At 35.9% G+C, this 53612-nt stretch overlaps 3 protein-coding genes across 8 annotated transcripts; 2 read left to right on the forward strand and 1 right to left on the reverse strand.

Moving 5' to 3' along the window:
- Positions 1–9155: 9155 nt before the first annotated feature.
- LOC105046965 (receptor-like serine/threonine-protein kinase SD1-8) lies at positions 9156–17669 on the forward strand. Of its 5 annotated transcripts, XM_073259374.1 has the most exons (9): positions 9159–9738; positions 10270–13822; positions 13985–14425; positions 15408–15542; positions 15641–15849; positions 16067–16277; positions 16542–16782; positions 16896–17046; positions 17136–17669. In XM_073259374.1, exons 2-9 carry the CDS (start codon positions 13177–13179, stop codon positions 17424–17426), a joined length of 2325 nt encoding a protein of 774 aa, XP_073115475.1. In that variant the 5' UTR covers positions 9159–9738; positions 10270–13176; the 3' UTR covers positions 17427–17669. The 5 variants fall into 5 exon arrangements, with proteins under 5 accessions (XP_073115474.1, XP_073115475.1, XP_073115476.1 ...); XM_073259373.1 differs by having other exon boundaries at positions 9156–9738; positions 10270–14425; positions 15698–15849; XM_073259375.1 differs by having other exon boundaries at positions 9161–9738; positions 13295–14425.
- A 9301-nt stretch (positions 17670–26970) lies between these two features.
- Positions 26971–38178, forward strand: LOC105046964 (uncharacterized). Of its 2 annotated transcripts, none has more exons than XM_073259377.1 (6): positions 26971–27447; positions 28036–28314; positions 28393–28651; positions 37221–37400; positions 37518–37673; positions 37751–38178. In XM_073259377.1, exons 2-6 carry the CDS (start codon positions 28043–28045, stop codon positions 37922–37924), a joined length of 1041 nt encoding a protein of 346 aa, XP_073115478.1. In that variant the 5' UTR covers positions 26971–27447; positions 28036–28042; the 3' UTR covers positions 37925–38178. The 2 variants fall into 2 exon arrangements, with proteins under 2 accessions (XP_073115478.1, XP_073115479.1); XM_073259378.1 differs by having other exon boundaries at positions 28076–28314.
- A 137-nt stretch (positions 38179–38315) lies between these two features.
- LOC140850925 (receptor-like serine/threonine-protein kinase SD1-8) lies at positions 38316–44317 on the reverse strand. The gene is made up of 7 exons (XM_073259376.1): positions 43007–44317; positions 40696–40824; positions 40441–40610; positions 39847–40057; positions 39128–39365; positions 38841–38991; positions 38316–38749 (listed from the first exon to the last, which is right to left on the reverse strand). Exons 1-7 carry the CDS (start codon positions 44277–44279, stop codon positions 38441–38443), a joined length of 2481 nt encoding a protein of 826 aa, XP_073115477.1. The 5' UTR covers positions 44280–44317; the 3' UTR covers positions 38316–38440.
- Between the last annotated feature and the right edge of the window lie 9295 nt (positions 44318–53612).

The following is a 53612-nucleotide window of genomic DNA, read 5'->3' on the forward strand; positions in this document are numbered from 1 at the left end:
CGGTAATGAATCTCAATTCATCATATTGGAAGCTAAAATGGAGGAATAGTCACCTTTGGAGATAATGATAAAGAGAAGATCATCGACACTGGTAATATTGGTATTACTCCATCCGCTTGTATTGAAAATATGTTACTTGTAGATAGTCTCAAGCATAATCTTTTAAGTATTAGTCAATTATGTGATAAAGCTTATAAAGTAGTTTTTGAATCATCTATGTGCATTGTAACTTATCTTTTTGATAATAGCACTAATTCATTGGGCATAGACATGGCAATGTGTACATGGTTGTTTTGGATAATATTTTCATGCAAAATATGTAATGTCTTGTGCCATGAATGCTAAAATCAATGAGATAAGTTGGCTTTGGTACCGTAGGTTGCACATATTGGTATGCACATACTTTCTAAAATCATTAAAAAGATTTAATTTTTGGTTTGTCAAAAATTAGTTTTGATAAAGACAAAATTTGTGATGCATGTCAATTAGGTAAAAATAAGAGTTTTCTTTAAATCTAAGAATATTGTTTCAACTTCTAAATCTTTAGAACTCTTATATTTGATTTATTTGGTCCTACAAGGACAACTAGTCTAGAAGGTAAAAGATATGGTTTTGTAATTATTGATGATTTTTTACATTTTACTTAGATTTTATTTTTAGCTTCTAAAGATGAAGTATTTTTAGTATTTTCTAAATTTTATCGAAAGATTTCAAATAAAAAAGGTTTACAATTATTTCAATTCGTAGTGACCATGGTACTGAATTTGAAAATAAGAATTTTAAAAAATTTTATGATGAAAAAGGTATAGATCATAATTTTTCAGCACCTAGAATACACAATAAAATAGAGTAGTAGAGAGAAAAAATAGAATCTAGAAGAAATAGCCCATACCATGCTATGTGAAAGCAAGCTCCCAAGTATTTTTGGGCAGAAGCAATTAACACAGCATGTTACATCTTAAACCGTGCTTTAATAAGATCAATTTTAAAGAAAACACCTTATAAATTATAGAAAAGATAAAAAATCTAACATAAGATATTTTCATATTTTTGATTGCCGTTGTTTTGTTTTAAATAATAGCAAAAATAGCTTAGACAAATTTGATACTAAATCTGATGAAGCTATCTTTCTTGGCTATTCCACTTCTAAGAAAGCTTTTAGAGTATTTAATAAAAAATACTAGTAGTGGAAGAGTCGATTCATGTAGTTTTTGATGAAGCTAATGATCTTCCATCAAGAAAGAGAGAGGATGCTGATGATGCAGATATCATAAAAGATGGAATGAAAGAGCTCACCATCAATGACTCAAATGAGCAAAAAAGGATCAATTGGAAGAAAAATATGAGGATGAAACATTAAAGATCAAAACACTTAAGAACAACCTCAAGATATAGATAATCTTCTAAGAGAATGGAGATATATCCACAATCACCTCAAAAATTAATTATTAGTGATCTGACACAAGGAGTAAGAACTAGATCCTCGTTTAGAGATGTTTGTAATTATGTAACTTTTGTTTCACATCTAGAACCTAAAATAATAGATGAAGCTGAAAAAGACCATAACTGGATAATTGCTATGCAAGAAGAGCTAAATCAATTTGAAAGAAATAATGTATGGACTTTTATTGCTAGACCTAAAAATCATCTAATAATAAGAACAAAATGGGTATACAGGAATAAATTAGATGAAGATAAAATATAATCAGAAATAAAACAAGATTAGTTGCTAAAAGATATAATCAATAAGAAAAATTAATTTTGATAAAATATTTGCACCTGTTGCTAGACTAGAAGCCATTAAAATGCTGCTTACTTTTGCTTATTTCATGAACTTTAAATTATTTCAAATGGATATTAAAAGTACTTTTCTAAATGGTTATATTGCTGAATAAGTATATATAGAGCAATCTCCAATTTTAAAAATCATAAATTTTCAGATCATGTATTTAAATTAAACAAAGTATTATATGGTTTAAAACAAGCTCTTAGGGCTTGGTATGAAAGGTTAAGTTCTTACTAGAAAATAATTTTTCAAGAGAAAAAATTGATACAACTCTTTTTAAAAAAAAAATAAAAAAATTTTAGTTATACAAATATATATTGATGATATTATATTTGGATCTACTAATAAAATTTTATGTCAAGAATTTATCAAGCTCATGTAGAGAGAGTTCGAGATGAACATGATGGGAGAACTCATTTCTTCCTCGACTCTAGATTAAGCAAATGAAGAAAAAATCTCTATTACCCAAAGTAAATACATAAAGAATTATTAAAAAATTTAGAATGGAGAGCTCAAAAATTATAAGTACACCTATGACCCCTTCTTGTAAATTAGATAAAGATGAACATGGCAAAAATATTGATTCAAAGCTTTATAGAGGGATGATAGGCTCTCTATTATATCTTACTGCTAGTAACCTGATATAATATTCAGTGTATGTATGTGTGCTAGATATCAGTCAAATCCTAAGAAATCTCACTTAAATGCTGTTAAGAGATTTTTAAATACTTAAAAGGAACACAAAACCTAAGACTTTGGTTCTCAAAGCAATCTTTTATGACTTAATAGATTACTCAGATGCAGACTTTGCTGGATGTAAACTAGATAAAAGAAATACTAGTAGAACTTGCCAATTTTTAAGAATGAACTTAATATTTTGATTTAGCAAGAAGCAAAATTTGATAGCATTATCGACGATCGAGGTCGAGTATATTGCAGTCAGAAGTTGCTATGCTCAAATCCTGTGGATTAAACAATAACTCATATATTTTGGTATTGAACTTAAAAACATCTTCATAAGATGTGATAACACTAATGTCATTAATTTGATCAAAAATTCAATCCAACACTCTAGATCAAAATACATTGAAATTAGACATCATTTCATAAGAGAATATGTTTAAAATAATGATATAACACTTGAATGCATAAACTAAAAAATAATTAGCTGATATTTTCATCAAAGCTTTAAATGAAAATAAATTTTATGAAATTAGAAGAAATTGGGCGTCTTAGATCCTTCTGCTTGAACTTCAATCATAATTTCATTCCCAAAATCAATCCAAAATCTCTTGACCTCATTATCTTAATTTTAGGAGGCATCTATCTTTTTTTGAGATTTTTTAAGATAATTAAAAAATTATCAGTGCTACTCAGATACAATCTTGATTTTTTTTATTAAAATTTTTCATCAAAAATCATACCAAAATTTATCTAGACTTCTCATGATCATCTCAAGTCAATGTGAACCTTTTCAAATTTTTTCTCTTAAATTTTTTCTCCTTTTAAAATTATTTTTCCATCATCTGATGTTTCCCTGGATGGGGCGTCCCACATGGGACGTCCTAATTGAACGGGCATGAGGATTTCATTTGAGCCGACCCATTTAATCCCTCCTTTAAAATTATGTGGGGTGACTCAAACACTATACCTCTTCTTCTTCTTCTCATCCCAAACCTAAGGCTTCTCTCTCTAGCTCCCCATCGACCTCAAATCCATTCAAAATCTTGGATTTCCACCTCAAATTCTAGGACATACACTCTCTCTCGGCATACCCCCTTGCTCTCCATCAAAATCTTAAGCCCTAGTTTGCAAACTCCATGACAATCACCCCGAAATCCTCTTCTTTTCTTCTTTTCCATCCATCCTTCATCTTTCTCTATCTCCTTGACCGATTCTCTACTCTCTTTAGGACAATGGTCCCCAAAATGAGATTGCTGTAGAGAAGAAAGTCGGTGAGATCCTTGGAGGCTGAGGAACGAAGGAAGAAGACTACTCAAGCACCAGTTCAAGCCTCTCCATCGATCACCCCAAGTAAGATCCCTATGTCTGCAAGAAAGATAGCCCTGGGAAGGAATGTTGATTTTTATTTTTTGAGAAATGATGAATTTTCTTTTGGTGAGAAACTGATTAGGTAAGGATGGAGATTTTTCTATAATTTATCTGAGCCCATTTACATTGATCTTGTCAAAAAATTTTACTCTAATCTAGTCTTCACTGATGGAGTTTTGAGGTCAATTGTGAAGGGTGTCCAAATCATTCTAAATGCACCTAGGCTAGGTAGACTCTTTCAGATATCCTGTGAGGGTAGCTGTCTAGATAAGCTTCTCAGAAAAGAAATCGGGCTTAGGACTATCCTTGGAAGAAAGGATGTGGAGGGATCTATGAAAATTGAGGTCAAGGAGTTGAGCGTGGAGATAAGATTGCTCCACCACATAGTATCTAGGATTTTTATCCCCAGAGGGGGAAGATATGATTTGATGATCAGTCGAGATATCTACTTGATGCACTATGTAGTCTTCGAGACTCCCCTAAATCTATCTTTTTTGATGATCGATGCTATGAGGGAGGCCTTGAACAGATCCAAGACTCCCTTGCTTTATGGTATGGCTCTTACAGTGTTATTTAGAAAGTCAGGAGTGAGCTTTGAGGGGGAGGTTGTTTGTAGATCATCAAACACTGACACCTACAATGACCACTCCCTTTCGACGTATGGGGTTTATCAGAGTGAATGGTCGTTGGGCTAAAGGCCGTGCAACTGCAGTCGAGGAGGAGGATGATGAGGAGGAGCATGCTGAGGGGGAGGGTCCATCTTCATCATCTATGCCCAAGTAGAGTCTAGTTGATCACCTTGTATCAGAGCCTGAGATAGGACTCTCAGTCAGTGTACCCCCATCGTCGAGCCATACCATGTCATTTTTTAGTTTGGAGGAGGATGAGATGGGACTATTGGCTAAGAGAGTGGCAGGCATTCTATCTATTCAGCAGCAGCAGTTCCAGGATGAAATTCTTCAGTAGCTCCATTAGTTTCAGCAGTATCAGGAGCAATTCTCCAGCAGATGCAACAGCAGCAGTAGTATCGCCAGCCTCCATCGAGTTCTTTTTCTGACTCTTTCTTAGACTTTTCAGTCGTGCCACACATATCCTCATTGATGGAGCTTTTATCTGATCTGAGTACTAGACTGGAGAGTGTAGAGGGTTCCCTTCTCAGGTTCAATGGCATGATTTTTGATATTGAGAGGAAGATCAGACTGATTCTGGATTCTCTATCGATAGGAGCCAGCACTTCGAGCTCCTCTTCACCTCAGTTGGTTGATTTGACTCGAGAGGTAGAGAGACTCCACAGCCAGCTTCGTTCTTCACTTGAGCTGATCCGAGCAGATATCAAAGACTCCAGAGACTTCGTATCTTCTAATCTAGATGGGCTCTAAGTTTCAGTGAAGGGAGTCTTATCCCAGCTTAATGTCATTAAGATTCAGCTTCAGTCCAGGCCCTCCGCATCCAGTGAGCTAGCTTTTGTCTAGCCTATTGCATTTTGTCCCCCGATATCTTCCACTCGGACCAGACCCTTCGATCAAGGATGAGGCTGATTATATTTCCACTTATCTTGATTTTGAACTTGATGCCCATTCTCACTGATCTGATCTTTTTGTACTAGACTTTTAAGTTGCTTAGTTATTGTATTTTGTTCTAGTAGTTGAATGTATGAGAGCTTGATGCTCATAGATATATATTATGACTCTTGTAACCTCTTTTTTTATTATAATTAATGAATGAGGTTATCTTTTATTATCACTTTGTATGGCCCACTGTTTTTGAATGAATGAATGAATGAATGACTATTACATTTGGATGACTGCACTATTATTCTGATATCTGATGTACAACCATGAAAAATCTTACTCTCTCGAGTCTATTTTTGATGATGTCAAAAAGGAGGAGAAAGTAGTATAGTCCTGTCTATCTGAATTTTTTAAATTTTTTATAAATTTTCTTTTTGATACGATATAGTATTTTGCTCTAATACGTCTCTGATACATCTATTTTTTTCACTCTGATACGTCTATCTTTACTTTCATTTTGATATTTTTTAAAAAATACTCTGATACATCCATTTTTCTTGAGTGCTCTGATATCTTCATTTTTACATTAATACCAAAAATATCCTGATATATCTATTTTTAATTTTGCAAAATGCTCTAATACCTTCTCTTTTAATTTTTACTCTGATATTTTCATCTTTGCCTTGATATCAAAAATAAGAAAAAGAGAAAGAAAGATTCATTTTACACATATTACTCTAATACTAAAAATAAGGAAGAGAAGAAAAAATTTCTTTTATGAATCATCTTTGCTCTAATAAGAAAAATTTTATAACTTAACCACTTTTTACATAAGAAAGGGAGAGATCTTTTTTAAAATAGTCAAAATGATAACTTTTATCTATTTTATACAAGAAAGGGAAGGATTTTGTGGATTAAAAATAATCTTCAGAAAAACTCTGATATCTTTACAAATAAGTCTTAGCAAAATGAATCAAAATATTACAACTTACTAAAAAATATATATCTCATAATTTTTTATGCTTAATCTTTGGCATATTCCCATAAGTGCTTCCCAAACTCAATTTCTTGAGCTTTATGGACTTATTTTATGAGCACTCAAATATTTTGTCATCATCAGAAAGGGAGAGATTGTTGCTCCAAAAATTAAATTTGATGATCACAAATTATTAGAGGAGACTACTAATGAGTTTCTTATCTTTAGAGAATATTGTTGTGATGTTTCAGGTAGTCAAAATATTGAATTTGAAAAGCTTCATCAAGTGTGTCAAAGTTGAAATTTCTGCAAGTTGGAGAAGTTTTTGAAGCCCTTTGAAAGTATCAAATTGATTTAAATTCATTTGAGAGTATTTAAAAGTGTTCTGGTAAGTTTGAAACCTTAATTGTATGAAAAATTAGGTTGAAATAAAATGGGACGATCCATCTGGGTCATCTCCTTTCATTGGGTAGCCGACATACACTGTTTTGACTTATGGCACGCAGTGGGACGACCCATGTGAGATGACCCCTGAGACCCTGAGATCAAAACAGATAATCAATTTTTTGTCTGCCGAATGACGCATCCCATGGGACGTCCCATTGCTAGTAAGGCATCCCACATAGGACGACCTATTATGGGCGAGCTTCATAACTACTAGTTTTCAGTCTATTTTTGATATATTTAATATGCATTAAATATTCTCCAACGGCTCTTAACCGATACTAAGATATTCTCAAGTGCAAATGGTGATTATAAATGCTCTCTTGAAGAGAAAAATCATAAGTTTTCAAGCAATTCAAAGCTCACATCCGTGAAAGTTCAAAAAATTCCTAAAAGAGAGGAAAGAAGCATTCAATCAGCTCACCAACCACTCTCCAGCTACAATCAAGTATGCAAATCCATTGAGAATGTTCAACAAAAACTTTTCCCCTTAAGTATTGTATTTCTATTACATTTATTGTGCTTATTTAAGGGGTTATTGGGCTAAAATTTCTGTACACTATTTTTCCTCCTATTGTATTTTGGATTTTGAGTTTTAAGGGGTTCCAAAACTTGGATAGATTGATCCGAACCTGAAATCGAAGTGTTGAGGGTTGGCTTATATCCAAAAAATAAGTGTTCTTGCTTGTGTTACAAGAATCGAGATTGTCCACGTGTTGTATTCTTGAAATCCTTTTAGGGGATTAAATTCTCAAGTAGAAACTTGGGGAGTGAATGTAGGTGCAAGGTTAGCACCGAACGACTATAAATCTCTTGTGTTTGTTGTGCTTGCATCTTTTTACTTATTCTTTGTGCTTTATACTTGCTTTACCTATCTCTTGTGATTGATTTCATTTTTATAGCTAATCAATTCATCCACTTAACAAGTATAACACATTACTTGAGTACACTAATCACAAAAATTTTGAAAATACCTAATTTACCCCCTTTTTTGGACTCCATATCTGGGCAACAATGGATGTTTTGATCGACCCCAAGCCCCTCCAAACTTGTCCCCCACCCAAATATAGGGCTAGTGTTCTCGTCAATCCCATATCTATCTCCTCCACCCCTTCTCTTCATTCTTTCCTCAATTTCAAATTCTATCCCAAAACCACTAGCCCCACTCAAAAAAAAAAACCTCGAGTTTTAAGCTATCTCTACCATATTTTGATGTCACACCACCACCCCGCATCTCAAAATCTAGAAAAACTACTTTATCGATAGCAAACCTTCCAACAACTTCGACACCTTCAAGAGCAATGATGAACTCCACTGTCTCATTTGGAGCAAAGAATTGGAGGAAGCCCTAGCCTTTTTATCTCGAAAGAATGGTGGGCTGAGGCATCATCCCCAATGTCATCTCCTGTACTAGTATCATTCGTAGATTCTACCATGTCAACAAGACCAAAAAGGCTGATTGGGTGCTCGCCATCATTGAGAATTCTGGTGCCTCCTTGACATCACCAATAATGTATCAATTGGTATAGCAAGCATGGTAATATTGGAGGAGAAATGTGGATAGTTTTGTTGGTTGGATTGGCATGTTTGAGCCTAGGCCCAAAATTATGGCCAGGATGAATGGTGAGATCTTTCTTCTACTCTATCTAGTTTTGATACACCATCTTGTTATTGAATTTCAAGGAAAAGATGTTAAAAGGCTTAGATTGGTGGATTAGAGGCTTAGATTAGATGGGGCGGTGGCAAAGGTTGGTGGGGGGACAATGTGGCCATCTTGGGGAAGAGGATCGGGGGTTAGTGTTGGAGGAAGGAATAGAATTAGGATTGGGGTTTAGGAGTGGGTTTTGTTCATAAAAATAATGGTGATCACAAATCCATAACATATTAATACCTCAACACCAACAAATAACGAGGCACTCCTGGTGAACTACGTCCACATCAGTTAACAAATAACAAGTAGGCACTTTAGACAAGCTTTAAATCAGTTGAGAGGAGGGTAGGCTATATTGTAATAATGTATAAAAAAATATAGAGTAAGTATCAGTGTAATTAGACATGCAAAGGGTATTTATAATTTCATATAAAATGTAGAAAGTTTGTTTTTAGTGAAATTTTTCTTTATGCGTACATCAAACTAACTTGCTCCAAATCTACAAGGACCACATAAAAGACCAAAAATAAATTATAAATCTATGGTTTGCTGTGGCATGACTCGATGTCGTATCGAAGAAACTAATATGAGAGATCATGTTTAGAATATGAGGTAAATCTATCTCTTGCACTTAAAATTCCGTAGGAGAATATAATATTGTGCAAACCTTGCTAGTGGTGTTGGCGTAGAAACGTTGTACAAAGCTGGCAGGATGGCCATGGCCGTCCGATATCCTCTATTCCCCCTTTGAAGGGGAAAAACTGCTTCAGGGTAGTGTTTCACGATCTGAACAATCATTCCTAAAAATAGTTTGCCTAACACGTCTCAGTTAATTAAACTTAATAATAAAACTTTATCCTTCATCGAACTCTTAATCTTTCTTCCTTTCTCGCTCGCCCTTCGTCCTCGGCGTTCTCACCATCCCAACGAGCATCGGTGCAACACTCTCCAAGCGCCGCGTTCGAAGCCACCGAAGAAGAAGGAAGAGGGGGGAAGAAAAGGGAGCTTTTTTTATATCTCGAAAGAAGGAATAAAAAGGGCAGAGAGAGATGAACGAAGAAAAGAAGAAAAAAAACCCTTGTAGAGGAGGAGGGTGGAAGGAGGGGAGGGCTTCGATGAGCGTAGAACCCCATGCAAGTTTGGGCTTTGATTTTCTAAGAGGAAGAGGAGGGGGGGAAGATGGAAGCTAAAGGAAGGTGATGAGAAGTAAAAGAATAGGGGAAGGAAGGAGGATAAAAAGAACATAGGAAGGGGAAGTTTTTCTTCGATGCCCTTTTCCCTTTTTTGAATGATGGAAGATTGCTGTTATTTGAATAAGGTAATTCTTCTTTTTTTCTTTTTTTTCCTTTTTGGATTTCTTGGTTATACAAGATTAACCTGGTTTTTAGCCTGTGTTTTACAAAATCTCGTTTTGATCAGAACGGTGGCATCTTTTGGGGATTTTTTTGTTTGATTCCGTGAAAAGATGTTTTGTTGGTGAGGTTTTTATCTATCTGGTGCTTAATACAGTTGTTTACGTTTATTGGGCTAAAGCTTTGTGTTTTGATCAGGGTGTTAACAATTGAGATTTTTCTTCTTTTCCTTTTAGTTTTATTCGTTTCCTTTAATCTGAGAGAGATTTGGGTAAGCCGATTTTTTATTCTAAGACTTAATTCTTTTTATAGCTCTGTTCTTCCATGGTTTTGTTTCCATAAAATATCACCTTGTCTAAATTAATGCATTACCTTGAATCATCCTTTGTCTCTATTAGCCTATCAGCTCATGATTTCTTTCTAATTTCTGGTGCACAACTATCCTTTTAGGAAATTCATTTAGTTACTTCCCTTGAATTTTTTTGCATTCACCCAAGGACTAGGGCACTGAGAGAGAGGGGGAAAAAAAAAAAACACAAAGGTGGTATCACATCTTTCTAAACTAGTTGCATAGCTTATGTTGGGGGTGACCCATCGCCCGTGCCGAAGACACGCGCTAGGGGAATCACCACGACGAAGAATGCATAGCTGTCACCACAGCACCGGTCGGACGTAGATGAGTACTATCCCAGTGATAGATATGTTATCCTAGAACTGCGAAGAAGCTACGCTGAAGGGAGTCATTCAGTACATAATGAAGTAGCGGAAGATCTTACTTCGGACCCATCGATCCTCACTCTCACGCCGATCCTTTCAGATGAAGCTCCCATAATGGTTGGTGGAAAGAGCCGATCCTATCTTCAGCCACCAGCCCTTGTTTGACCGCCGACCCTAGCTTCAACCGATGAACTTGGCTTTGGTTGTCCGTTGTAACTCCGCCGATGGATCCCTGGCCACTGACACCAGGGTGATAGTCGGACATCAGACACCGATCTAAGGAAGGTGCCGAGCCTAATATCATCTTCAATCGAAGGAACCCCCACCAAACCCTGTTTCTAACCACAAGCGGCATTCCCTTCAGCACTTGCTGGCTACCACAATTGGAAGAGTCAACATCTCATGCCATCACATCAAGTCATATCACCTCACGTGGGGCAATACCACACCAACGGCTGGCTGCGCATCAAATAAGGCCTTGTCAAATCAAGCCACCCCAGAGAGTTGCCGACTGCACATTAGATAAGATGACGTCCGCCACCAAAGTCTAAACCGAGAGAAATTATTATCTGCACCACGTCTGGATAAATCACTCAAATTCCATGGTGAATAACACGCCACAGCAACCCTTGTATTTCACGAATCCAAACGAGTGGTTGGATGGAGAAGCCGGAATAGTCTCCTATCATTTTTCCTCTTATGACTCCCACCACCTTATAAATAGAGGTAAAAAAGGGATCCTCCAGATAAGCATATCCGCACCCGGGAATCCTGTCGTTCTCCTTCTCGTCTGTTGCATTTTTCTGACTTGGCTATCGGAGGGTCCTCATCGGAGCCAGCTCCAACCGGGACTTGTTTTGCAGGTTTCGCCGCTCTGACCATTTCTGGCCGTCTTCAGCCACTCTGATCGGGGTTAGGAATCTCCCACAGCATCTTACATGGCTGGTTTTCTGCCAACCATTCTTATGTAGGATAGCCTCATCATGAAGCCTTCCAAGAAATATCCTCTAGTATTGTGCATGGCTGTGTTGGTCTTGGTAATGATCAGCGGCGTTTATATATGCACACTGTTTAAAACAAAAGGGGATCCCCACAACATCCCATGTAATTAAGGCCAGATTTAAAGAACCACAACCCTGTCCTCATCCTGGCATTCCACAATCCAAGGTTCCTTATGTGCACTATCCAGAACCCACTACTTATAGTAGGTAATGATGGTTTCTCTTAGCCATTTTTTTACTTTAGTGGTTGGTAGACAGATCTAAAGGATTTTGCATTCCAGAATGATGAAGGCGTGTGATTTGCTCAAAATAGGGTTGGGGTGAATATTGAGAAAATCAGATACATTTATATCATGGTTGCATTCATATTACAATACTTTGTGCATTTTACAAGTGAATCCCCTGTTTTGCCATTTCCCTTGGAGAGGTATTGAACTAGAGATGCATCAGCATCTTGGTGCAACAGAAATTTTCCAGCAAACTTGCAACCTGCTGTTTTGATGGTGTTAGCAGCCATCCATTGGAGCTGTTGGACTGTGTGAAAGGCCAGAATCTTCCTCAAAAAATCTTGTTCCTTGGGTTCGGTGGCTTGGAAAGGGATTAATCTTTTTCGTGACCGGTCAATTCTCTGCCGTGAAAAGGTTCTCCCGGCCTTTGCCAAACTAGCTGGAAAGATTCTCAGCATTCCTTTCTATGATCTGGTGGATCCTTGAATTATTTATCCTGATGCTTTTCTTCTCTTGGCTATGACAAAGTCACTTCTTTCACTGCTAATTTCGATAGATCATCTAGGCTGCTGTTCATTTGAAGAGAGAGAGAGACTGTGATTCTGTTTTGCTCCATTAGCACAGACAACTGCTTTTTCAATTGCTGCCCTTCTATTAGGCTGTGATGATCAGGGGGCTTCTTAGTTCTCATCACTTTTGGATTTTTATTTTGTTTCCCTCGATCATCTCTCGGCTTGAGACTATGATGGAGGTTTTTGCAGCATTGTGATCATCTATGGGATCCCTTTCTTTCTGCATTCTGATGCACTAAGATGCTTTTCTTCTGAGTCTCCTTCTGCCTACAACCATGAAGGACTGCTTTTTCCTTGGAATCTCTTAGAAGCAGCCGTTTCCATTTCCTTTAAGCTTGTATATTCCTCTATTATCTTCTTTTCTTATATGGTGTAACTTATGCTGACTGTACATTCTTCTCCTACTGTATTTCTGAATAAAATTGATGACTAATAAGGACTACACCGATTAGTCTCCATCACTCCACACCACCACCCCCCCCCCCCCCCACAAAAAATAAAAATAAAAATAAAGAAGTGTCTTTCTTGAGGTCAAGAAACATAAATTGCTTGCTGCAATTCTTCTGCATCACCAATCACCATCCAGACAAAGTATTTACTCCACCTAAAAAATTCAACATCAGATCAAGAAGTTCGCTGAATTCTAAAATTTAAATTAAAAAAAAAAAAGATTCAAGAAAGGAAGGAAGAAAGCTACAAGATACGACAGGTAGTAATTTCTAGAATTTTCAACCCATCAGTGTCTTTAGACCGCAGCAGGAAGAAAGCAGCACTTCCAGATGCCCACTGGAAGTCAAGTCCAAATTGGCCTGCAGAAAGTGGTTTTGGTAAATATAAAACCATGCCACTAGGAATACCAAATCCACTAAGACAAGCAAGTGAAAGCCATGAAGCCTTGGCCACTTTCTCTTGTTTTGCTCTGTAGCCTCTTGTCTCCCTCCATTGCAGGAGACACCATCACTCCAAACACACCACTCAGCGATGGCAAAACTTTGGTTTCAGCAGGTGGGAACTTTGAATTAGGCTTCTTCAGCCCGGGCAATTTGAAGAATAGATACTTGGGCATTTGGTACAAGAATATCTCAACTCAGACAGTTGTTTGGGTTGCCAATAGAGAAGCTCCACTTACTGACAATACTGGAAGTCTGAACATCAGCAGTGATGGAAATCTCATCCTCTCCAATCAGGCAGCCAAGGTTTTCTGGTCGACGAGCTCATCATTATCAAGCAGTCCAGTGGCACAGCTCTTAGATACCGGGAATTTTGTTCTGAAAGAAGGTAACAATGATTCATGTAGCTTGTTGTGGCAGAGTTTCGACCACCCATGTGATACGTTGCTTCCAGGAATGAAACTTGGATTGAATTTTACCACTGGCCTTGACCTATATCTTACCACATGGAAGAGCACCGATGACCCTTCACCAGGGGACTACTCATTCAAGCTCGATCCTCATGGATCACCAGAATTCTTCATATGGAAGCAATCAACAAAAGAGTATCGAAGTGGCCCTTGGGATGGGATTCAATTCGATGGTGAGCCTGAGATGAATTCTGACAACTACTTCACCTTTGAATTTTTCATTAATCCACATGCAATATATTACACGTATAAAGTTGTAGACAGCTCGATCATTTCAAGGTTTATGCTGAACCAATCAATGATTCAACGATATGTTTGGTTTAATTCCATGGTAGGATGGAGCCTGTATTGGTCAATACCAAAAGACCAATGCGATTATTATGCTGTGTGTGGTCCTTATGGCATTTGTAACTCGAACGACTCGCCAATCTGCAACTGTCTTTATGGATTCAGTCCCAAGTCACCACAAGACTGGAATCTCAGAGATGGACATGATGGGTGTGTGCGGAAGACAAGCTTGGATTGCCAAGGAGATGGGTTTGTAAGATTGACTCATGTCAAGTTGCCAGACACCTCAAACTCCACCGTGAACGAGCGCATGAGCCTTGAGCAGTGTCGAGAAAGCTGCTTGAATAATTGTTCATGTGTGGCTTACGCACCTGCTAATATCAGTGGAGGAGGTGCTTGTATTATTTGGAAAAGTGATCTGATAGATATTAAGCAATTTGTTGATGGTGGGCAGGATCTCTACGTTCGCCTTGCAGCATCTGAACTGAGTAAGTCCTTAGATGTTCTTGGACTTGCTTTAGCTTGTTACTAAATACATGTTGAATAATCTATCAAAAATAAATACATGTTGAATCTTGCCTCAGGATACATGTCAATTAGAGTCTGTTGCTGAAGATGTTAACTCTAGGTTATATGGATTTTGTTGTCTCAATAATAAGGTTTTATGATGGTTGTGTGCAATTTAAACATGGTTATTCCTTTTTGATTCTACTATCTCTTTCCTAGACAATAAATGTGGTTATTCTGTTTGATTTAGATATTAGAGTCTTGTAGAGGAAGCTTGAAATTGGACACTAATGTCTAATCAATTAGATATCTTTTTCCATGCTTTATTCTCTTGTCCATGAATGAATTTGTTAATTCGTCTTCAGAACTAAATGTATACTCTTTAATTGTCCTGTATGGGAACTCCAGACTGATAAGAAAGAAAAAGAAAAGATAACTTCAGACTTCATGTTTAGAAAAGTTGGCCATGGCCGTAGAACTTTGACCTCATCTCTGGGTGGACCATTTTGTCTTTAGCTTATGTCTCTATTTTCTTGATGCAGACTGGTTGATATGGAAAGGGAAGATTTCAATGAGATATTACAAAGCGGTAGAGCAGAGATAATTGACTGGCGCACATAAACTAAAAGATGATCTCCTTTCCAATTCCAATTGACAACTAAAAGGCCTTCCTAAATATTTTCAATTTGAGAGAAATCCTACATAAAACTTCTCTACCCACAAATGATGATTGCATCCTAATTTGAATTCATTAATTGTTCCCACATCTGAAGGCAGTTGAATTTTGGTCTTTCCTAAGATGATAAAACTAAGTATCAAGCCTTTATTTCTTAAGCTGTATCTATTTATTATACACCAATCATCTAGTTAAATACTATAACAAAATTGTAAGTTTGACATTCCACCATTGTAAAGATTAAACTGAGTCAAAAATTGTCTCATGATTCCATTAAAGTAATGCAGGCACAGGCTCAACTGGAGGCGACCCAAACAAGAAGAAACAAGAGATAGTTATTTTCGTCATATGTATAGCATCTGGGCTGCTGTTATTGGTGTCAAGTGGTTGTTACATCTGGCATAAGAAGTTCAAAAGTCATAGTGAGTTTATTACAGTTTTTTCTCAGAAAATAATGGAACATGGAGTTGCTATTTCCTAAATCCATTACTCATCACTTCAATGAATTCTTCTAAACCAGGTATTAAGTTTAGTGGGCGAAGGCAGTTGTCATTTGATTTGTCTCTTAACACATTAGGTTCTACTCAAGACGTCTACCCACAAGATGAACGTAATAGAGGGAAAGAACTGGAACTCCCCCTATTTGAACTAAGCACCATAGTGATTGCCACAGACAACTTCTCTATCGCCAATAAGCTTGGTGAGGGTGGCTTTGGCACTGTTTACAAGGTAATGTAGGCATCTCATTGAATTATTTGTTTGATTTGGTTATCATATATGGTGAAAATTCCTGATGACTGCATTTAATCTATTTCTATATGAGGCTAAGTTTGTACCCACAGTGAATATCACTGTTTTCATCATATTTTTTCTTTTATTTGTCTGCTTAAAGAAGTTGACATGCTCTTGGATGATGACTCCATGAATGCTGGTGGTGATGGACCAGGGTGAACTTGAAGATGGGCAGGGCATAGCTGTGAAGAGGTCGTCAAGGTATTCACTCCAAGGCATAGATGAGTTCAAGAATGAGGTTATGTTGATCGCCAAACTTCAGCACATAAATCTTGTTAGACTGCTTGGTTGCTGCATGCAAGGAGAAGACAGGATGTTAATCTACGAATACATGCATAATAGAAGTCTGGACACCATTATCTTCGGTTCGTCATTATTACCTATTTTGAACTTCGATTAGATTTAAGGATTTATATAAGCATTAACAATGTTGATATACTATTATAAATTACAAAACATATAGTCTACAGCTTTCCTACTTTGGTGATTTAAATTTAGATATTCATGGAAGCTAGATTATAGAATTGTGATAAAAAATAATTTCATTCATCTAATGAAATTTTGCTACTCGAAAGGCAAAATTTAATGCTTTTTCAAAATTTTAATGGTTCAGTTGCTTGATTATTCAGCAGACAAAACTAAATGCGCACTCCTGACTTGGCAAAAACGCTTCAATATCATTTTGGGGATCGCCCGTGGACTTCTTTATCTTCATCAGGATTCTAGGTTAAGAATCATCCACAGGGACCTCAAAGCTAGCAACATTCTTCTAGATAAAGACATGAACCCCAAAATCTCAGACTTCGGCGTAGCAAGAATATTTGGAGGAGATCAGATTGATGCATATACCAAGAGAGTTGTTGGAACATAGTAAGCATCAATTTTCATAAATATTTTTGTTGTGTATATTTGGACTCTGAAAACTTTTCATCCTAAACTTTCTTTAAAAAGTTCCTTCTAATAATTGCGGTGATGTCATGCAGTGGGTATATGTCTCCAGAATATGCCATGGATGGTGTGTTCTCAGTGAAGTCAGATGTCTTTAGTTTCGGTGTCTTGGTCCTTGAAATCATAAGTGGCAAGAAGAACAGAGGAATTTATGCTACCGAGCCCAACCTAAGCCTCCTTAGTCATGTAAGAAAAATGATAGGATTCATGTTTTATCAAAGTCTCTTCCATCTACTTGTTAGTGTCTTCTCAAATATTGATTGAAACACTTTCAGGCATGGAAACTATGGAAGGAAGGCAACAGCTTGGAACTGCTAGATAAGTCAATGGGTTGCTCTTATTCCATTAATGACGTACTCAGGTGCATACAGGTGGGCCTACTATGTGTTCAGGATAGAGCAGAGGACAGACCACATATGTCAACTGTAATTTTGATGTTGGGTAGTGCAAGCACAATGCTACCATCACCAAACCAGCCTGGTTATTGTAGTGAGAGAAGTGCAATAGATGCCGCTTCAAGTTGCACTGTTAATGAAATCACGATGACAATGTTAGCAGGTCGTTAGAGGATTGGCCTATCATTAGCTGAAGGTCAATGCTGGTGTGGAACTAGGTAGCTTTTGGCTAAGAAAGATTACCCCCAGTCTCTCACTCACTTATGTGACAGTTCAGAAGACATGTCTCTTCCTCTATATATCCGCTGCAAAAAATTTTGCTATTGAAAGGATGATTGAATGTATTACATTAAGATCATATTTGGTCGGAGGAAGTTGAATTCTGAAATGGGAATGAAAATGAATAATTTTTAATCTAACTGTTTGTTTGGAGAGAGTCATATTTTTGGAGAAATAAGAGGGTGTTTGGTTGGAAGGAGTGGGGTCCGGAATCGGAATTGTGATTTTCATTCCAACCGTTTGGTTGGGAGAAGTTTCATTCCGATTTCATGATGGAATGGGAATGGATCAATCTATATAGAATTCAATCCCTACTCTCCTTTATGGATTCAATTTTTCATTTTAATTTCGATTTTGATTCTAGTCACGAACTAAATGCTTTGAGGGATTTGATCATTCCGATTTCGATTTCAAATCATTTCGATTTTCATTCTCATTTTGATTCTGGTTACGAATCAAACGCCCCTTAAGATTTATCCAAATCTCCCAAAATTCATTTCTTTGGCTTTTATAGAATTCAATTTCTATTCTAACTCCGATTGCAAAGAAAATACATTGGAGAACATGCTGTTTCGATTTTGGACACAAAAATGTATCTTAAAGGGGTGTTTAGTTTGTAACCAAAATCAAAATAGGAATAAAAATTGGAATGGTTTGAAATCGAAACTGGAATGGCCAAATTTCTCAAAGTATTTAGTTCATGATCGAAATCAGAATTGAAATGAAAAATTGAATCCATAGAGGAGAGTAGGGATTGAGTTCTATATAAATTGATCCATTTTTATTCCACTTCAAAATTGAAATAAAACTCCTTCTAATCAAATGGTTGGAATGAGAGTCATTCATTCTGATTTCGATTTTAGATCTTCATTTTTTTCAATCAAACAATCTTTAAAATAGAGGTAAAGGATGCAAGTTTTTTTTGGTCTTAGATAACCATGTACCTCACCCCTGGTGCGTTTGGTTCCTCTCTGTAATTATCCTTCTTTGCCTCTCTATCCTGGTGAGGCGGCAAAAGCCTCCCTCCCACACACACACACACACACACACCCCCGTCACGCACATAATATATATATATATATATATATATATATATATATATATATATATATATATATATATATATATGTATATATAAAGGTTTTTTCCACTATTTTCCTCAAAAAGACTGTATTAGGTTGATTATATGATATAAAATATTTGATCGGATGGTGATTTTCATTACAATATTAAAGGATCCAGCAATCTCGATATGCCATGTGCTTTCTTCTATTATGTTTATTTGGTTTAAAAATTCTATTTTGTTTATAAAATCCTAGAGCTGAATGGTGGAGTTATGGAACATTTACAAGCAGCCGTTTGTCGACAATGCTAAATCTTTTCGAACTGCAAAAATCCAGTAGAAATGGTTAGTTTTCCACACCAGTTGTTATCTGATTCTCTGGTTCTACTTTCTCAAAAGGAATTTAAATTTTCTTTCGAAAAAAATGAAAAAAAAAAAAAACTTAACTCGAAAGGTAGCAATAAATGCCCGCACACGTTTCGTGAGCTTACTGATTATGACCCAGTTCTTTCGATGGAAAGCAATGGGGTGGAAGTTATTCCAATGGAATTACAATTATTGGAAAGGGCTGCCAATGAAAAGTACTAAAATATTCTTATCAAAAAAAAAAAAAAAACTAAAATAAGATTTTGCTTAAAAACTACTTAAGTAAGATCCTTCGTAATTTTGCTTGCTGCTCCATGAAAAAAGAAATATATTTTTGCCGGCTGTTATTAGGAATTATATGAGCTTAATTAGGTGAAGCTATTAATTAATTATAAATTACTCCACCTTTTTGTCTTTGTCCATAAATTTTATATGCATCATAATCTTATCAAGGAAAGAAGGAATTCTCTCAACTCAACCCGTTCAATTTGAATATATCAAAAAAAATTAAAAAAATAAAAATATTAAAAAAATAAAATTTAAATTATTTTTTTTTTCATTGATGATTATTAAGATTGGAAATAAACTGATTGGATTGGGCCGCACATCTATCCGCGTCCAACTAATTTTTTTTTTAATTTTTAATTAAATTTAAATTTAAAAATGTTTGAAAAACACAAATCTAAGTACAACCCAGGCCGGCACAAACCCAACTGCCAATTAGGTTCTCATTGCGCCGACTATCTTCTATCTCTTGAAATTTTTTAAAAAAAGAAAAAAAAAAAAAAACCTTTGAGGCCCTGATCCTAACCCATCTGCCATCTCCCTCCCGAGGGCTATGATCATCCCATTCCCTAGCCTCTGCCCCCTCTCTGATCGACGACTTCGCCCGGGCCTACAGAGTCTCCAACAGTGACGATGACCGTGATTGGCAGTGAAGAAGCCCAGGAGTAATATCATGAACTTGATCTGGCGGTGAGGAGATCGGGAAATAGATCCCAAGCTCTAATGAGGTCAAGTTTGTTCACAGATGTTCGCCTCTTTGTCAGCTTGGGCAGCATCCCTTCTCACGTGATGTGAGTGACTGGAGAACGACAAGGCTGAAGTAGTCGTGCTCACAAGACAATGAAGTCAGAAAAGTCATCAATTGTATATCGTAGCAGACCACCGGCGAGACGCGGGCCTTCTTCCGGTGGACTAGGTGGGGAGAGGGGTGATCCCGATCTTTTGTCCGATGATGGCTTGGAACTTCTTGAAGATGAGGGAAGGACGGACGATGGCGGTACTGATCAGCCACTCCCGTCGAAGAAGATCGCGGATCAAACTGTAGCAGCAATGGCACCGTCATCTCAGGCCCTTGAGTCCTCTCCCAAACAATTCGACAAGTGAAGCAGAGCGGAGGGGCCAAGGAGATTAAGCAATTCGATTAGGGCTTCACCGCGATTCATGTTGGTTCAACTTGGACCAATCCCAGACTCCCAGCCAGATGAGAAACCAATTTAGGAAGTCAACGGGCCGGGTTGGGTCTGGGTCATAATCGGGCTTTTATTTGTGCTGCAAATGGGCTCAAGCTTGGGCCAAACTAATGGTACACGTGAGCCTAGCCCGAAAATCAAACGGACTCTATATCTTAGTCCAAATTCATTCCAAAGTTATGCGGGCCTAGCCTGAGGTCCGATTCGAAGTCATGCCAACCCGAGCTCAATTCCAATCTCAATGATCAGAAAATAAAGATATATATCCTCTATTTATTAATAGTGTGGTGCGTCCTTAAGCAAGTTAGATCGTATTCTTTTCCTAATTTGAATAGAACTTATTTTTCTAAAATAGACATGGCTAATAAAAATAAATTTCTATATCAACTTTATCTTCTATTACTCTACTAGATTTTTTTTAATTTAAGATATATGTCCAGCCAAAATCTTTTCTATAAAGAAGACTTTTGGTTTGACTAATCCATTAAAGATTCAAATGATAAAATTTGAATCTGATTGCTAGAGACACAACCCTTTTAGGAAGGGGATCATGTGGTAGATTTCCAAAAGTTATTCAATTTCAAAAAAAATACATCAATCAGCCATCTATGACTAAGTTATAACCTCCAAAAGTTTGATTTGCGACTTAGCTTTTTGATATGGTATATCTCTCTTCTAAATCTTATCCAGCCTTACTTATAGTGGTCAAACTAATTCATATTGAGTCTGTTCACCTTTTTATACTACATTCACATAGCTACCTTGTTAAGATAGTACGGGTGCTTATGATTGAAGGTAATTTGATCGGATCGAGTTGAATTCTAATCAAGAAGGATGCAAATCAGGTCAAAAATTTATCGACTCAAACCTAACCTATTTATTAAATGAGTCAAAAATTTAGATCTAGATCTAACTTATTTATTGAATAGGTAATCCGAATTGACCACATGACCTATTTATTCAATAGGTAAAGTCAGATTAAATGGATTAAATAAGTTAAATGAGTCAGATTAAATATGTCGAAAATAAATTAAATAGATTTTAAATAAGTCTTAAATAGGTTAAATGGATCGAGTTATAATCCGTTCCATTAAATGAGTCAATGATCTAAACCTATACCCATCCCATTTAATAAATAGGTTTAAACAATTTGATACATCTATGACCCAAATCCATTTGGGTCAAATACGATCCTGTTTAAAATGGATCGCTTGTTAGTCAAGGTGATGGCTTGGGTCATAAATTGCCACCCTTACTTATGGTTGAGGCCACAACCCATCCTCCATCATCTCTAAGAAGCCAAGCGATCTTTCATTAATAAGAAAATTAGGCCTCTTGTCATGCATACATTAGATACATCTGCATCACCTCTGGTGTATACTTAATTTTCTTAGGCTCCCACATCTTTCCTATCATAAAATCTCTACAACTCAGCCCTTCACTTATCAAAGGATTCATGTGTATTTCTCAAGAAACGAGAAGGATAGTGCATAGAAGCTTGCGTAGGATTGGATTCTAATGAGCACTGGTTGGAAGGGGTTTGAATATTTCTTCTGCTTATGATTGTTGCTCACATGTGGAGGAATCAGTGGCCAATGCTCTCTTTCAATGCCCCAAAGAATTACAGTTTGGCAGTTATGTAACATATCTTGCATAGTTTTTTCGACACAATCCCCAGCAGAGGCTTTTCTAGTTTATTTGAAAACATGTGGGCATAGAATAGGTAGGAACCAGCGTATTCAAGTTGCTTACATGTTCTTGAGGGAAAAATGAGGATGATTCCCCATTAAGGTTATCATTTATAGATTTGATTAATAGCACGTAGATCCAAGTCATTGGGTCCCAGTTATCGTGTGACATGAAGTGGAGTTGGGTATGCGCCACCTCGCCTGTAGATCTCGGATGTCCATTAGAAAATAAACACCACTTTATTCAATTCTTGGATCCCAGCGTCCCCCATTTCCGTGAGTAATATTTGCTCCCCTACGCGTGCGGCCTCCTTGGCATGTAGTTTTCTGCTGTCAAAGCTTGGGTTGTTGTCAACTTTCGCTTCTCCTTCTTCTCATTTTTCTTCTTTTTCCGATATTTGTCTTGGTACGGCCTTTGCAGTTCATCATTCCTTTTGGAGCCTCTATAATGATCTATTCCTTCGTATCAGATTCGTGGACCATTACCCATCAACACAAATGCATCAGGAAACTATTGCATCAGGGTGCCGATGACAGTTCCTTGCCCTTCCTCCTCCTCCTCCTCTTCTTCTTTTCTTCTTCTCTTCCTCTCTTACGCCTGGTTCTCTTCTCTTGTCAAAAAGGAAAAAAATAAGGGAAAGAAGGAAAAAATGGAAGATATAGAGGAGAGACCCTCTATCTCTTCCTCCCTCTTTCCGCGCGCGTGTGTGTGAGTGGGTGGGAAAAAAGAAAAAAAAAGAGAAGAAAAAAAAATACCAAAAAAAAAAAAAAAAAAAAAAAAAAAAAAAAAAAAGGAAAGAAAGGAAGGGCAATCTCTCTCATTCACTCACACTCTCTCTCTTTCTCTCTCCTTCCCTCTTCTTTTCCATCCCTTCTCTTCTTCTTTTTTGTCCGTAGGTTGTGGCCATTGCCATGGATGAGCTCTTAAGCAGGTAAGAATATTAATTACTTATTTTCTATTATTTGGCCTGTTTTTACTTAAAGATTAATGTGTAAATATTAGAATTCTTAGTATGTAGTTAATTTCTATTAGAAATCAAGTATTAAATAGTAGAACTATGGCATGCAGTGGATTTCTGTATGTGTTAGTTAGTTAATAGTTGATAGAATGAGTAATGGGGTAAAAAAATAGAAATTAAAAAGTATTGTAACAAGAAAATTTGAAAAAAATGGATGCTTTGTTTTGGGGGCAGATTAACTATGCTCAGGATTAATCCGAGAATGTTAATTCTATATTGATTAAGTAATTTAATATAAAATTTTAATCGAAAAGTGCTGACTTATGAATCAACTTGAGGGTAAAGTTTGAGAATTTCTAGATGATTCTAGATAGGATAAATAATTAGTAAAAAAAATTATTGTGAGAGGAAAAGATTGAAGGAGAGGTTGTAGCATCCTCTCTTTATCTTCTTTTTTTTTCTCAAAATAGTAAAATTTTAAGAATTAGAAGCCTTAAGAAGGTTGAGAATATTGTTAGAAAGTAGTTTAAAATATTGTTATGGCTGGTTAACTTAGTCGAGGTTGTAGATTATCAGATTTTGAGAAATCATAGTAGAGTGGTTAATTATTTGGCTATTGGTATCTTGAGATAAGTAACAGTTATATTTTATAATTAATCAAAATTAAATAGATAATTATATCATCTCTGGATATGGTATAAATTATTGTAAATAACATTTACATTTTATGATTAACTAAAATTAAATGAACATTTAGATCACCTTTTGATACGTCATTAGTCATTATAAATAACATCCACATTCTATACTTGATCCGAATTAAATGGATCTTTATGTTATCTTTTGATACGATACCAATTATTATAAGTACTCCTGACATGTTATCATGATTAACTTGAACCAAATAGGAATCATTATATTCGGTTAAAATGATACCAATTATTATAGAGATATTCATATCTTATGATGGACTTTTATACTATTTACTGATTTTTATGTTCTAAAAAAATGGGCATAAAATTGCATTTCTAATATCACTCATTGCATCACTTTGATACATGGTCTGATTGAGATCATATTATATAATGCATTTGAGTTGCATATTAACATAAGTTAAATGAGTTTGATATATGTATTTGTTACTTATTAAGCTAGAATGCTTATAATTTTCCTTTGTTGTTCCAAATCTGGGGTTCAAAGGTTAGTTAGAATGGCATCTTGGGGTTAGTAAGATCCCAGGCCATTTTTGTAGTTAAAAAAATTGATTTATTTAACTATATATATATTATGGTGATTTTTTGAATTGTATAACTAATCTATCCATTAAAAGCTTTGAATTGTAAAAGTTCGAATGAAAAATCCTAAGCTAGCATGTTTGGTGGTGTAGTTAAATATATATGAGCATATGGACTAATAGTTGAGTATTTTGATATTTACTACTTTTTATATATGAATGATATAAACTGCAGGTTATACTGATTCATTGACAGGTGATGCCTTGTATGCCTATAAGGATGGTTCTCTATAAATGTGCGGCAACTACTTACGCTCTCGATATTTAAATCCAGATTTGGGGGCGTGATAGGTAGACAAAAATCCAAGCCAAATAGGACCCTTGGATGCTATGACAAACACTTTTGTTAAGTGTGATGCGAATGAGGCTGCGGAAAGTCATTAACGCATATAGGTGCTCTACCCTTAAGGAGTTGAGTGGTTGACCTTATCTCCAAGAGAATAATTTCTCAAACAAAATTATAAAAATAAAAAAAAAGTGTTAGTAGCATGGGAAAGAATGATCACCATGTTGTGACAAAAGAAAATGACAATGAAAATATATGAGCATTAACATTTCAACATACTCTGTGACCACATTCTCTTGCCAGTTGCCAAACCATATTTTCAAGCAAGCAAAGGATCTATATTAAGGTAGGACACAGCATAGCATTTATATTCATTGTATATCACATGATTTATATATCTCTTTAAATGTTATTGTTGGCTTTTGAGTAGATTCACTTATGAGTCATGAATCGAATAGGAGCAGCATGACATTAGGATTGTGGGACTCATGTGATGTATCATACCCTTCTCTTTTAAATATATATATATATATATATATATATATATATATATATATATATATATATATATATATATATATATATGTACACACACATATATAAATCATGTGTATAAAAGTGTGTGTTTGTGTATATATATATATATATATATATATATATATATATATATATATATATATATATATATATATATATATTTCTATGACTTAAGCTCAAGTTATACTTGCTGTAACTTTGATAAAGTTAAATTTTTAATTAAATAATAAAAATCCTACGTCAATAATCTCAGTTGTTGGATATAATCTATTAGCTCCAAATTACTTATATACAGAAAATTATATAATTTAAAAATTTTTAACTCATGCATCATTAAATGATCAAAAATTATATTATTTAAATTATTTATTTTTTAACAACTTGATGCAGAAGGTCTCTAAATTATATGATTTTTAATTTATAAATAATTTAGAGATAACAATTCATATCCAATGCTCGGATTGTTGATATGAAACTCTCATTGTCTAATTGAAAAAGTTATACTTGATGCAACTTGATCCAGAACCACCCCCTCCCCCCCACATACATACATATACATACATATACGTACGTATGTACACACACATACACCAAGAGACATGGTGCCTTTTTTTTTTTTCGCTGTAATATATATGGATTCATAAGACCCCCAAAAGACAAAAACGATAGTTGAAGAAACAAAAAGAATAAAATTGCACAGAAGATGCTAAAAATAAAAATCTAAAAAAGGATACTTCCATTGCATCCGCCATTGCCATGTTCTTGGTAGCAAGATGAATGGATGATATATTGAAAACACAATCCTCTTGAAGATTTGGAAGCTGATGCGCCGGCTGGTTTGCTTCTGTAGATATAGGATGCAGAAAAAGATAACACGGACTTAGCACAATGCAATATATCAGATGGTGGAGGATGCAAAGATATTTTCTTTGTTTTCCGTTTCATATGATAATGTATCCAGTGAACAACGGTCCAATGGTCACCTTCAAGACAGACGTGTTGCAGATATTTGCTGACCCTAACATTGCTTCCTAAGTAGCTCCCAACTCTATTTCTGGTACTAAATTAGCATGGATTCTTCTAGGTCCAACTTGCATGGTGTATCCACTAAAGTCCTTGATGATATATCCTACCCCTGCCTCATCTTGTTTGTAAGATGCATGAAAGTAATTAACTTTTGGAGCGGGGGGTGGTGGGGGGCGCGGGCATCTAAGACATGATGCTTTTCAATGGAGTAACACCAACCATGGATCAACAACCTAAGATTTTTGCTTGAAATGCATAAACCAAAGATAACGCGCTCCAAATCTAAAGGAGGAATATATTAAAAGATCAAAAATAAGATACCAGATCTTTATACGGTGTATCATGGCATGATGTGATGTCCTATCTAAGAAACTAATATTAGAGTTGATGTACTAGTACATGAGGTAAATCTAGCCGTTGCTTGGTCACGTTGTACAAAGATGGCAGGATGGCCGTCGATACTTTTTTTTTAATTACTTCTCTTAGATGAGATGAAGCATTCGTGTAAATCTTTTGTGGATATAATCGAAAGAGTCAAGAAAAAAATAAAAAAAGAATCCAGGGAAGATACAGAAATCAACACCGCGTTGGTCAATAAAACCTCCCCAAAGTGCCCTGCTGTAAAGGTGGCCATCCAATTCCGACAGTATTGATCTCACGGTAGGTATGTCTAAAAATAGTTTATCCAATACGTCTACAATTAATTAAACAAAACAAATAAAGCACTCTTCTTTTTCGCACTTTTAATCTTTCCTCCTTTCTCTCTCTCGCCCTTCGTCCTCGGCGTTCTCACCCAACAAACATAGGTGCAACACTCTCCAAGCGCCGTGTTCAAAGCCACCGAAGAGGAAAGAAGGGAGGGGAAGAAAAGGGAGCCTCTTTTATAGCTCGACAAAGGGAATAGAAGGGGGCAGAGAGGGATAGAGAAAGGAAGGAAGAAAGAAAGCAAACCCTTGTAGAGGGGGAGGGTGGAACGAGGGGAGGGCTTCGATGAGCGTCGAACCCAATGCAAGTTCGGGCTTTGATTTTCTAAGGGGAAGAGAAGCGGGGAAAGATGGAACCTAAAGGGAGGTGATGAGAAGAAGAATAGGGGAAGAAAAGAGGATAAAAAGAACATAGGAAGGGGAAGCTTTTCTTTCATGCCCTTTACCCTTAAAGATTCAAGAAACGGAAAGAGAGGAAGGAGAGGATGATGGAGGACTGCTATTATTTCAATAAGGTAATTCTTGCATTTTTTTTTTCTTTTTGATTTCTTGGTTATATAAGATTAACCTGTTTTTTTTTTTAGCCCGTGTTTTACAAAATTTCATTTTGATCAGAAAGTTGGCATCTTTTGGGGCTTTTTTGTTTGATTCCGTGAAAAAGATGCGTCCTTTTTATGTTTTGTTGGTGAGATTGTTATCTGTCTCGTGCTTAAAAAAATTGTTTACGTTTTTTAGGTTAAAGCTTTGTGTTTTGATCTGGGTGTTCTTTGGTTTGTACCATATGAGATTTTTCTTTTTTTTTCCTTTAAAATTTGCTCGTTTTCTTTAATCTGAGAGAGCTTTGGATTGGTCGATTTTTTATTCTAAGATTGAATGTCTTTGATAACTCTGTTTTTCCATGGTTTTGTTCCCATTAAATATCACCCTTTTAAATTAATGCATTATTTTGAATCATCTTTTGTGTCTATTAGCCTTTTAGCTCATGATTTCTTTCTGATTTCTGATGCACAAAGATCCTTTTAGGAAATTCTTGTCTCATAATTTAGTTGCGTCAATTGAATCATTTTGCATTCAGGTATCACATCTTTCTAAAATAGTTGCAGAGCTTACATGGTTGGTTTTCTGCCAACCCTTCTTATGCAGGATAGTCTCATCATAAAGCCTTCCAAGAAATATCCTCTGGTATTGTGGATGGCTGTGTTGGCCTTGGTAATGATCAGTGGCGTTTATATATGCATACTATGTTTAAGACAAAAGGGGATCCCAGAAACCTCCAATGTAATTAAGGTGAGATTTAAAGAACCACAACCCTGCCCTCATCCTGGCATTCCACAATCCGAGGTTCCTTATGTGCACTATCCAGAACCCACTACTTATAGGAGGTAATGATGGTTTGTTGGCCATTGATTGATTATCTTCGGTCAAAATCATGTTTTACAATTTTTTGGTGTATCCAACAGGAATGAGTGTGCATGCACAGCAGTTCGGTTCTTTGCGATTTTGTCAATGCAGAGGTCTGGAAGTGGGTGGTTTGAGACCTTGTTGAATAGCCATGTTAATGTTAGCTCTAATGGTGAGATATTCTCTGTCAAAGAAAGACGTAGTAATATTTCATCTATCGTGCGGACATTAGATAAAGTTTACAATCTGGACTGGTATAGTAGTGCTTCTAAAAATGAATGCACAGCTGCTATTGGCTTCAAATGGATGCTTAATCAGGTAAAACCACATATTTCTTTTTTTTTCCTTAAATTATGAATCCTTTAAGAATATGTTACATGAATTCAGCTGAACTTTATTATGTAATGAGATTACAAAATACTATTCTTCTTCTGTACAAACTCTGAGTTCTTCTATTGGAGCTGTGGAGCTGACCTATACTAAATTAATTTGCTCTCTCTCTCTCTCTCTCTCTCTCTCTCTCTCTCTCTCTCTAGTTTAAAATTTTATGGTACTGCAGTCATCTATATTACTATCTGTGTCAACTTTTGATCTCTGAGAATTCAGTTTTTTAAGATGGGAAAGCTGTTTCCTAGTTCCGAACATTAGGAGTATATATGTTTATTGCATGCTTTTTCTTGTTCATACTTTCTGGAGCCTAACTGTGCCCTTATTTTTTTGGAAAAGAGTCAATCTGTTTGGATGTTAAACCAACTAGACTTCAAAACAATAGAGTTTGGTAGGAAAAACAGAAAAAAATGACTCTGCAAAATCTTATGGTGTGGAAGGTTGAGCTTCTAATAATCTTCTCAGAAACTAAGACTTTTAAGAACCTTTAAAAAGTGGAACCTTTATGTTATTGGGTACTCTGAATTGCTGTAAATTGATTAGGTCTTTTTGACATAACTGCGTAGGATCAGATTGCATGAAAGTGCTCTTTTAAAGTGTGGAGTAATGCCAACTAAAGACCCAGTTCAGGTTGAAATTTTATTCAGGAAGTGGTTATTTGGAAATAACACCAAAGTGAAGGTATCTAGACAAGAAGGATATAAATGACAGTTGTTATTAAAATTCAACTTTAAAATATATAAGATATAGGATGGAAAAATGAGTAGCTGATGGTTGCATGTGAAGAAAAAGAGAACTTGTAGCTGCATCATGGAGAATATAAAAATGTTATTAATTGGAGATAATATGTCTAGCCAAATTTTCAATTAATAAAATTGGGAAATATAATATGATGTAGATAGAATTCCTAAAGGTTGCAAGGATGAGGTTAGGAAAAAAGGAAGTAATTTGTTGATTGTACAATAGTGATGGTTTTGTACTTATTTGTTAAATAGTACCCTAAATCAGGATGCAAAAGAGATTTCACTTTTTGCAAATTATCTTAGCCAATGTGGTGAGCATTTATTTACTTTTTTTTTTTTATTTTGCTCTTAGTCATTTTTTTTTCTTTAGGGCACCTTTTGTTGTGGGTAAATATCATGGGAAAGTTAGTCAACTTTCCATCGATCAATTTACCCATGTTCTCATGCTTTTCAAGATGAGTAAGTTACTTTCCATTGATAGCATTTGCCCATAAAATGGGAGAAAAATCTTATCCACTTAAGGGGTGGCTAAATCATTTTTCCATTAGTTAGTAAAGTAGGTATTTAATTTTATTCTTAAAATGCCACATCCTGAATTTCAATGCCTCCATCATTCAATGCCTAATAACTCAGTCATCCACTTTCTCCAAACCTAAAAAGCATAAAGGGCATTATGAAAAATATAGATCAATTTTAGCAACTTACCAAGAAAGGAGTTATGCAAAAGAATATGGATAATAGATTTTGAAGCCACTTTCTCATGCATAAAAGAATATGGATAAATTATTTTCTGTCTAAATGTTGATTGAAAAATATTTATCTAGGAAATATAGATTTTTAGATAAATTTTTTACCCATTAAAGAATGGACCCTTAATGGTTTGTAGACAGATCTAAAGGATTTTGCATTCCAGGCAAATGAATGAGTGTGATTTGCTCAACAATAGAGAGGGAGTGAATATTGTGAAAATCAAATATTTTTCATATCATGGTTGTATGCATTACAATACGTGGTGCATTTTACAAGTAAATCCCCTATTGTTTTGCTGTTTCCCTTGTGGAGGTATTGAACTAGAGATGCATCAGCATCTTTAAGTTCCATGGTGAGAGGGGCCTAGTCAAGTAGTTTGCCAAAGTTGTAACTCACAGATACTAGGGACCCTTGTTGGGATGATCATGGAAATTGATCTAATTGAGGTGTTTGCCAGGTGGACTGGATGCAACAAGAGGAAACCTGAAAGTTTTAAACTTAATCTTCTTTTTTGCATGGAGACACACATTCCTGGACTAAAGTTATGGTGATCTGAGACTGAAGCACTGTAACTTAGAAAAATATTAACTCTTTGTAGGCAGTCAAACTTGTGCTAAATAATGCAACACCTTTCTCAATTTTGATAATGCTTCACTCACTAAGATCCCAATATAGTTGATCGTCTACAGAAACATCATGAAATACTCTTTTTTGGAGAGAGGAGCACTTGTCTAAGACAATGGGATGCTTGAAATTAGGAAACTTGACTTCCTTGTTAGGGAAATACTGATGACTATATGGAGGAGGAGAGTGAAAGGTTGAAAAAGGTTTAGGAAATCGGAAATGAATGCGTGTAGTGTCCAACTTTGGGAGGACATCTCGGGTTGGCCTGAACCTATATAGGCATTTTCTTCTAACTTGTATTTCATAGTCATGAATCTGACGTGTGTCGTAGTCTGTGGTTGTTCTTTGGTGTATGGCCTTCCAATGAATATTTCAGTAAAAAACTAACGTTGTGGTTCTGTAATTTGGGAGGCAGAGACGATGATAGAAAGGAGAGGAGGATTTGGTGTTTTATTCAAAAGAGGTGTTCTTTTTTAGGTTTTAGCTAGTTTGGCATGTTCCCTACCTATGTAGCCTAGTGTTAGGATATGGGATGTTATAGGAACCATTCCTATCCTTGGCTACTGATTTTTTGGCAACCTTCTATTGATCAACAACAGTTAGTGCAAAATCATGGTGCTTATCTTGACCGCATTTTTCTTCTTTTCTTTCACTTTTCCTTTTCTTCATCTTTTCTTCCTTTCTTTCTTTCCTTTTTTCTTCCTTTTCTTCATCTTTTCTTTCTCCACAAGGATAGATTTCGAAGTCTCAGCCCTATGTCAGTCCTGTTTTTTCACATGAATGGAATGAGACAATCAAGATGCCCCCCTTCTTGTTAGAACTTAAAATCAAGATTAGTAGTGTAGATGATATAAGATTGGTGAAAGGTGGTGATGCTAGGAAGTGATATCCATATATTGGATGATGAATGCTAATAGAAATAGAAATAGATTTTGAAGAATTTTATTTAGTCATGTTGCTTTTATACCTTCATTAAATTTACATGATTGGGGTCGAGAATAAAGAAAAAAAGCAAAGAGAATGGTATAACACTAGTTAAAATAGAACATGTGAATGATTGTGCAAGAAGCTGGTATAATATGTTCGAAATAACTTATTAAATGAAAATCTAAAGAATATAAAATTAGCAAATGATTTTGATAGAATTGTGGTTCTAGGTCATGAGAAGTAAAGTATTTTAATAGATAGATATATACCTTGTTTGTTAGATGAATTTATATATGTGAGGATTGCTTTAATAACCTAGGACCTTGTGAAAAAAAGCTAACTAGAAGTTATTATTTGGATTCTTTGGCCTTGTATGAGTACCTAAGATCTATACAATACTTAGTCGATGTAGGATGAAACACACATCAGCATATGTTCTCACATACTTCCTCCATTTATGTCCTACCATACTTGACAGGCTAAGGGTCTAGATCCATTCACAAGTACCATAAGTCTAATCACAAATACCATGATTAGCTTGTGGTCAGCCAAAATGGGCCCGTGCTATGATCTCCTAGTCCATATGGGCCATGGACCAAGTCCCTTCTAATATCATTTATAACAACCTAGGGCCTCATCCAAAAAAACTAGTCATGAAGGCATTATTAGGATTTCTTGGTTCTATATAAGTATCCAAAAACCACCCAATGCATAGTCGATATGAGACTAAACAGACACTAGCGTGGGTCCTCACAATTCTATTTCAGTTTATGTCTATGGTAAACCTAGAGATGAATGCAATTCCTTTTAATAAACCTAGCCTTCATTGCTCTTTGTCAATCTCTGTTAAAACTTTGAAAGCTTTCTGTTGCATAGGCATGAACTACATGGTCAACAAGGTCAGTTTGCTACATGCCAATTGGTCTTATAGGTTTAACAGCCCAACTTTTTTTCTTGCCTGAGGTATCTTTGACCAGGAATTCATCACCAATAGAAGGAATAGATGCCAAAATGAAACTGATTTCGATATGCCATCAAACTTTGAATTATTGTCCGTTGATTTATCAGTTGAGGTTTATAACCATATACCTGAGAGATCTTTTTGTTCCCTTTATTTGTTCTTTTTCCTTTGAGGGAAGGGGGGAGAGTAGAAACACTGCGGCTATTCCATTTAAAATATATAATATAAAAATTTATTAGCTGAATTGTGACATGTCACATTTAGTATCTTTTGGAACCTCACTGCTCCATGATTTATTCATGGCTGTGGTTTTGTAGCTGTTCCACTAACTAATCTGAATTTGTAAGCTATTTAATCTGTTTGACATCTCTTTACACTGAACTACTAACAGAACAACTTTGGAGATGGGGTCCCCATTATGCTGTGGCTTGAGCATTATTATGAGTCAATGGCTCCTATATGTTTAGGTCTGCTGCCTCCTGTAGTGCTGCGAGGACAGCATCTAACTCAGTCAAAAAGTTTCGCTGATGACAAGCTACAAAGTTTGCTGCTTCTAAGTATTTTGACTTTTTTAAAAAAAATTATTGTCACTGTCTCCCTAGTCTTTTGTCGAATCAAAAGGCATCACAGAAGAACTTCATAGTCTTGTCTTCTATTATGGTTTTTGATTATGCCTTCATTTGTTTCTTCCATAATTTTAATTTCTATAGCTCCCTCTGTAACCTTGTTAATTAGTGCTTGAAGGTGTAAAAACTTTCATATGGTTTTTGAAAAATGTGTTTCTCCAGATCATAGTGTTTAAAACCTTACAACCAAAATTATAATGTCCTGTCCAATCCAGCACTTGGGTTGGTTTTGGAGTTTCAACTGAAATGAATGGGCCCAAATTTGTTACATATATGGTTTTTATGCTTTTTTTAATACAAAAAACAAGATTTTTGGAAAATAACTTTTTAAAATGATTTTCTGAATGGTTTCATTATTTGTTACTTTTTTGATTTTTGTACAGTTTTTAACTGAATTGCAAAAAGTAGAGTTGAAATCAACGCTTATCTTATCCTCTGAAATTGAACCCAGATTCTCAGTTTTCAATACTCAACAATTGCATCGCAAATACTAGGGATTTTGCTGTACATTTTCCAAAAGAAATGTTTCGTCTGACTATTCTGAGATTCATTATGTTTCTGTAAATGGTTTACTTTAATTCCATATATGTTTGTAACTTATTTTCACAAATTGGAGTGCTTTAAAGTACTGTATAAAAATCAAACCGATATCCCCATCCTAATCCCACAAAATGGATTTGTATCTGAATAGTTAAATAAGACTTCAGTGAGTGATGAGGCTTTCTCAAGAAATAATTTTACCAGAAGAGGAAAATTAATTTTCTAAATACTGTTCCATTTCCAGAGTTCTTTTGCCTTTTCTTCATCCAGTTTCGAATTCCATCAAGGTGGTTAGCTTCACACTAATTCTTCCCTAACTTTAGCAATTTGGTTAGTGATGGGAAGGCCATTTGTTGAGGCTACTCCATTACTTATGTAGCAGAAAAAGTTTGAGAGTGCAGAGGGAGAATTTAAACATGTTATTATCGGAGTTTACCTTGAGTATATATATAAGGTGAATGTATTGTATTGAACTTGTTGGAATTTTGTTTGGTGGACGTAACATATGTGAGAAGCTATATATATATGGTTAATATCTTGGTGTAATAATCTCTGTACCTGAGGAGCTATATATGGATGGAACATATGTGAGAAGCTATATACATACTGAGGGCTGACTGAATAGCTGTCAAGCTAGTGCTTCACCACTCATGTTGTAATCTTTGTACCCAAGGAAACTAAAACTGGTTGAGGTCCTTATATATTTTATCTGGTTTGAAGTTTGAGTATTGAGAATTTAAAGAATTTTCAAAGGAAGCTAAACAATTGCAGATTATATCTATGAGCACTTAGTTTATAGCTATTTTAGAGCCTAAGATCTAATTGTCATAGTGTTATAATTCTGTCAGGAATGCTTTTTTGTGCTACTCTGTTTCTCTCTTTTTTTGGATGCTAAGTATCTTCTTACGACTGATGATGAGAGGGTGACCTCCATTCGTCTTATTTTTTTTATCATTGTTCTTCACAATACTTGTCACTTCAAAAACAGAAAAGGGAAAAGTGAATTTTTAAGTCTTTATCTTGGAATATCTTCTGATAAGAATGTTAAATCTAATCTTCAAAGTTGATGTGGCAGATTTTTTTTAATTGTTCTGTGTTAATGGGTGTCCTCAATTCTATTAGGTCTTTTCCTTTTTTGGGATTGGATCCTCTATGCTAACATTTTAAGAATTAGAGATTGACAGAAAAAAGGAAAATAAATCTTCTCTTAGTAATTGTCATTTTGAAAAAGCTAGCTCATAAAACCTTTTAGTATGAGAACTTAGATAAAGGAAAATAATATCTTTGAACAAGTTCTAGTATTTTAAACTAGACTTTTTTTTATTTGTGGAATGAAAGCTTGTCAAAGTGGGCCAGATGGGAAAGACTCACATTCTGATTCTGCCATAAAATAAAATTTTGGAAACCTGGATATGACTTGATTATCTTGATTTGAATGTGGCTTCCTTGTCTTAAAATTCCATTCCCTTCCCTGGACCATGCACTTTCTATCATCATCACCTCCACTATCTGCTGCAATGACCAGCTATAGTCCCATGACACCCATAATGCACTGCTTTTGTCACCAGTCATACGCTATCACCACATAGTTGCTATCCTTCATATGATGTCTCGCATACGTCACCCATCAATTGCCATCCCACCACTTTCAATGGAATACAATCAAAGTCAGCATCTATAACATCGATGACAGAGATTTTTTGGTCGTGTTTCGTGCCCAAGAAACTACTCATCCTCACAAAAATTAGGTCACTTCAGACTAGGTTGGTTTGAATTGCTGGAGCAATGCCGTGTTGTGTACATACATACATACATACATACAATATTTATATGTACACATATATATGTATGTAAGGTAGCCTTGTTTGTCTAAGGGACATCAGGCCAGGTTGGTTTGAATTGGCTGGAGGAGTGTCCTGACACCTAGAACTTTTTTTTTTTAGAAAAGGTGCCCTATTTTGTCTGGTTCATAATGCATTATAACATTGTTATGGGTTTTATATGCATCAAGCTAACTCCTTTTACTGTGTCTAGTGTGGATTCTTTGGGATAATGGGTAGTATTTTCTGTGCTTAGTGAATCTTGCAAAAAAACAAAAGGAATAGAGGAGAGAAGGGAAGAAATTAGGAAGAGGAAGAGAAATTAGCCATTTTAGAGAGAGAGAGAGAGAGAGAGAGAGAGAGAGAGTTTTGCAAAGGCAGCTCGGCAGGGAAATTGTGCTAGTCGTCATAATGGGTAAGAATTTAAGAGCTACCAGTACAAGGTGTGCAGGCTAGACCAGTAACGTTTTGTCAAAAAGAAAATTAAACAAATGACTTAATATGCTGTGCCAACCCAGTGTTGGGTGCCAATGGCTGGCGTGCCTGCTTGGCTTGCCTTACTGTGCTGTGTTGGTGTACATGCAGTGCCAGGCTGAAACAAAATATTACAAGATTTGAAAGTCTTTTTTGATAAAAAATAAAAAATGACTTAGTATATGCTGTGCCAAACTAGCGTTGGGTGCCTGCCAACCTAGTGTTGGGTGCCTATATTGACCTGGTGTGGTGTGTACCAGTCAGCAGATCAGTACTGGCAACCATGATAGTGGGACAATGGAAATAGGCTGGACCAACTTTCTCTGACTTTATTTTCCTTTAACTAGAGAAATGATTTAGCACTTTAGGTTGTCTAGAGTTAAGTCCCTTCCAGGAGCACTTTATCGATAAGATGAACTGATGCTTCCACTAAGATGTTGATGCTCCTACATGCATTTGTCTAAAGACGGAAAGAGATAAAAGTCATACACTTGTTAGCAAACCTTTATATCTATGCTATATGAAATCCTTGAGAGACCCTAGGTTCTCAAATGCTGTATGTATGTGAGCTTTGCTAGATTACTAAACAAGCCAAGGTTGAGCAGGGCCTAGCTTGCTCGAGCTTGTCTCATTTACATCCCCAATGTCAACGAGTCCCCCTATGAGCACGTCCCACCTTTATTCTAACATTTGGAACTCTTGAGTTTTTTGGTGGTAATCCTAAGAAGATTTGGACAAGTTTACTTCATCAGCGCAAATTGGTTTCCTGTGTCGTGAATGAACTTTCCACATGGATAAGCCCTGCATAAAATTCATATAGAATGAAGAACAGAACCCCCTGTATGCATGTTAAATTTTATCTTGCAGAAATCTAGAAAAAGTATAAACTTGGGACATAATGCTTGTTTATCTTTTTTATTTATGCTTGCTTAGATTATCCAACAAGAAGTTTGGTCTTGTGCTGCTGCATGGTGATATTGAGATTTCTTTTTGTTGGGTCCACCTAAATTTTCTTTCTTGTCATGGCTACTTCAGGGTCTCATGCAGCACCATGATGAAATAGTCAAATACTTCAATCAGAGAGGGGTCTCTGCAATATTCCTCTTTCGAAGAAACCTACTTCGCCGCATGGTCTCTGTACTTGCAAATACACATGACCGGGATGCCAAGCAACTAAATGGGACCCATAAAGCTCATGTGCATTCAAGGGATGAGGTCGTGGTTTTGCATTTTATATGGAGATATATTAGTACTTTCTTAATAAATAAAAAGAACCTCTGTTACTTCTAGTAGACTTGGATGTTGAAACGCATGGTGGTTAATGGCATGCAGGCTGATGTACTTGCAAGATATAAGCCCACAATCAATACAACTTTATTGGTTGCGGAACTGAAGCAGATGGATAAATGGGGTGCTGATGCTCTGGAGTACTTCAAGAGCACTCGCCACGTTGTTCTCTACTATGAAGATCTTGTGAACAAGAGGAATGTGAGTTCCTTCCCACATGTTCGACTCAGTACTATTACTTAAACCAGAGTAACCATAATAATTTTTGTTTCCTGCAGAAGGTGAAGGATGTTCTAAAGTTCCTTAGATTGCCAAAAAGGAAGCTTTCGAGCCGTCATGTAAAGATCCACACAAGACCGTTATCTGATCAGGTTGAAAACTGGGATGCTGTCTATAATACTCTGAAGGGAACAGAGTATGAGAGCTTTTTGCATGCTGACTATCAAATGTAGCAAGAAATTATCAGCTCAGCATGGTGGTTGTAACTAACTTACAATTGATTCTTTTTCCCCACAGGAGCCGGGGCCTCTGGTGCTGATCTCATTGTAGAAATTTTGATCATTTTTTTGCTAACATATTTCCTGCATGGGTTCTAAAGATATGTTTTGTTCCCCATGTTGTAAAACATTGCAATTCATATTCAAGTTGATGAATGCAAATTGGTAGTGAAAGTTGTGTCTCCCTTTGTTGCTATTATGTGGTTTAGTGTGTAATCAAAACCTTTTCTAAAACTTTTGGATTACTAATTTGAGCTGTTGATTTGGCCTTTCTAGCATATCACCTTACATAGCTAGCTATCTCTTACAAGCCACATAATTATGTGCACCACCAAGACAGGAGTGATAGACCTAGAACAGTGAAGTTGGTCCAACAAAGCAAAGCAAAAGTTTAAAAGAACAAGTAGGATGGCATCCTCTCTCCCAATCCACATTAGAAAATTTCCTATTTCTTATGGTTGCATACATTTACTATCGGCCTTCAAATATTGTAACTGATAAGCCATTTACAGTTAGTGAGTCTTGCTTGCTTGATGATGAATCAATTTCCAAGGGACCTTTCGTTGAAACAAAACCAGGCTGCTTAGGGTCTGGGAGAGGGGTGTTCTCACTGCCCAACATTAACACTACGGAGGACATTGTTGGCCTGTCCTCCGGGTGTTCTTGAACGCACAAGAGACCCACCTTTATACACCTCAACGCTTCAGACACGGGAAATGAGTGAACTATTGAGTCGTCCACCAAGTCCAAGCCATTACCTTCTTTCCATGAACTCCATGCCTGACAAATAATTGTAGCAGATGTCATAAATTCTCAAAGAAATAAATAGAGCATCTGAATGGAAATGAGCACATTTTTTTCCAACACTCACATGTCCTGGAAGATTTACGTGGTGATGAGAGAGGTAAATCCCTCTGTTCTTCTTGCCACTTATGATTTCAAGTACTAGAACACCAAAGCTAAATACGTCTGATTTCACTGAGAAGATACCATCCATGGCATACTCAGGAGACATGTATCCACTGCATTATAATTAAGATGATTAAGCTTTTCTTCTTCTTCTTCTTTTTTTTTTTTTTGAGAACTGCTGAGTATAGAATATAATTATATGGTGATTTTTTCAGCAAATGTACAATAACATAATGTAAAAATACTTACTAGGTACCAACTACTCTTCGTGTGTTTGCTTCTGTCTCATCCCCTCCAAATATTCTTGCCATGCCAAAGTCTGATATTTTGGGGTTCATTTCTTTGTCGAGAAGAATGTTGCTAGCTTTGAGGTCTCTATGAATAATCCTAAATCTAGAATCTTGGTGAAGGTAGAGAATTCCACGAGCAATCCCTACTATAATGTGATAGCGGGTCCGCCAATCCAGCAGTGTAGCTTTAGCTTTGTCTGAGAAAAAATTGTGTTAACCTTGGTATAGTCTTACTAAATTGAACTTTACTGAGCTAAAGTAAGCATGCAGTCGAAAAGTCACCAAGATTCATTAGAAATGAACTGCTTGGAATTCTAAAATTCATGTTAACAAAGACCGGCTAAAATATAGTATTTGCTTAAGAAGCATCATTGCAACAAGCTTATGTAGGGCTCAATAAAGCCAACTAACCACTGATTGTGAAGTCTAATAAAAAGTTTTAGCTCAATATCTCTTTTTAAAGTGGCATTTCAGGGGAGAAAGCTTAGGCAATATGTCACTTTGAGTCCGCATTACCTCTCCAGCTAAACAGGCAAAGGTCAATGTCATGTAAATTGAAGGCAAAGCTTAATAATGTTTTAAACGTCAACTAAGTTTTATAATAGGAAAAATCACATTTAAAATGACATCATTAATGAAATAATAAATGCTGTGTCAGGGAAGAAAAGCTTAGCTAACCAAATAGAAAGGCATCCAGGCTTCTGTTAGGCATGTACTCATAGATCAGCATCCTTTCCTCTCCTTGAACGGAGCAGCCAAGAAGTCGTACAAGGTTCCGATGCTGGAGCTTGGCAATGAGCATTACCTCATTCTTGAACTCATCAAGGCCTTGCACCGAAGTCTTTGCAAGCCTCTTCACAGCTATCTCTTGTTCATCTCCCAGCTTGCCCTGAATTCACCACATCCAACAATTACATGTCATTGCTAGTATACAGAACAGAATCAGCACAAATCTTTTGTTAAAATTCAAATGAAAGCAGCATCTTATATAGAAAAATAATTTTCTTGGTAATAATTTAAAACACTAACATTAGAAGCAGACACCAATCAAGACCTTTGTAGTAACCCAATTTTTCTACATAGAATCAAAACACCAAGAGGGCAGCCATTATCTTTCTAAATGAGTTAAATTATTATTTCCTCATAAAAAGGAGCTCACATCATTCAGAACAAATTAGTATAATTTAATCTAGCTGACCACTTCTGCCATCCTGGTAATTGGTTTCCGATGATGACATTTTATTACGTGCTGTTGTTGGACAGAGAATATACCTTGTATACGGGGCCAAAGCCACCTTCTCCAAGCTTGTTTTGGATAGAGAAGTTGTTGGTTGCTGCTGCAATTGTTCCCAAATCAAATAAAGGCAGCTCCAATTCCCTTCCTTCAGTGCTCTCATCAATGTAGTTGCTGGCAAAGGAAACGCTACCTAACGTGGACTGAGCTGTTGAACAAAAAAACTAGGCAATTATCAGTATGAGCCACCCATATTACGTCAACTTATTATGAGGTAGAACGCCTAACTCTACCTTGTCTTCTTGTCCTCTTTTTCTTTTTCCAGAAGCAGCAACAAATGAAGCCAAGCAGTAGAATCCCCAGCACTGAGCCCACCACGACCGCGATTATGTCGTTCCGGTGTGAATGGTCTGACGCTGAGCCTGAAACATCACTTCTATCGTATGAATGCAAGAAATTGTTTTCTTTCTGTAATTAGTTGGCATTTTCTTTCAAAACTAGAACAGCGGTTGCTTAGTTACTTCATCCAGGTAAAAAGTATATATATATATTTTTTTAAAAAAACACAAGTTAACATCCGGTCCTCGGAGGGACCGGGTCCCCGATGACAAAAGCTATAACATCCAACTCGGTCCCTACCTACTTTCTCTAATTCTAAAATAACCAATATATCCCTTTCCACTTAATTTTCTCTTCCTGTTCCGTATCTTCTTCAACCTCCCCATCCCAACCCATCCGCCACACCTACCACCAAATAAATATTGCAAAATATTAAAAAACATTGTTCGTCCAAGTTTCTACATAAAAATGGATCATCCGTCCGTTTTCTTCTGCAAAGACATATCTTCCATTCGATTTTTTTTTGGGCTTTACCCTCTCGATGGAGAAGGAAGCGTCCTACAAGGTTGCTTTTATGAGGTAGGACTTTTAGATGTGTTGCTATCATGATCCAAAAACGTCTAACTAGAAAAAGGCACGAGAATAAATCAAACTACAGGAAAATTTTAACACCAAAAGTTACATTTTGGCAAGTGTATAAAAGGTGTACTATTCACTACTCCTGTAGTGTTATTTGCGACTGTGTTTACAAATGGTTGAGAATCTTTGGTCTATTAATATCATTAAACTAATTATCAATTAGTTTCTTATCTTATATTTATTTAACATCTGATGGAAATTAGTTAAATTTATTTAGATATAAAGCAACTTTCAATGATTTGTTTCCATTGCTATAATATATATGACCAAAGAAGTGGTTGAGAATCTTGAGATGTGTAAAGCATGGATGATGGTTCAGTAGTGAATGCTAGGAAAACAGTGTAGGATTTTCATTTTTATATTTTGGAAAAAAAACGAATGGGAGGATGTCCTGTTTAGAGTATAGTTATATAGAGTTAAATACATGGAGATGCCACATTCAAGATTTGAACCCGGAATATCTAATCGTTAGGCAGAGAAATGTAACCACTAAGTCCTTATGCACTAGAGTAAGAAACTATATGTGGTAGGGTGTCAGAGAAAATTTAGATAATGCAATCCCGTGAAAACATTTTGAACTTCTAATGATATATTAACACATGAATAATGCTATAGGGCTTCAGTTATAAACTATTTAAAGACTTGGTTGAAAGAACGAAAATAAATAAGAAGAAAAGGCAAAAAAAGAAAGGAAGAAAAGAAAGAATGAAGAGAGAATGAAGAAAGAAAGAAAGAAAGGAATAAGAGGGAAAAAGAAAGCAAAGAAGAAGGAAAGAAAGACAATTAAAAGAAGAAGAAGAAAAATAAAAAAAAAAAAAAGAAAAAAGAAAAGAAAGAAAGGAAAGGAAAAGGAAAAAAAAAAAGGAGAGATTGAATAGAGGATTCTCAATAGGGACGGTTGTTAGGACAAGACTGAGATAGCAGAATATCATAGTCCGTAAAAAGGGCTTAAAAATTTTGATATGAACAACTCTCTTGTCGTGTAACAAGAGAAGGTTGGGGTCATTTAGGAGATTATTATACAAAGTCAAACAGTTGGGAAAAAAAGAATACTGGTGTCACATACGGGGCTAGTTAATTATCCAGTTACTAAAGCCAACAGTTGTAGGCGCCAGAGGTTTTCCTCAATACGTCAATAAAAGTTATAAAGTGCTTACCCCTGATTACTATCCTGGTCATATGGGACCACGAGAATTAGTAACAATATGAGGTTGTACACAGGAAAATTTCCTAAAGTCTAGGATATTATTGTATTCTACTTTCCAAGGCCTCACTGTCACACAGTACATAGATTGGACATCACACCAAGATCCGAAGGGAAGCTTCTTTGATGACTTTTAAGCGAGGAAATAGTCAAGAGAGGTCGGCTTCCTACCGCATATTTTGACAGGAGCCCGTTAGTTTTGGAAGCCACCCTTACAGGCATGAGTCTGCTACACCTAACTTCTGTGTGCAACATGACTCGCACTTAAAGCCACCTCAGTGACCCTAGCTTATATACACTATTAACGATGTATAAGCCCCATTGTGAATCGACGCAAAAAGGCGCCGCCTCCACCAGATTCTGGCTCACACAGTGATAAAAGTATATATCTCATTTATCTAAAGCAATGGAACAGCACATACCTAGATCAGCCGCTGCTACCCGGACGTAGAGATCCTGTCCACCGAACCCGAACACCCTAAGATCAGTGAGCTCCGTAGTCCAAATTATGCACCCATCCCCGCTGGTCTTCGCACTCGCAAAGGCCGTGCACGAACAATTCGTCAAACACTTAGCCCTGCACTGATCCAAATTCAGGCTCATGTCGACCGTTGAGCCCGACGTGTCCGGCAGCTTGGCATCGCTCACCGTCACGAACCCATCAGTCCCGTTCCGGCAATCCCGCGCCGTCTTCCTCTTGCACCCCTCCGACCCATCCCTCAGAGCCCAATTCGTCGGCGACTTGGGCTCAAAACCCTGCAAACAGTCGCATATCGGCGAGTTGTTAGGGTCGCAGACCCCGAACGGACCGCACGGCGACACGTTGTCGCACTGGTCTTTGGGTGCAAACCAGAAGATGCTCCACATCTGGCTCTGCTCGAGCCAGACCATCCGCTGTGTCACGCCGGACTGGTTCACGATGAGCCTCGAGATGATCGATTCGTTAAAGATGTTAAACGAGTAGTAGATCTCGTCCTGGTCATTGACGAAGTCGAATTTGAACATGCTGTAGGTCTTCATCTCCGGGACGCCGCTGAACCTTTGGCCGACCCATGGCCCGGCGCGCCACACCCGGTGCGCTCCGTTCCATAGGAAGATCTCCGGGTCGCCCTGGATATCCATAGCCATAGAATAGTAGCCCGGCGCCGGGTCGCTGGAACTGGTCCACGCCGTCAGGTTGCGGTTGAGATGGCTCGTTAGGTTCCACCCGAGCTTCATGCTCGGAAGTAGCGTGTCGGTCGGGTGATCGAAGCTCTGCCATGCAAAGCTATTCGGATCATGGGTGTCATCGCTGGTCTGTCTAATTATCAAATTACCAGTATCCAAGAGCTGTGCGACCGGGTTGGCGAGGCCCGACGAGCCCGAGGACCAGATGGTGGTGGAATTCTGGTCGGTGATGATGAGTGTTCCGTTGGCGGTGATGGATAGGTTTCCCTTGCGCTCGGAGATTGGGTGCTGGCGGTTGGCGACCCACACGACGGTTTGCACCGACACCTTATGGTACCATATGCCGACATACCGGTTGTTGGAGTTGGCAGGGCTGAAGAAGCCTAATTCAAAGATCCTGCCGGCTGAGATCAGGGTCTGGCCGTCGGTGAGGGGCTGGGTTGGAGTTAGGATGTCACCTCCAATGGAGTAGGAGAAGAGAGTGGAGAGGAAGAAGAGAAGCGATGGGAATATGGGAGGCCTTCTCATGTTTCCAAATGGCTGTAATTCAAAAGGAGAAGGACAGATGTTATATCTGTCATGAGATCGATACCTAACCTTGATTGGACTATTTGATTTATAGTAAAGAAGGAATGCAGGCAGACCTGGTGTACCACGTTCAAATTTAGCGTATATTAAATAATGGGCGTTGAAGCCGGAACGTGTTGACGCCTCAGTTTGATCAAACCCGGCGGATGGATGGTAGACGGGGATGGGGACGAGACTGGCTTGGGTGGCACGGCCTAGATTCCACTGTTGATTAATGAACGGTACACAGGGGAGACCTTGACTCTGGCTCCAAGACTTTGACTGTGGTGATGAGCTGAAATTAAGTCCATGATGCAGGGAGTAACGGTGGTCCACTGTCATGTGAAGCATGGTATACTAGGGCCCAGCCGACCACGATCCACCATTTGGACAACGAATGAATTGGATGGCTGAGATCATTTGATCTTGGAGTGACGAAGCATTTCAATCCGCTTATTTTTCACATACGTTGAGATACAAGGTTGGTGGACTCAATGTTCAAAGTAATAGACAAAAGCGTCCCATTGGACCGAGCTGATAAGGACTCGAGTAGCATTCTGTATTTTTTTTTGGTAAATATAGCATGCTTTTTTTAGTTAGGTAAGATAATCTAGGTATCATGACCATTAGACGAGACAGCTATGAATATCAAATTTCAAATTTCAAGATTGCAACTTTGCTGGAATTTCCTGGAGTCCATAGTAGACTTAATTTCCAAATGGAAATAAGCCGTGGCAATCTGCTAAAGATCTGAACTTGCCGCTCAAAAAGGATCCGAAAGGGAACATTTTATCCTCGGAGGGGGAATAAAAAAGAAAAACCTTCTACTGTGTCATATCACGCCATAGCACATTAATAACCATTTATGGTGAACATGGTCTTCTTCCAGATTGATAATTTGGTTTAATGCATGAACCAACAGGTCAAGAAATTTTAATCTTGTGCACAGGAATGTTGGAAATTGTTTTTCCCCCCTATGTGTCGGACATTCTACTTCATTTTTAAGTTAATGAATCCAAGCTAGCTACAAATTTTCTCTCCCCTTCTCATGGTTACTCCTTCAGGATTTGAATGCTTAGATTGTCTCCTTTTTCTGAAAAAAAAAAGGGAAAAAAAGCATATAACCTGTTATAGCTGATTTATACCAAGGGACTGCTGATTGAGATAAGGAACTGAGATAGTTGAGGATAGCCAAGATGGTCCGGCAAAGGAATACAGAAAGTTTGGAAGAACGCGAACTCTCATAATCTGTCTCTCATATATGAGAAAATTTTACAATTCCTGATGTACACCTCAAGGCTTCACACATGGAAATTGAGTAGCTAATTGATTCATCTACAAGTTCCAAGCCATTACCTTCTATCCATGAATTCAGTGCCCAAAAATTATTGCATCTCTTAATGATTTATTATAAAAAATAGAACATATTAACAGAATTAATTATTTTTTTCCAATCTTTACATGTGCTAGAAGGTTTCTTTGGTGTTTCTAATGAGAAACCCCTATGTTCCTCTTGCCACTAATGATCTCAAGTTTACTAAGACATCAAAACTAAATACAGCGGATTTTACTGAGGCGCTATCCATGGCATACTCAAGAGACATGTACCTACTGCATTTATCACTGAGATGTTTTCACATTTTGGTCTGAAATAAAAAATTTTATGTGCACAAGAAATAAACTTAAATAATACTTACCTTACATAATGCTTACCATGTCCCGACCATCCTCCAAGTATTTACCGCTGCCTCATCCCCTCTAAATATTCTTGCCATGCCAAAGTATTATATTTTAGGGTTCAAATTAAATCTCTATCAAGAAGAATCCCTGTGAATAATTCATAGTTTAAAGTGCCGGTGGAGGTATAAAGAAGACCTCGAGCAATCCCTGTTATAACGTTCTAGGAGGTTTGCCAATCCAGTAACACGCTTTTATCTTCCCAAAGTTTTCCTTCTGTTAGCCTTCTTTGCACGAATAATAAACAACAAAATATGTCAGCCTCTATTTGATTTTTCTGAAATTGGTAGAAAATTTAGCATGCTTACATATGCTTTTAGCCCAAGAGTTGACCAAAGATAACAAAAACTGGTTAGAGTCAAAACCTGGTATTGACTTGGTCTTCCAGATTGATTACAATATGGTGGTAGGTTCAGAAGAATAACTGCAACATGCTTAAGCTCCATGAAGTAGGCCAAGACAACCAACCTGCTAATTGTTAAGTCTGATTAAAATTTTAATTGGAGTTTAAAGTGTGGTGAGGGACCTCCCTACTTAAAGGCTCCAATTCTGATACTTGTGTCCGGCTATATGTCTTTTCCAGTTCAAATACTTCTGCATTTAATTACAAAGGGTTGGTTAATGATTCAAGGCAAAGGTTAGTATGTATCTGGACTACTGAATTAAGTAATAAAACGTTTGGATTATGTTAGTTGTTATTTTCTTAATTTAGTTAGGAACGGAAAACAAAGATAAAGAAAGAGAAGATACATTTGCACATGAAGCCAAACTAGGTTTCGGTGCTGAAGTTTGAGAACCAGCATCACTTCATTCTTGAACTCGTCAATGCGCTACACGAAGTCTTTGTGTCATGGCCCCGACCCAAAATCGTAAGTTTGGGATTGCGGCAACTGGCGCATGATTATAGAAAATTTCTCTCACAAACATGTAAGGTATCTCTTCACGATATTATAAAGCAAATAATAAAATAAATATAAAAAATTAAAAGTTAAATTTCATTAATAAATCTAACTAATAAATATATATAAAAGTTTTTACATCAAATAAATCTTAACGGATAAATCTCAACTAATAATAACAAATCTAAATATAAATAATATTGATATTGCTGAATTTAATTCACTTCTAATTTTACTTCCAAAGTCATATTCATATCTGAAACTAAGCATCTGAATCTGAAAGAGAGAGAGCATAATAAGCTTGACAATTCAGTAAGCAATGAATATTTTAGTTAGATAAACCAAATAATAATAATATACTGAAAATAAATATACAAAGTATATTAGATTTAAGATTTAATTTAGAATATACAATACTAATCAAAATAAGATGTTTTTGAATTCAATTTTTTCAAAATTTATTTTTATTTGTAAATAAATTTTTCTCAAAATATCTGATTCACCTAGACAACCATGAACATGATCGCACTTATACCCTATGGCTACGTCAGAATGAGCTTAAAAAAGATCAAAGTATCAATGTATAACCTTACTATCAGGATGTCGATATATCAGTGCACAACTCTTACTAATAGAGTATTGATGTACTAGACGCAACCCCTATTAGTAGGGTATTGATGCATAGTCAAGTTGCAAGTTAAAATTTATCTCAAATCAAATATCATTTTCAATAAAATTAGTTTCACATTTCAATCAAACAATACATAAAACTATCTCAAATCGAAATCAATCGATCATCACTTCATAACAAAATCAATACATTCAAAAATGCATCAAACAATACTTTATAGTGAAACAAATTTAATAAATAAATATCATACTTCATATTCATGAATCACAAATAATATAACTTAAAGTTCAATGATATAAATGCTACATAATTCGACTCCTGACTTGGGGACAACTTTAATGGTTAGTTTTTCTATCTTATTTTAATAGCTGTTTCTCCAGTCCAACGGATAATTCAACCCTTCTAACAATCAAAACTTATTCTCCAGCCACTTTTATGACTATTGAAAGCTAAAGAATCATTTAGAAAGTAAGAGAAAAAGATTAGAAAGAGAAATACATCATTTATGAGAGTCATCATTGAATATCCTTAAAAAAGAAAAAGAGAGAATTTTTTTGTGCAAAGATTTCAGTAAGCATTCAAGAGAGATTTCCACCTTTGGCTATATTCTTTTAAGATTAAAAAAAGAAGTCAAACATTAAAAAAGTAACTCATCATCGACTTTTTCTAAGCTTAAAAGAGTTTTTATTTCTATTTTTATTTATACTTAAAATTCTTATCTACTATATCTTGAATTTTCTTTATAAGATTCTTTGGAGTGAAAGAAACTTGGGTTAGGCTTGTCTAAGCCCATAATTGGACATTGTAAGATTTGGTCAGCGAGCCCGAAAAAACAATTGGGTTGGATTGTTAGTTTAAAAAATAATTATATAAAATTTTAGTAGGTCATCTCAAAAAACTAACTAGATTTACTTGTAAGCCCAGCTAAAATAGTCGCACTATAATGAGAAGATTACAGTGAAATTTCTATGTGGAGCTTAAAGAGTGGACGTAAGTGTGAAGTAACACCAAACCATTATAAATTTTTTATCTTTGTGTTATGCTATGTTTATTCACTTTTAATTTCTTTATTGCATCATTTATGTTTAAATTCTGTTGCCGCACATAGCATACACTACTCTTATACTTGAGCTAATTTGGTTAAAAGTATATATTACTTAGATTTGCTTAAAATTTTTGAAAAATCTAATTTACCATATCTCTCAAGTTGCTAACCTTCTGGACAATAATTGCTATTAGAGCAGATGCTCTTATATCCTTATTGACCTAACAGCCTTGATCTAAAGATTATGGCAACTCAAATTGAATCTTTTCTTATTAAAAGTCATTCTATAAATCAACCCTCACTTTTTAATGGCTCTTATCACACATATTGAAAAGCTAGGATGAATATCTTGATATATGCATACAATTATATTTTATGAAGAATTATAGTCAATAACCTCCACACACCCACTACATTGAATAATGGTATTGCTTCACCCAATCCCAAAGGATATAGGATGAGCATGATAAAGAAATGGCTCAGTTAAATACTAAAGCCATGAACATATTTTATTGTTTATTAGATATAAATAAATTTAATATTATTTTTTCTTGTATTTTAGCTAAATAAGTATAGGATCAATTAGAAGCAACATATGAGAGAGCTAGAAAATCAAGAAGAAAAATCAAGCTCTAAAGAAGATAAGGAAGTATTTCCTAATTTATGCCTCGTGGCTTATGAGGAAGGAGAAAGAAAGCAGTGATTAAGAGGGAGAAAGGCAAGGAAAAGAAAAATAAGAAAGAAGAATAAAAGATAGACAAATTATGGTTGATGGCAGAAGAAAATGAGGTATATTTAGAAAAGTCTCCTGATTTTACATTTGAAGAATCGCAAGATACATTTTATAATTTAATCAAAGAATTTAAAAAGTTAGGACATACAAATAAGAGCTTAAAATGTTAAATCAATTTTTAATTGAAGAGAAAAATAAACTTCAGAAAGAAAAAGATAATTTTTTAAATGACAAGAAGATTTTTGCAGAAGAAAATATTAAGTTAAAAAGAAATTTGAAAAAACAAAACTTTTAGTCGATGAAAAAAATTTTTGAAAGAAAAGAATACTTTTCTTAGAGAAAAGAAAGGTCTTATTGCTGAAAATTGTGAATTAAAGAAAGAAATCAAAAGATTGAAGTCATTTGTAGATAAATTTACATTAAGTTCTCAAAAGTTTCAAATAATTTTGAACAATCAAAAGATTAATTTTAATAAGACTGGAATTGATTTTAATCTTTTGAGAAAATAAAAATTTATCAAAAATATGTTTGCTAGAACTTTCATGAAAATCATTCTATTGTTTGCTTTAAATTAATATAATAAAATAGATCATAAAATTTTTGAATGCAATATCAATAAAATTGATTATACTTTTATTAAATAAATTTTGATTCTAAAAGGAACCATGTGCACTAACTCCTATGGATCCAAGAAAATTTGGATACCAAAATCTAGAAAATGATCAGTTTACAAGAGTGCTAAGCATCCAATAATGCTTTGAAAGAAAAAAATTCTTAAAAAATGAATGCTTAGGTTGGAAGATGGATGGGTGATGTTGTTTTATAAAAGCAAGACTTTTTACATTATATCATTATTGATTGTTGAAATTATTTTGCTTAATTGATTAATTTTGATGCTCTATTTGTGCATGCATATTATAATGATTTTATTTTTTACATTGAATATTTTGATGTGTTGTTTATAATAAGTATATGTTTTTATTTTAAAATCTGTATGCTCTTTTAATTCTTTATATCTTCTTATTTTCATTGTTAATATTACATAAGAAAGTTAAATCAAAATAAGCTTGATTGCATAAAGAATTATTTATGTATAAATTTGATGAATTAAATATTGACATTCTCATAAGATTTATATATATTCAAATTTTTCAATAATTGCATGATCTAATAATTTCAAGATAAGATATTTATTCATAAAAGATCATGTGCAAGATGTTATTGATGTGTATGATAAATCATTGCATCTTTATAGTTTTTAATTTGATCTGTAAGGCTTTGTTAATCTCCTAGTTGAATCTCACCCTTAGAGCCCTTATCTAGTTCTCCATTGATCTAATCATATTTGAATTGATTGATTCTTGATCTCCCACTTGATTCATCTATTCTGATTTAAATATCATTTTTTATCATTGATTTGATTTACCTTTGATCCCTATTGAATTTGAGCCAATTTTTTTTGAATTAAAGTTTTTTGAACTATTTTTATATTGAGGAGTTGACTCTTGGACTTGGAGAGTCAACTCATGATTTTTGGAGGACAAATAATTCTGCGAGGAGCCAACTCCTAATTTTACTGGAGTCAACCCCTCTTTAGGAGCAGGAGTCGATCCCTGTATCGAGGATGGTTTTTTTATTAAAGATGTCTTGAAGCTCTATCATTCCATTTAAAAAAAAAATTATGCAAAGATTTCAGCAAGCATTCAATAGAGATCTTTATCTTCTTTAAATACATCCTCTCAAAAGTCAAGCATCCAAAAAGAAACTCATCGTCGATTTTTTTCGAGCTTAAAAGAGTTTTTATTCTATTTTTATTTATACTTAAAAACTCTTATCTATTGTATTTTGGGTTTTCTTTACAAATTTTTTTGGGGTGAAAGAAACTTGGGTTTGGCTTGTCCAAGCCCATAATTGAATATTGTAAGGTTTGGTTGATAAGCCCAAAAAACTAACTAGATTAGATTGTTAGTCCAAAAATAATTGTATAAGATTTTGGTTGGTAATCTTAGAGAACCAGTTGGATTTGATTGTGAGCTCGGCTAAAAAAATCGTACTGTAATCAGAAGATTATAGTGAAATTTTTAAGTGGAAACTTGAAAAAGTAAATGTAGGTACGGGATTGCACCAAATCAATATAAATTTTTTGTCTTTATGTTGTATTTTGTTGACCTATTTTTAATTCCCTGCATTGCATCTATTTTTAAACTCTGCTGTTGCACATAGCATACACTACTCTTATATTTGAGCTAATTTGGTTAAAAGCACATATTTGTTAGATTTGTTTAAATTTTTGAAAAACTCAATTCATCCCCTTTTGGGTTACTGACCTTCTAGGCAACGTATCTTATAAGTGGAATCAACAAGTTGAATAAATTTTGAGAAATATTTTTTGGAGTCTACTAAAGCATGCACCAATATTTCAATGACAATTATTTACTACATGATTTCCACGATGCATGGAGTAATGGTGGTCCCACTGTCATGCAAAGCATGGTATGCTAGGCCCAACCAATCAGGATCCACCATTTGGACAATGAATGAATTGGATGGCTGAGATCATTTTGATCTTGGAGTGATGAAGCATTTCAATCTGCTTATTTTCACATACGTCCAGACGTAAGGTAGGTGGAGTCAATGTTCAAAGTAATAGACAAAAGCTTCCAATTGGACCAAGCTGATAAGGAGTCGAGTAGCATTCGTTTGTTTTTTTTTTGGTAAATATTTAGGTAAGATAATTTAGGTATCATGACCATTAGATCAGACAGCTGTGAGGTATCAAATTTCAAGGTTGCAACTTTGCCGGAAGTTCCTGGAGTCCATGGTAGACTCAGTTTCCAAATGGAAATAAGCTATGGCAATCTGCTAAAGATCTGAACTTACAACTCAAAAAGGATCTGAAAGTGACCTTTTTATTCCCGGAGAGAGGGGAAAAAAAAAAAAGAGAAAAAAACCATCTGCTGTATCACACACACCATAGCAAATAACCATTAATGCTGAACATGGTCTTCTTTCAGATTGATCCTGTTTGGTTTAATACATGAACCAACCACTCGAGAAATTTTAATCTTGTGCACAGGAATGTTGGAAATTGTTTTTTTTCCCCCTAGTGAAGGACATTCTACTTCATTTTTAAGTTAATGAATCCAAACTAGCCATAATTTTCTCTCCCCTCTCATGATTCTCTTATGGTTACTCCAAGTAGTCCTGGTGCAATTCCAGATAGCTGTATACCTTCAAATATTGTAATAGATATTTCAATTTCTACTTGGTCTTGCTTGATGAGAGCTGATATTAGAGAGCTCTCTTGCTGGAACAATACCTGGATGTTTAGGATCTGGCAAGGATGCATTCTTGCTGCCCAATATCAATATAACAGTGGACATTGTCAGCGCTCTTCCAGATATTCTTGAACACGCAATAAGCCGTCCTTGGTACACCTCCAGGCTTAACACATGGAAATTGAATAGCTAATTGATTTATCTACCGGTTCCAAGCCATTATCTTCTACCCGTGAACGCCATGTTATATTCTATCCGTGAACTCCATGCCCAAAAATTATATTATCTCTTAATGATTTATTTAAAAATATAGAACATATGAACAGAATCAATTATTGTTTTTCCAGTCTTTACATGTGCTGGAAGGTTTCTTTGGTGTTTGAGTGTTTCTAATGAGAACCCCCTATGTTCTTCTTGCCACTAATTAATGACTTCAAGTTGACTAAGATATAAAAACTAAATACATCGGATTTTACTGAGATGCCATTCATGGCATACTCAAAAAGACATGTACCTACTGCATGCATTTATCATTAAGAATCCCTGTGAATAATTCATAGTTTAGAGTCTCGGTGGAGGCATAAAAAAATACCTCGAGCAATCCCTGCTATAATGCTCTAGCGGCTTCGCCAATCCAGTTGCACGTTTTATTTCTGTTAGCCTTCTTTGCACAAATAATAAACAAAAAATATGTCAGCCTCTATTTGATTTTTCTGAAATTGATAGCAAAGTTAGCATGCTTGCATATGCTTAATTTTAGCCGAAGAGTTGACCAAAGATAACAAATAAACTGGTTAGAGTCAAAACCTGGTATTAACTTGGTCTTCCAGATTGATTACAATATTGTGGTAGGTTTAGAAGAATAACTGCAACACGCTTATCCAGAAATACAAAAGGATGGCAAAGTCTTTGGCAATCGAGCAGACATTCAGAAAGCTTTTTAGACTTCTATTCAATGCTCTTGGGATCTA

This window comes from Elaeis guineensis, chromosome 6 (assembly GCF_000442705.2).
Source record: "Elaeis guineensis isolate ETL-2024a chromosome 6, EG11, whole genome shotgun sequence".
In the NCBI taxonomy this organism is placed as follows: Eukaryota; Viridiplantae; Streptophyta; class Magnoliopsida; order Arecales; family Arecaceae; genus Elaeis; species Elaeis guineensis.

What these genes read in the sequence shown, in the direction of transcription:
- LOC105046964 (XM_073259377.1), top strand. Translation starts at nt 28,043, where the DNA reads ATGGTTGGTTTTCTGCCAACCCTTCTTATGCAGGATAGTCTCATCATA. An exon ending in GAACCCACTACTTATAGGAG is followed by an intron (nt 28,315 to 28,392) that starts GTAATGATGGTT and finishes TGTATCCAACAG; the next exon opens with GAATGAGTGTGCATGCACAG. An exon ending in ATGTGCATTCAAGGGATGAG is followed by an intron (nt 37,401 to 37,517) that starts GTCGTGGTTTTG and finishes AATGGCATGCAG; the next exon opens with GCTGATGTACTTGCAAGATA.
- LOC105046965 (XM_073259371.1), top strand. Translation starts at nt 13,177, where the DNA reads ATGAAGCCTTGGCCACTTTCTCTTGTTTTGCTCTGTAGCCTCTTGTCT. An exon ending in TAAGAAGTTCAAAAGTCATA is followed by an intron (nt 15,543 to 15,640) that starts GTGAGTTTATTA and finishes CTTCTAAACCAG; the next exon opens with GTATTAAGTTTAGTGGGCGA. An exon ending in GCTTTGGCACTGTTTACAAG is followed by an intron (nt 15,850 to 16,066) that starts GTAATGTAGGCA and finishes GTGATGGACCAG; the next exon opens with GGTGAACTTGAAGATGGGCA.
- LOC140850925 (XM_073259376.1), bottom strand. Translation starts at nt 44,279, where the DNA reads ATGAGAAGGCCTCCCATATTCCCATCGCTTCTCTTCTTCCTCTCCACT. An exon ending in AAAGAGGACAAGAAGACAAG is followed by an intron (nt 40,611 to 40,695) that starts GTAGAGTTAGGC and finishes TTTGTTCAACAG; the next exon opens with CTCAGTCCACGTTAGGTAGC. An exon ending in GCTTTGGCCCCGTATACAAG is followed by an intron (nt 40,058 to 40,440) that starts GTATATTCTCTG and finishes TGGTGAATTCAG; the next exon opens with GGCAAGCTGGGAGATGAACA.